Source organism: Rutidosis leptorrhynchoides, chromosome 2, assembly GCF_046630445.1.
Source record: "Rutidosis leptorrhynchoides isolate AG116_Rl617_1_P2 chromosome 2, CSIRO_AGI_Rlap_v1, whole genome shotgun sequence".
Lineage (NCBI taxonomy): Eukaryota > Viridiplantae > Streptophyta > Magnoliopsida > Asterales > Asteraceae > Rutidosis > Rutidosis leptorrhynchoides.
In genome coordinates this window covers 414,015,893-414,087,981 of record NC_092334.1, presented here as the reverse complement: position 1 = coordinate 414,087,981, position 72,089 = coordinate 414,015,893, and the positions used below count along the sequence as shown (strand labels likewise).

At 36.8% G+C, this 72,089-nt stretch overlaps 1 long non-coding RNA gene across 2 annotated transcripts; it reads left to right on the top strand.

Moving 5' to 3' along the window:
• Positions 1-16,903: 16,903 nt before the first annotated feature.
• Positions 16,904-66,697, top strand: LOC139892315 (uncharacterized). Of its 2 annotated transcripts, none has more exons than XR_011774031.1 (4): positions 16,904-17,188; positions 17,478-17,575; positions 18,913-20,014; positions 66,564-66,697. It is a non-coding gene; the product is annotated as an uncharacterized lncRNA (long non-coding RNA). The 2 variants fall into 2 exon arrangements; XR_011774032.1 differs by having other exon boundaries at positions 66,574-66,690.
• Positions 66,698-72,089: the final 5,392 nt, after the last annotated feature.

Below are 72,089 nucleotides of genomic sequence, written 5' to 3'. Positions count from 1 at the left end.
GCAAATAATAGGCCAACAGTTTAAATCATGTATAACAATAAGTAGCATGGCAATATCAGTAATCGTACGAAACTAGCATGCAATCGAAAGCAAGTAATAGGATGCAGTAGTGAAATCATGTAGTAGCATACGGCATATAGCAGTAACAGTAAGCAGCAGCATGCAGTAAGTCAGCGGAAACAAGTAAACTAGCAAGTTGTAAATTAGTCCTATTAGTAAATCCTACTCGGGTCGGTCTTAGACTCACTAATGCAACCTAATTCCCTACAACCAATGCTCTGATACCAAATGTGATGCCCCGTACAAAACCATCGTGTACGAATCATCAACAACAGGATCATTACAAGGTTAAGTACTATATGCTGTAATTAAAGAAGTTACATTCACGATAAAAAGGTGATGTCATAACCGACATCAAATGTTTTATATTTCAAAAGCCTGCTTCACTAAGTAGAAGAAAATAAATAAGTGTACGTGACCCCAAAGGTCGTTACATAACATAGTTTCAAAAGTAAATAAGTTTGAATGCAAGATAAGTAGTCATGCGATAACAACTCTAAGCAGCGGGTTCTACAGCACGACTAGTACACAGCGGAAGCAACCTCAAGCACCTGAGAAATACATGCTTAAAAACGTCAACACAAAGGTTGGTGAGCTATAGTTTAAGTATAACAGTAATGTAAGTAGGCCACGAGATTTCAGTGCTACAACGAGCGTTTCAAAAGTATGATAAAGTATATGTTAACCGTGGGCACTTGGTAACTAACTTAACGTTTAAAATACCCCCTGAAAGTACACTTGGCGAGTGCGTATGTTTACGAAGTATTAAACACTCGTTGACTGCTAGCGCAACTAGCCCGAGTGGGGATGTCAAACCCTATGGATCCATATTTAAGATTCGCATTCACCGGTTCATAAACCAATGATTAAACGTTACCGAGCTAAAGGGAATGTTTCTGCCGTTATATAACCCACACATATATAAAGTTTAAGTACTCGTGCCTAGTATGTAAAACATAAAATCCGCATGTATTCTCAGTTCCCAAAATAAGTTAAAGTAAAAAGGGAATGCTATAACTCACAATGATATGTAGCGGTAAAGTAGTAGTCGGGAAAGGTGTGCAAGTAAATGGTCTGAAGTCCTCAACCTAAGTCAAATAGTACTAAGTCAGTAAATCATCTTAATAGGTTTAAAAGTATGTATTTAAGGTCTTAAGGGTCATCATCAATCATCATTAAACAAAAGGCGTAAAGTAGGTTTCGTTTATGAAAGTAGCTTAAAACAAAGTCTGACTTCAGTCAGTCACCACGGCCTCTACCCTTACTGAATTAAGGTGAGACCAGTGGCCATGGCTCCTTCTATGAGTCCCTTAAGTGTGGTAAAATTTACATAAGCAAACTCATCTTGGTTTGACCGTGGCGACGGTCTAAGTGCGAGTAGGTCAGAAATTTCTGCACAACGTTAAAGGACATAGTAACGATCGGAGGGCCATAAATCCTAAACCGTAACTCGGATTAAGACGAGTCCTATATGAAAAGTTATCTACTCGAAAAGTTCTATCTAAAAATCAAGGTTAGAACAGCCCAGGTCTACTGGTCTGTTCCAGAAGCATCAGGTCAGTAGGTTTTGGACAGAACAGTGAGTTTAAAAGGGTTCCGGTGGTCTTGGTGCTTGATGTTCATCATGGTTCTCATCCTTGATGCATATAGCTTCAAGTGTACAACTCATTGATGTATCTACATCATCTTAACCAAGTCTTGACCATCATAACCCATGTGCAAGTCTAAGACATGAAGCACAACTCACTTAAGAGTTGTATGAAGTTTGATGAACCAAAGTTGCATCAAGGTCTTAGATCTAACACATACATGGACTTTAAAGCTAATAACAAGTTACAAACTTGAAAGTAAACTAACTAATCAAGATCATAAGTAGTAGAACATAGTTCTTAGTTTGATCTTGAAGATCCAAGACTCAAAAGTCTAGATCCAAAGTTATATTTAAGGAAAACTTATTTGTGTGTTCTTGAACTTTCAAAGTTAACTTAATTTGTTCAAGAGATATGAGATCAAGACTAACTTGTAGTACTTGACCATATAAACTAACTACATGAAATTAAAGTGTATAAAATAAAGAAACAAGTTAATTAAACAAGTAATTAGTTCAAGGGTTGCTCATACTTTAAAGATTCAACCAAAGTTGATCTTTAAGTAAAGTAAACTTTAAGTTTACTTCCATGACTTACAAGTATGATTTCAACAACAATGAACTTATATCTTTTGAAACAATATATGTAGAACCTAAACTAGAGAGTTTAGTTCTTGATTGTTCTTGCTAAAACAAGATAAAGGATGAATCAAACTAGAAAGTTAGATTCTTGAAACATGTAAGTAAATAACAACAAGTAATTAACTAATCAAAGACTAGTAACAATAAACAAAAGATGATGATGATTATGTTCATGTAGAAATCAGTTTTTAGAAGTAAAAAGGAGAGAAAAGTTATCTTGCTACTTACTAGATTTGAGAGAAAAGCAAGAGAGAAAAGAGAGAAAGAAGTTGCAAGTTTGAATGTGTGTTTGAATGAGAGAAAATACAAGTAATGAAGTAATACAAAAATGAATCAAAAGAACTCCCTCCAAGGCCATAAGGCCTACGGTTTTTGCAGTAGAAAAATGGGGGGAGGGATTAGTTTTGTGGTCACTTGCAAGTAAAGCTTCAAAAGTTGGATAAAGAATGGTTATGCATGGGGATTATGGCAACTAGATTCCAAATGAACCAAAACTAGCTAGTTAATGTTCAAGTATCACTTACACTTTCAAGACATGGGCTAAAAGGTCCATTAATAATGTAGGGTGGGCTTAGAAGCCCAACATCAAGAGTCCATTACACTAATAAAGCCCAAGTTCAATTAATTAACAAATAAAGTCTAACAAAAGCCCAAGTAAGTAACCAACAACCTTAGTTAATTAAAATGATTAACAAACTAATCATGAATGTAAATAATACTTGAAAATATTATTCGTGCAAGTTCCGGGTGTCACAAAGACGTTTCGGGCACTTAAAAGTCAAGTTTGGGCAATCATGGCAACATGTAAATGTAATAACGTACATTCGTTTAAACACGCGTATTAATAATAGTAATTATTAATAAATAAATGTTGGAAATTCTAGGGTCGTTACACTTGTCGCTTTGAACGAGCTACGTACTTTGTACATGTTTAACTTTTGTCATAATTGGAATATTATGACTTCGTAATACTAATTGATATTTTCTAATGACAATTACTTACCTTATTGGTTGCTTAACTACACTTAGTAATTTACTAATGCACACTAGTTAGTCTTGTTGGACTTTCTACCTTATTGGACTTAAGCCCACCCTACTCTAGTTATTGGACTTTTAAGTTAGCCCAATTTTAAATGGATTATGACCCATTAAGAAGTAGGACAAAAATCCATTAATATGAGCCAACATACTAGCATTTTTGTTAACCATTACCACACATATTGCATGGGATCCCAATAATAAGCACCACCTTTAGACCACCACTAAGCAAAAAGCAAAAGTTGTCTCCCCTTTTGTCCCTCAATACCCACGGCCTAAGGCTCCTCACCACCACTATATATATCAAGCCTCATTCACCCATTTCACACTTAATCTCGTTCTTATTTTACACACACTTACTCTCTAATTTTCTCTCTAGTCTTTCTCACACTAAAAATGGTAAGTTTTAAATTTTCTTCTTCTTCTTCTTCCCTTCATAAACACGACATCATCATCATCATCATGAGATCAAGCTTTTTAGCTTTTTGATCTTGTTATATCTTGTAGATTCAAACTTTGATTTGAATCTTTCAAGAACATGAAAGATTCAAACTTTTTAGCTTTGAATCTTCATTACTTTGTTGGATCTAAGCTTTGAAGCTTAAGATCACTTTATTTTGTTAAAAGATCAAAACTTGTGTTTATGATCTTCATGTAACTTGTAGATCTAGCTTTTTTCTTTAAGGATCTTCAAGAACATTAAAGATCCAAGCTTTCCAGCTTAGGGTTTCATTATTTTGTTGAATATCTAAGCTTTTTTAGTTTATTATCTCATTACTTTTACTAGATTTTAGCTTTCTAGCTTATGGTCTCATTAATCTTGTAAAGATCCAAGCTTTCTAGCTTAGGATTTCTTAACACTTGAGATCTAAGTTATTATTGTAGATCTCACTTACTTGGAACCTTTTTATGATTTTTATGGTGATAAACATCAAGTCTTCATCATCTCATATGATGAAGATGCATAAACTTGTATCAAAAGGACAAAGGTTGAAGCTTTATTGTGTTTATACAATAAAGAGACAACCTTGATGTTCAAAACTTGTAAAAAGTTAGCTTTTACTTTTAGTTGTGTGTTGATAGTTAAAACTTGGTCATAATGATGCTAAAACATCAAAGAGTTGTACACTTGAAGCTTATACGCATCAAGGATGAGAACCGTGATGAGCATCAAGCACCAAGAAACCCACCGAAGCACTTGCTTTCTGTTTTTCGGGGTCTGATAAGACTCCTGGAACTTCTGGAAAGTTTATTTTCAGATAGTTCGGTTCGAGTAGATGACTTTTCATTTAAGACTCGCCTAAATCCGATATACAGTTTAGGATTTATAGCCTTCCGAAAATCACTACGCCTTTGTAACGACGTGCTGAAAATTCTGACCTACTCGCGCTTGAACCGTCGCCACGGTCAAACGACATCGAGTTAGGATCTAAAAATTGGAAAGCGGTACAAGGACTCACATACGGAGCCTTGGTCACTGACCACGCGTGTTTTCGGTTTGTATAGAGGTCGTAGCAGCTGTCCGAAGTCAGCCTTTGTTTCGATCTCTATTCTTATTGAAAACTTACTTTATCTTTTACGAATGATGATGATGATGATGATGATGATGATGATACTTAAGGCTTAACTTATTCACTTTTAAACTTATGGGGACAATATATTGACTTATTAACCTTTGACTTAGGTTGAGGACCTTTCGGACCGACTTACTACTTGCATACTTTTCATATCGACTTTACCGCACATTCACTGTGAGTTATAGCTCCCTTTTTACTTCAACTATTTTTGGGACTGAGAATACATGCGCTTTTTATGTTTTACATACTAGACACGAGTACTTAAACTTTATATATGTGTGGGTGACATAACGGCACAAAGATTCCCCTTAGCTCGGTAACGTTTAGTCATTGGTTTATGAACCGGTGAATGCGAATCTTAGATATGGATCCATAGGGTTTTACATCCCCACTCGGGCTAGTCGCGCTAGTTTTCAACGGGTGTTTAATACTTCTTAAACTTACGCACTTGCCAGGTGTACTTTTAGGGGGTAATATTACTTGTTAAGTTAGTTACCGGGTGCCCACGGATAAGCATATACTTTTCATACTGTTCTGAATACGAAATCTCGTGGTCTACATTACATTACTGATTACAAACAAACTATAGCTCACCAACATTCGTGTTGACTTTTTAAGCATGTATTTCTCAGGTGCATAGACGTTATTGCTTCCGCTGTTAGACTTGCTGTTATAGTCTTGGTGTTATAGACTTGCTGTTACAGACTCGCTGTGTTAGACTTCCGCTGCATTACTTAGAGATGTCTCAATCATGGAACTTTTACTTTGTATTCACAACTTATGTTACATTTGAACAATGGCGTTGTAATGACCTTTGTGTCACGTACTTATGATAATGCCTTCTATTCGTAGAAGCACGTTATCTTTTGCAAAACATTTAACGTTGGTAAAAACGTTACCTTTTCATGAATGCAAAACTTGTAATGGACCTGTTGTTGATGATCCGTACATGATGGTTTTGTACGGGGCGTCACACAAATACTTCTATCTTTTTCGGAACCAAGTTGTTTCTAGAAGTCTCAAGAGATTGTATCGAGTTATTTAATATCCTTGAATCCAATTCTTTTGCCATATCACTAGTCTTGAAAGAGCCTGATGTAGACAACTTGCATTTCCATGAGTCGTTTTTGTTGGTATCAGTAGCTAACAACCTGATTTGTGCATCCAGCAACTCACATTCAGCTGCAGTTCTGCCCAAAAGAGGCCTGGCCCATTGTCCAACCAAATAAGTGCCTGTACTATTACTCATAATTCTGTCACAAACACGAGCAGACTTCACTATTTCGAGGCGATAAAGTCTTGGGTAACGATCTTTTAGACGATTGTTATCAAGCAGATATCTTCCCAGAATAGTGTGTCCTTACCATTATTGATCACTTTCACAAACAAAGCATTAAGGTTCACATCGAAGTTAATCAAAAGCTTGTCCAAGCGAGAAATATCCGACCAAATTGAATTAAAGTCAGCCTAATCATTTGTTCCCAACCCCCCTCCCGCCCATAAATACTTTTGATAATTTTTACCCAAAGTGCATTAGGTTCGACCCGAAAGCGCCACCATCATTTAGATGTTAGCGCAAAATTTTTAGCTTTTAGAGATCCCACGTTTAGCCCACCTGAATCATAAGGAACAAGTATGTCCTCCCATTTAATCCAAGCCATTTTGTTACTCTCACCCGCTCTACCCCAAAAAAACTTACGTCTCATGCTTTCAAGATGGTTGATGACACTTGTAGGCGCGCAAAAGAGAGAAAAGTAATATAACGGAAGACTTGTGAGAACCGATTTGATTAGAGTTAACCTACCCCCGAACGACAACGATCTAGCCTTCCACTCCGTGAATCTAGAATGGAATTTCTCAATTATTGGATTCCAATCATTAATTTTTTTCATTCTCGAGCCCACCGGGAGTCCTAGATATAAGATTGGAAATTGCCCCACTTTTTACAATTTAATGACATAGCCATGATCTTTGTTTCACGTGTTGATACCCCAATCCCATGAATCACACACTTTATCAAATTTATTTTCAACCCCGACGTTAATTCAAAGCATTCGAGCACTTTCATTACATTTAAAAATATTCTTTTTGCTCCACTCCCCTATAAAAATATTATCGTCGGCATATTGAAGATGAGAGATTGCGATCTTGTCGTTACCTACATCTACACCTTTTAGAAAACCTCGATTTCGAGAGGCTTTTGCAAGTAAGTTCAACCCTTCGCCGGTAATTATGAAAAGAAAAGGTGAAAGCGGATCCCCTTGTCTTATACCTTTTTTGAGAGCAAACTCCAAGGTGGGAGAACCATTTACTAAGATCGAAATCGTGGCCGATTTTAAGCATGCTTGATTCATTTACACCATTTCGACCCAAAACCCATAATCTTCATTACTTCCAATAAATAATCCCAATTGACACTATCAAATGCCTTCTCGAAGTCAACCTTAAATATAAAACTCTTTTGCTTTTTTCTTTTTAACTCCGCCACTGTTTCATTTAAGATTAATACCCCATCAAGAATGGATCTTCCTTTTATGAAAGCACTTTGTTCCACTCCTATAATCTTTGGAATTATTAATCCAAGTCGGTTCGAAAGAATTTTCGAAATGATTTTGTAATATGACTCAATCAAGCTAATCGGTCAATAATCATCCGGTGAGGAACAATCCTTTTTCTTAGGAATTAGACTGAAGAACGAAGCGTTGCACCCATTAGAGATATCGCCTTTTTCCCAAACCACTCGATTGCCTTCAATAGATCATCTTTCAAAATAGGCCAGTATTTCTTGAAGAATTTGAAATTAAAACCGTCCGGCCACGGGGCTTTGGATCCACCACAGTTTTTAATGGCAGTCCATACTTCTTCTTCAGAGAAGGCTATTTCTAGTTTGAGTGCTTCATCAGTGGAGAGTTTACCTGTAAAATCAACATTGAAAAGTGGTCTGCTGCTATTGGAGGTATAAAAAAAACTACTGAAATACCGAAAGATTCTTCTTTTATAAACTCGGGGTCCTCCTGTAAAACACCGTTAATAAATAGACCACGTATGTTATTCTTAGAGTTTCTCCTTTTAATTTTAGAGTGAAAAAACTTCATGTTTTCGTCCCCTCCCGTTGCCCATTTAAGTCGAACCTTTTGCCTTAGCATGTTGGATTTGATGTTGTCCTTATCCAACCACTTGCTCCGCGACTCGATCCATTTGACTCGATCATCCTCACATAGATCTTCATTTTCAGCTTTGATTTCCCAATCAAGTGCTTCCTTTTTAAAATTTTCTAAGTCAGTATCCAAAGATCCAATTGCATTTTTACTAAAGAGTTTTAGAGCGTCTTTGACATTCTTTAACTTTTTTCGAAAAATCACATCAGGCCAATTACCGTCAATTCGGGATTCCCAAACCTTTTTAATTAGATCATCAGCTCCAAGGATCTCAAGCCAAGCATTAAACACTCGTATTGGTTTTGGACCGAAATCAATGTTTTTTGACCGAAGGAGAATTGGAGAGTGGTCAGTTTTTTTCGGTCAAGTGCTGCAGCAGACAAATCATTACCCCACATATTCACAAACTTTTCTGAGATGAGAAACCGATCTAACTTACTAAATTTAACCCCATCATCGCTAATCCTAGTGAACTTCTTGCCTACAAGTGGTATTTCAATTAGTCTCGCTTTGTCTATGAAGTTGTTAAAAAGCGTAGCGCGTCTTTCATGAAAAACACTATTTTTTCTTTCTTCGCGACATCTAACTTCATTGAAATCGCCACAGAAAATTCACGCGACATCATCACCGTAAGACAAAATATTTTCCAATGAATTCCACAGATCCCTCTTCTTTTCATCAATATGAGGCCCATACACGTTACCGATTATCGATTCACAATATCGACCTTTCCAATGTCCTTTGATGGCTAAAAAGTACTCCGTATTCCTTTTCTACAGCTTGATTGACCGCGAAGTTGTTTGTATCCCAAATCAGGAGCATTCCTCCTAATTTCCCTAACTACTTCCTTTTGAATAAACCTGAAATCCCCAGACCCCCAAATAGATTCAACCCAATTATCACCTATCAATCTAATTTTTGTTTCCTGTATGGCCACAATATCAGCTCCAGATTCTAATCTTAATTTTCAAAACCATCCAACCTTACCTTCCTTTTTGAAACCTCGAATGTTAACCGACATTATCCTCATAATCAAAGCAATACAATTGAAAATTTTGGGAATAAAGACTGCTTTAACAAGCAGACTTCTCCCATCGAAGCCCAATTGATTCCCCAAAATCTTTTAGCTTAATGCTGGAATATGAATTTGAAGACAAATTTATCACAGGATCAGAAACTCTTACCTTTGTTGCTATCTTTAGTTTTGAACCTCTAATTAGCGACGACGAACGAGTGGGTCTGCTATGAGATTTCTTATCTATTTTGCCCTTTTGAACATGTAATTAGCAAATAATAGATAATAAGTAATTAGCAAATAATAGATAATTTATTAGTGTCATATACTGTAGATTATTAGTTAATTAGATATAAATATGTTTTGTATTAAATTCTATCATATCTTAATATTATTATCTCTACCCCTTACAAAGCATGTGGCATACTGCCACATGTCACTCATCCATTGATTTCCTCTCTTCTATAACACATGTCATTATATTACTGGTAAAAAAAATCCAACTATTCAATCTCCTCCATATGACACGTGGCATTTAACCACACTAAACCCATGTTTTTACTTCATTTTTTCTGTAAAATCATACAAAACTAGCCTTTAAGAGCCCGTGCGTTGCACGGAGACTCTTAATCAAACAAACTGGAAACGAAATTGTATATGAAAATAAAACTAAATCAGTACAATTTGTTGTTATGCATACAAAAAGAAATATGGCTATAAACCCTAGACCATATTACAAAATACTATAAGGGAATATTAATGACACACAACAATAGTAGGTTTTGCGTTAGTGAGCACTACAGTTCTCGTTTGAATACCAAGTACCTGTTTATCCGCCAAATATGCCAACTTTAATTGTGAATTAGCATAGACTCAAAGTGAAATTAAAGTTACAATCCCAAACTTCATTCATACCTTGATGAACCTATTCTTATGATAAACATTGAATACATAAACATGAATATAAAAGCTAATAATGACCTCTCAATATATACATAAACCAAAAATAAGTACACATAATTGAGGCAATTTTCTTAATATGTTATTGTACTTTACAAAAACTGTTACGATACAAAAAAGAACTATACATTTCAACTACTATTACTACTAATTATATATGAGTAAATATCCTAATATACTGTTACTAAAATGTGAGTACCCACTCATCAACCAACACAAACATCCATCCATGTTATCCTACTACTGAAACTTTGACTCTCAATCTAGTACATCCCATTTTAACTTCTCTTTAAAATATGGTACACACTCATGTAAGCATTTTGTATACGTTATAAAAGTTATGAGGATGAGGATATTAGAATTTTGGTTTAGAATGGGGCCATAAGAAACCGTACATTTTCATTTAAAAAAAAAAGCCATAAGAATCAGTTTTACCGGTACCAAACCGATAAGTACCGAAACCGGAAAAGCCTCAAACTAAGAGCAGGTACCGATACCAAATCCTTGTCGGTACCAATCTTCGGTATAGAAACGGTACTGGTTCGGGATCGGTATTTCGGTATTCAAGCTCATCCCTAGTCTTATTTTTTACTATTTCATTATTGTCAATCATCATTCTGGTATATTATTTTTTGAACTTTTATTCAGGTCTTGAACTCATTTGATAAACAAAACTGGTGGTTGGGCACTCATAGATTCAAAATTTTCACCTTCCTAACCATCCCACCCACTCCTCGATATGTACTCGTAAAGCCTGTAGTTTCAAAAACATCTACGGTGGGAAACATTCATAAAATAAAATAAGTTAAAATGAGGCCATACCTGGCGGGGGATCCTTGCTGTAAATATCCTGATAAATTTGCAGGGCAGTGAAAATAATACAGGTTTATGAAAGGCTGGTGCACCCTTATTAATCATTTTCACGCCTCCAGGAACTAAAAAAACACAAATTATAGTAAAAAACAAACATTATTTGCAATTGCACTCAATAATAATGCAGTCAAGAATGTACACAATCCACACAAGGAGAGGACCCACCTATGTCTGCCATGCCAACAATCCTGAATTTCAATTCTCAGTATAGTAAGAAGTTCTTAAAACATAAGCCACAAAGATCATTAGATAAAAATCAACTCATATGATAACAATTAGACTCGAGCATATTAAAACATAATTATTGCACGATTGAGGAAGTACAAAGAAGAAGTATTGTATATTACAAACCTATGCATATTAATCTGCCTTTGAACTCACAACAGCAAGTAATTTAACCCGCTCAATATCTACCTGTTGTATGCATACAACAGCAACAAACAGTTTAAAATGGCAGCAAACAGCAGCATCATCCCAATTTGACAACAGTTTTTACCTCAATTTTTTGGTATGTAGACTTTTTTTTATTAATAGCTACAAACAGTAGCAACAATTTAAAACTACAAACCCATCTTTTTGGTATGTACAGTTGGGTTTATATATACTTTTTACCTATCTTTTGGGTATGTACAGTTTTTTATTACCAGCTACAAAGAGTAGCAACTTCCTGTTTTTGACAGTTTAAAACCCATTTAGACTCTTCAAACCCACACATGAATTATACCATTTTGAAGCATGTTGGGTCTACTTTGTATTAAAATTATTATTTTCATCAAAACCTATCAATTTTCAACTTATGTGAAATGTCTCGTTCTTATTGATTAAAAACGTTCCATATTAATTGATTTCGTTGCGAGGTTTTGACCTCTATATGAGACGTTTTTCAAAGACTGCATTCATTTTAAAACAAACCATAACCTTTATTTCATCAATAAAGGTTTAAAAAGCTTTACGTAGATTATCAAATAATGATAATCTAAAATATCCTGTTTACACACGACCATTACATAATGGCTTACAATACAAATATGTTACAACAAAATAAGTTTCTTGAATGCAGTTTTTACACAATATCATACAAGCATGGACTCCAAATCTCGTCCTTATTTAAGTATGCGACAGCGGAAGCTCTTAATAATCACCTGAGAATAAACATGCTTAAAACGTCAACAAAAATGTTGGTGAGTTATAGGTTTAACCTATATATATCAAATCATAATAATAGACCACAAGATTTCATATTTCAATACACATCCCATACATAGAGATAAAAATCATTCATATGGTGAACACCTGGTAACCGACATTAACAAGATGCATGTATAAGAATATCCCCATCATTCCGGGACACCCTTCGGATATGATATAAATTTCGAAGTACTAAAGCATCCGGTACTTTGGATGGGGGTTGTTAGGCCCAATAGATCTATCTTTAGGATTCGCGTCAATTAGGGTGTCTGTTCCCTAATTCTTAGATTACCAGACTTAATAAAAAGGGGCATATTCGATTTCAATAATTCAACCATAGAATGTAGTTTCACGTACTTGTGTCTATTTTGTAAATCATTTATAAAACCTGCATGTATTCTCATCCCAAAAATATTAGATTTTAAAAGTGGGACTATAACTCACCTTCACAGATTTTTACTTCGTCGGGAAGTAAGACTTGGCCACTGGTTGATTCACGAACCTATAACAATATATACATATATATCAAAGTATGTTCAAAATATATTTACAACACTTTTAATATATTTTGATGTTTTAAGTTTATTAAGTCAGCTGTCCTCGTTAGTAACCTACAACTAGTTGTCCACAGTTAGATGTACAGAAATAAATCTATAAATATTATCTTGAATCAATCCACGACCCAGTGTATACGTATCTCAGTATTGATCACAACTCAAACTATATATATTTTGGAATCAACCTCAACCATGTATAGCTAACTCCAACATTCACATATAGAGTGTCTATGGTTGTTCCAAAATATATATAGATGTGTCGACATGATAGGTCGAAACATTGTATACGTGTCTATGGTATCTCAAGATTACATAATATACAATACAAGTTGATTAAGTTATGGTTGGAATAGATTTGTTACCAATTTTCACGTAGCTAAAATGAGAAAAATTATCCAATCTTGTTTTACCCATAACTTCTTCATTTTAAATCCGTTTTGAGTGAATCAAATTGCTATGGTTTCATATTGAACTCTATTTTATGAATCTAAACAGAAAATGTATAGGTTTATAGTCAGAAAAATAAGTTACAAGTCGTTTTTGTAAAGGTAGTCATTTCAGTCGAAAGAACGACGTCTAGATGACCATTTTAGAAAACATACTTCCACTTTGAGTTTAACCATAATTTTTGGATATAGTTTCATGTTCATAATAAAAATCATTTTCTCAGAATAACAACTTTTAAATCAAAGTTTATCATAGTTTTTAATTAACTAACCCAAAACAGCCCGCGGTGTTACTACGACGGCGTAAATCCGGTTTTACGGTGTTTTTCGTGTTTCCAGGTTTTAAATCATTAAGTTAGCATATCATATAGATATAGAACATGTGTTTAGTTGATTTTAAAAGTCAAGTTAGAAGGATTAACTTTTGTTTACGAACAAGTTTAGAATTAACTAAACTATGTTCTAGTGATTACAAGTTTAAACCTTCGAATAAGATAGCTTTATATGTATGAATCGAATGATGTTATGAACATCATTACTACCTTAAGTTCCTTGGATAAACCTACTGGAAAATAGAAAAATGGATCTAGCTTCAACGGATCCTTGGATGGCTCGAAGTTCTTGAAGCAGAATCATGACACGAAAACAAGTTCAAGTAAGATCATCACTTGAAATAAGATTGTTATAGTTATAGAAATTGAACCAAAGTTTGAATATGATTATTACCTTGTATTAGAATGATAACCTACTGTAAGAAACAAAGATTTCTTGAGGATGGATGATCACCTTACTAGATTGGAAGTGAGCTAGCAAACTTGAAAGTATTCTTGATTTTATGTAACTAGAACTTGTAGAATATATGAAGAACACTTAGAACTTGAAGATAGAACTTGAGAGAGATCAATTAGATGAATAAAATTGAAGAATGAAAGTGTTTGTAGGTGTTTTTGGTCGTTGGTGTATGGATTAGATATAAAGGATATGTAATTTTGTTTTCATGTAAATAAGTCATGAATGATTACTCATATTTTTGTAATTTTATGAGATATTTCATGCTAGTTGCCAAATGATGGTTCCCACATGTGTTAGGTGACTCACATTGGCTGCTAAGAGCTGATCATTGGAGTGTATATACCAATAGTACATACATCTAAAAGCTGTGTATTATACGAGTACGAATACGGGTGCATACGAGTAGAATTGTTGATGAAACTGAACGAGGATGTAATTGTAAGAATTTTTGTTAAGTAGAAGTATTTTGATAAGTGTATTGAAGTCTTTCAAAAGTGTATAAATACATATTAAAACACTACATGTATATACATTTTAACTGAGTCATTAAGTCATCGTTAGTCGTTACATGTAAGTGTTGTTTTGAAACCTTTAGGTTAACGATCTTGTTAAATGTTGTTAACCCAATGTTTATAATATCAAATGAGATTTTAAATTATTATATTATCATGATATTATCATGTATGAATATCTCTTAATATGATATATATACATTAAATGTCTTTACAACGATAATCGTTACATATATGTCGCGTTTAAAAATCATTAAGTTAGTAGTCTTGTTTTTACATATGTAGTTCATTGTTAATATACTTTATGATATGTTTACTTATCATAGTATCATGTTAACTATATATATATCCATATATATGTCATCATATAGTTTTTACAAGTTTTAACGTTCGTGAATCACCGGTCAACTTGGGTGGTCAATTGTCTATATGAAACATATTTCAATTAATCAAGTCTTAACAAGTTTGATTGCTTAACATGTTGGAAACATTTAATCATGTAAATATCAATCTCAATTAATATATATAAACATGAAAAAGTTCGGGTCACTACATTATGATCCCGCAAATTAGGTCCGAGAGTCATTTTGACACTTTTTACCCAACATGACACCAAGATTGATTGATGACCCAAATCATTTTGCAACATTTTAAGTATAACTATCACTACCTCAATCCGAATAATGCTATGAGTTTGACATGAACAAATTCATATTGGCCACACCATACAAAAATGTAATTTCGTCTGCAACTTCATAAGGTTATGCAGGCTGTTATTGAAACTACAATAAATATATGCTAATTATAATAATTATAATCCCTCGTACATCGACCAAAAATATACTTTTGGTAATATTGTATTGAACTTCAAAATGGTATAATAAAACCACTGAAAGATGGTCAACCCCACCCGCCCACTTTGACATGTTCTTTAGTAAACCAATTATGACCCGTTTACTCGGCCCACCCATTTTCTCAAATCCAGGTACAACTGTTGGATAAATACATTAACAACAGTAATTAGCTTTATTACCAGACTATACCTAGTAACAGGAAGTGATGTCATAAAAAACAGTTATGTCTTTTTTATTAGATGAAATATATAAATTAAGATTGCTCAGATTCAACCAAAAAACTTTAGGTTTCAAAATTTACACCAGTCAATCAAATAACATTTAAAGAGGATGGTTATCCAAAAGTTGTGACAGTAAATAAAAAGACATCAAGATTGTATTAGTTGCACAATATGATTCAGCACGAAGTTGTTACTATATAAGCATAAGCATATATAACATAAATGTAACATGAATAAATCGTGAATATACCTCGAACCATGATTGCCAAGATCATGCAACCAAACAATGATTGATTGATGTTTCGCTTTTGGCCTTACAACATATGTCCTTTGCATCTTCAAATGTTCGTTGTTCCATTCTACTACCTGGAATTCATTGAAAACTTTTATCAAACACTTGGTATGCAACAACCAACAATATAATTTGTGAATTAGTGTGAGTTTAACATGGTTTTTTCCTTCACATAATATGCAGAGCTAACAATATAGTAACGTAGTAATTACATAAAACAAAAATACAAGTAAAATTAATTACATGGCATGTGTAATGTGTTATACCAGTAAGAAATTTTTTTTAATTATTAACATTCTCGATACCTTCCGAGACATGCTATACACATAATCTATATCCATAATAACGATGTAGAATGATTTCAACCTGCAAGTAAATTATCGTTGTGAGTAACTATTATCAAATTGATTATGTTTAAACATCTAATTTTGTTAATTAGATACTTAATTAGGTTTTATTAGTAAACATAAAGTGGAAATCCGATAGAAAATAGAAAACGATAACGCAAACCTGTATACAAATCGCTATTCTTGTGATTTGATTCCGTCGGATACGATTCCTTATCTTGATTCAGTCGAAAATTGAGAAACTTGTAGTCATATCGAAACAATAAACATGATAGTAACAATCTCATTCAATGATCATCTGCAATATTAATTACATCATCGCAAGATCATAAATATAGAAAGATGATTCATACCTACAGTTAGAGTTAGGGTTTGAAGTCGCAAGTAGAAGAAAGAAATAGGAAAATAGCGATTTGGTGATTTACCGTCATCGTCGCTCATTGGGTATATTTAACGTTAAAAAATGTTTAATGTAGAAGGTTGTATGGATTTCACTCCTATTACAGGTGAGTATCGATGCAAAAGTGTAGAGGGTGACAGAGAAAAGATGGGAGGTTTTGAAAACCTAAAATTATAACTTATGAAAATGTGGTTTTCAGATTCGACAATTTAGAGGGCACGTATAGGCGGTATGTTGATGTCCACGTGGCAGTTAGGAGTAATTTGTAGCATTTGACAGGCTTTTAAAAAAAATCCACGTGGAAATTAAAATGATGGGACAATGTGAGTGTGACAAGTAGGATGTGACATTCATGCTTTGTAAAATGTAGAGAAGAGAAACAAAAAAAAGGGATCAGAAGCCCAACCACCCCCAATTCGTTTTGATCGCCGATTATGTCTTTACTCCGCCGAATTAGCCGGCGCCACCAGCACCATTAAATCCGTAGCGGTTTCCTGAACGCGAAGGTACCAATTTCATCTACATCGACGATTGGTGCTGCCCACCGAAAGGTGTAAACCCAAGCGGTGTCCGTCGTGTCCGTCTCCGGCGAAAGCTCCGCAGTGTTTTCTGCCTGCAAGCGACTCCGTCAGAAGCATCGTCATCGTCGCCACCATCGTATATGTGAGGTAATTTTGGATTGTATTAATTTGTTATTTTCACTGTCATCGTCGCCACCGTCATCGTCGCCACCGTCATCGTCGCCACCATCTATATGTAAGGTAGTTTAATTAAAGTCGGTTGTTTAATTAAAAGTAATATATTACTATGTATTTGTGATGATTTGATTTTTTTGCTGCTTCTAGATTTTATGATTTTATCTTTTGTTACTGGGATAGATAAGCCCGAAAAGCATGTATTTGTGTGTTTGAATTATGAGTTGTTAATTGTATATTAATTTTGTTTATTCATTGATAGTGAGGACGCAACAAAAGGGGCGTTGTTGTACACTTACAAGCATGCAGCTTGTGGATTTTCTGCTAAGTTAACTCCCAAGCAAGTTGAAGAACTTTCAAGTATGATTGTCTTTGCTCTTGTGATATTTCCTGTATAATATTTGGATTCACTGTTTTGTTCAAAATGGTATCTTAATGGTTATAATCTAGGATCGATATTCTTATTCTTTAGGCATATAGCCTTAGGATATCAACTTACACGATAAAAATATAATATCGATTAAACAGGTGAAGAGAGATAAGAGGTATAAATTACTGTACTGAAGTAAGGGGCATATTACATCTGAATGGAAAATAAATATAAATGGGTCAAATGTTGTTAAAAAGGAAGGGTAACAGTGTAATTGAAACATTAAAAAGAAATATGGGCAAGTAGTGTCTGTTTGGGTATCATTTGGGTAATTTGTTCACGTTGACAAGTGGCATATTCCATTGATTGCACTTGTAATATTTCTTTCAGCTTCATTATGGCACAATTGTAATCTCATTGGTTGATATTCAAACTACAAATACAGATCTAACCATAATGATTTGGAGTATTGAGATGTCATAGGCGTGTTTGATAGTTATAAGTTTGAGACTTTGAGTTAATTTGTGGTATATCTTGCTCAATTGGTTGTATATGGATGTATAACTTCATATATTCCAAAAAACAATATAGAGGTAAACGTATACCTATTTTTTTTAACCATTATTAGATCTACATGTATTGTTTGATTGATTATTGTTTCAATATATATTTGTCTAATTAAGTGAGAGGCTAATGAAATATACTTATATGAGCATCGTGTATCAGTAATCGTGTAAATGGGTTGGGTTTGGGTAGCTATCATATCTCAACTTCACATTCCTTAACCATTATAACCATCAACTTCAGTATGTATTGATTATTTGAATAGATCTGGATACTGAGTTGTAAGGTTTGCATTTGTTGTATTCTTAAAGCTTTTAAGAGATCCCGATTTGCGAATGGGCTTAAATTGACCTTAGGTTATACGTCATAATGAGTATATTCAGGTTATGGCCAAATACTAAACTTAGAACTTGGTACCCTTTAGAGAAAATTATGATCGGAGTGTCAGCCGTAATCCTTCTTAAATAATATTTTATGTAGTCTTAATGTTTATAACTAAATGGTAGCATGTATTAGGTTCACTATTTGCTAATCCATATCAATGTTGTCTTATTTTTTATGTCGTCGCTCAGACCTTTCTTCACTAATTTGTGTTTGTACTTCAATTTGTCTTAAGGTTGAATTTAGGTCTCTCTTACTTTGTTTACATATAATGTTTTTTGTATTATTTAATGACAATCATTATTTTATACGACTCTGTATAATTTGATAAAATCAAAACATGGTTATCATATTTTGTACACTGATTGAGCTCATCGTCCAGTAATGCTCTAGGTCCATGATTGTTGAGCCTTATGATTCAACACTCTTGGTCCACGGTTGGCTGATGAACATATGGGTTTTCGACAATGAGGCTCTTAACGAGATATGTTTGCAGGACGCTAAAGTTCAAGACTTTAAGGTGTAAGTACTCTTGACTTTGGATAACATCATAACGAGATTGCTATTTTGACCAAATTATGTGATATTGTTCATATGGGTAATGATTTATCTCAAGTGGTCAAATGTGTCACTTTAGGAATTTTAGCTCAACTTGAAAAGGTTCAATGCTCAGGTAAAAATATTTAAGTTACGCTTTAAATAATAATATTTAAGTTAATTGGTCAAAAATCGAATATCACAAAACTTTTTAAAAACATAAAACTTTCTAAAGTGTTGCATCATATATTTAAATAACGGGACACTTAATATAATGGTATAGCTTGATGTTTACCCATTATCTGCTGCTACTAGAATGTATTATCATATGGGTTGTATTTTGGTACATGGTGCTACTGATTTGTAGTTTTACTATGTAAAAATAATATTTATTTGCATATTGACCCATAACAGAACAATATTTAGTCAAAATTAAGCCCAAGAAAGCCCAATATGTTCCATTTTCAGTTAATAATCCACAATAACCCATTTGACCCTTTGAGATATAACATCACTTAAGCCGACCCATTTGACGAAAGTTGCACCTCTACAAATGGCGTGATTATCTATTGTTTGCAATCTGTGCATTAATCAATTATTTTCCGTTGGCTTGGTCCTCACAGATTGTTCAACGATCTCCACTTATTCGAGTTTAAACTTCAATTTGTCTCAAGGTTAATAATCCACCCAAACCCTCTTATAGCTTATGATGACCATTTATTTGAGTCGGTCATTTCTTAGATCTAATTCAAGTCAAACGTGTGTGGCAAATGGGTGAGTTGGGTTGGGTCACCGATCAAAATTGGTTACGAGCTATTGATCACGTAGTCTAACATTATCACGTTGTCTGTGTTTGTAAGAGATCTATATGACAATTCCTTCTGCTCCTATTGTTTTTGAAACTTCCACATTGCAATTTCAAGGTGGCCTATTGTCAGCTATTCTATGTGAGTTAATAACTACTGCATTATTTTTGCTAATTTACTGATTCTTATTTCTTTTACTTTCGTTTGTTTATATACCAATTTTATATATAAAAAAAGGTAATGTCCACAACATATCTTTTGTAACATCCCGCATTTTTCCGTTAAATTATTTTAACGCCCGTCTTTTTATTTTAAAAATATCCTCCGTTAGCTAACATTCTTAATATTTTTCCGTTATTGGATTTTAACATCCTCCGTTAATACGCGTTTTAAAATATTCCGTTTAGGTAATTCCCGCACCCGACTACAAACTCGGGGGACTAAAATTGACACGGGGCAAACTAGTTGACTAGGTCAACTAGTCCACCCCAATCACCACCATTCAATCATCTCCATCTCTCTCTCTTTCTCTCTAGCAAGAACACACACACAAACACCCAATTCAATCATTCATCATCTAAATTCGATCTAGGAGGCTTACAACAAAACAAATTACATATTTGAAATCCTCTCTTCATCCTCTACAATTTGATACCAACTTCATCTCGTTTGGGTAACATTTCTAAAACTCTAGATTTCTCTAAATTCGTTTTTTTTTATTTGAAATGGTGTTAGTTAGTGTCTATGGCTCGTGTATAACATGAATACATGTTTTGTTTGCTCGATTTGTTGATTGGAGTAACTAGTTTGAACTTTTGAAATGGGTGTGCTTAATCTTTGATTTTGGATGATTAAAAGTTGTTTAATTGTTAAAGTTCATGTTGTAATTGTGTTACTAGTATCACTAGCTTCATTTTGATGTGTAGATTGATTTGTAAAACTTCAAAAACATGATTATTGATTTTGTAATGCTTGACTAGGGTTTGATAGTTCTTGACATGAACTTTTGATGCGTTGAATGCTTGTTAATGTTGTTAGTAAGTGTTTAGATGCATTGTATGCTTAATTACCTTCGGAACGGCATATCGTATGTGTAAATTGGATTCCCAAATCATAAAATACGTTTTACGAACTTGAAACTTTGAAAATAAACCCTTCTTGATCAATTGACGAGTTTTCGGTTATTGTAATTGATGTTTTTGCTTGTGAAAGGTAGTTAATTGTATTCCTTGTCAAAAGAGCTTTCCAATGATATAAGATACGTATTCTAAGTATTTACGGTTTGCGTTTTGTGCTAAATTGAATTTTGGATCAAGACTTGAACTTTTGAAACTGACCAGGTACCAGGCCACGCCTAATGTCGCGGCGCGACACCTCTGGCCGCGGCGCGGCAATAGCCGTGTTTGGGTTCTGACCTACTTTGTCAAATTTCGAAAAATGTTTGCTATGCTACGCACCTCCGATTAACATGTAACTTGGCCAACATGCTCATATATGACTTCTAAGCTTAGAAAAATAGTTTGGGACCCGACCCGAACGTGTTGACTTTCGTTGACTTTGACCGACCAAAGTTTGACTTTTTGTCAAACTTAACCAAATGATTATGCAACCTTCCTAACTTGTTTCTGTACTTGTATCTTGCATGAAACTTGACAATTTGATTCACATGCTATATTAATCGAGTCGTGTTGAGCCATAGGACTAATTGAACAACTTTGACCCTGCGTGACTATCGTTATTGATACAACCTATTTGTTTAGGTCAAGACTAGCATTATTCTTTGCACACGTTACTTGTCGAAGTACTTTTTGGTTCGTGCATACAAGGTGAGATCATAGTCCCACTTTTACTCTTTTTGAACTTACTTTTGGGATGAGAAAACATAAACGTTCTTTTAAACTACGTGAACACAAGTACAGGGAAAACAAACATTCTACATACGAGTTTGAACACAAATCCTCAATTCGATTATCATTAGTTACATCAGATGGTGTAAGCGAGAACTTATGTTATATGGCCATATGGGTTTGACAAACCCTCACTTCGGACGGTTCGTGTAACGACCCTGGTTTTTCCAACGTTATTTATTAATAATTATTATTATTAATACGTGTGATTAATCGAATGTATGTTATTACATTTACATGTTGCTTTAATTGCCCGTACTTGAACTTTAAATGCCCGAAACGTCTTTGTGACACCCGGAACTTGCACGAATAATATTTTAAGATATTATTTACATTCATGATTAATTTTATTAATCATTTTAATTAACTAATGTGATAGGTTAATTACTTGGGCTTTATTTGGTTTAACTTGGGATTTATTGAACTTGGGCTTTAATTAATGAAATGGACTCATGACTTGGGCTCCCAAGCCCACCCTACACTTATTAATGGGCATTTAGCCCAACCCTTGCAACTTGTAAGTATTAGTTTCATGTTAACTAGCTAGTTTTATTCATTAGGAATCTTGTTACTCACTATCCCCATGCACACCCATCTAAGATCCAACTTTAAGCCTCTTTACATACAATTATCCAACAAACCAAAACCTCCCCCCTTGACCCACCTGCTGGCCATGGCCTAGTGTGCCCATATGGGGTGTTTTGATTTCCATTTTTCATTCACAACTTACTTGCATTTCCCTCTCAAATTCACACACACAAACTTGCTTCATTCTCTCTCAAATTCTCTCTTGTTCTTGTAAGTTAACTTGAAGTTTTTCTTCTTCTTTTTCCTTGTGAAAACCGTGGCCTTCATCATCAAAATCATCATCGTCTTTTGTTGTTTGTTACTTAATCTTGTTGTAGTTTAATTACTTGTAGATTACTAAGTTGTTTACTTACTTACTTACTTGTCTTTCTTTACATGTTTCAAGAATCAACTCTTTAGTTTGATTCTTCACTTATATCTTGTATTTATCAAGAACATCCAAGAACATAATCTATCTAGTTATGTTCTACATATTTTGTTTCAAAAGATTTAAAGTTTATAATCTTTATAATTGTTACTTGTGTTCTTGTTTGTTGTATGTTACTAGAATACCACCTTCATGGTTGGTTTAGGCTTATCATTCATTTTCTTTATTTCTTATTGTTAGTTGCTTACTACACATTTGAACAAGGACATGAAACCAACAAGAGCTTACACTTTGGTGCAAGTATCATGGATCCAACACTTAGTTGTGATCTTTCTTAGTGTTCATGAACTTGTTCATAAACTTACATGTAACCTTGGTCATGATTACTAGTTAATCTTGATCTTATATTTCTTGGATCTAACTTGTTAGTTCAAGAACAACACTTTAAACTCTCTAACTTGTGTTGATTTTACTTAAGAACTATAGATCTAAACTTTTGAGTCTTGAATCTTCAAGATCTAATTAAGAACTATGTTCTACAAGCTAAAGATCTTGCTTACTTAAGTTCAATTCAAATTTGTAACTTATTATTGTTTTAAAAGTTCATGTGTGTGCTAGATCTAAGACTTTGACGAAACCTTGGTTCATCAAACATTATACAACTCTTAAGTGAGTTGATCTACATGTCTTAGACTCACACTTGTGTTGCTAGTGTCAAAACTTAGTTAGAATTACTTTCATTGTTCATGTGTGTGTAGATCTAGGACTTGATGTAACCTTGGTTCATCAAATTCATGTCTTAGACTTGCACTAAGGTTATGATGGACAAATCTTGGTTAAGATGATGTATACACATCCATGAGTTGTGCACTTGAAGCTAGACGCACCAAGGATGAGAACCATGATGAGCATCCAACACCAAGATCACCGGAACCCTTGAAAACCCACTGCATTCTGTCCAAAAGTTTCTGACCTACTGCTTCTGGAACAGACCAGTAGACCTGGGCTGTTCTAACCTTGATTTTTAGATAGAACTTTTCGAGTAGATAACTTTTCATATAGGACTCGTCTTAATCCGAGTTACGGTTTAGGATTTATGGCCCTCCGATCGTTACCATGTCCTTTAACGTTGTGCAGAAATTTCTGACCTACTCGCACTTAGACCGTCGCCACGGTCAAACCAAGACGAGTTTGCTTCTGTAAATTTTACCACACTTAAGGGACTCATAGACGGAGCCATGACCACTGGTCTCACCTTAATTCAGTAAGGGTAGAGGCCGTGGTGACTGACCGAAGTCAGCCTTTGTTTTAAACGACTTTCATAAACGAGTCTTACTTGTTACCTTTTGTTTAATGATGATTGATGATGACCCTTATGACCTTAATTACGTACTTGTAAACCTTTTGAGACGACTTATTGACTTAGTGCTATTTGACTTAGGTTGAGGACGTTTGGACCGTTACTTGCACACCACTTTCCGACTACTACCTTACCGTTACTACTAATCATCGTGAGTTATAGCATTCCCTTTTTACTTTAACTTATTTTGGGAACTGAGAATACATGCGGATTTTATGTTTTACATACTAGGCACGAGTACTTAAACTTTATATATGTGTGGGTTATATAACGGCAGAAACATTCCCTTTAGCTCGGTAACGTTTAATCATTGGTTTTTGAACCGTGAACGCGAATCTTAGATATGGATCCATAGGGTTTGACATCCCCACTCGGGCTAGTAGCGCTAGCATTTAACGAGTGTTTAATACTTCGAGGTTATACGCACTTGCCAAGTGCACTTTAAGGGGGTACATTAAACGTTAAGTTAGTTACCGGGTGCCCACGGTTAAGCATATACTTTTACATACTTTTGAAACGCTCGTTGTAGCACTGAAATCTCGTGGCCTACTTACATTACTGTTATACTTAAACTATAGCTCACCAACCTTTGTGTTGACCTTTTTAAGCATGTATTTTCTCAGGTGCTTGAAGTCGCTTCCGCTATCTTACTAGTCGTGCTGTAGAACCCGCTGCCTAGAGTTGTTATCGCATGACTACTTATGTTGCATTCAAACTTTTTACTTATGAACTTATGTTATGTAACGACCATTATGGTCACGTACACTTATTTAATGCTTCTACTTAGCGAAGCAAACTTTTGATTTGTAAAACAATTGACGTATGTTATGACGTCACTTTTATTTATGAATGTAAACTCTGTTTTGAAAACGCATATAGTACTTAACCTTGTAATGATCCTGTTGTTGATGGTCCGTACATGATGATTTAGTACGGGGCGTCACATTTGGTATCAGAGCATTGGTTGTAGGGAATTAGGATGCATTAGTGAGTCTAAGACCGACCCGAGTAGGATTCACTAATAGGGCTAATCTACAACTTGTTAGTTTACTTGTTTCCGCTGAACTTACTGCATGCTGCTGCTTACTGTTACTGCTATATGCCGTATGCTACTACGTGATTTCACTACTGCATGCTATTACTTGCTTTCGATTGCATGCTAGTTTCGTACGATTACTGATATTGCCATGCTACTTATTGTTATACATGATTTAAACTGTTGGCCTATTATTTGCTTGCTTTATGACATACTGACATGGAAAATTTATTTTTCCTTGTTCAGATGTCGGACGTTCCACCTACTGACATCCCGAGCGGCTCAGGCCCCGTTGTTCCACCCACTGCTGCACCTGTTGCTGCTGCTGCTGCTGCCGACATTCCGGCCCCGACACCCACTGGCGACCCCGGTGCCTCTAGTTCTGGAGCTAGCTCTAGTGTGCCTATCCCGGCGTCTTCTTCCAGACCCCTGAGGCAACTGGCTCGCATTGGTGGCATGGAGATCCCCGCGGAGTTCGGGGAAGGTCCCTTCCGTAATCACTGGCGCACACCTTGCCGACGCACTGCCGACGGCCGCTTAGCCGTGATTACGCCAGGCCGACACCGACAGATGTTGGCCGCTTTCGGATATGTTGAGCCACCCGCGCCACCACCGCATGATTCAGACGACGGTTCTTCCACCGATACTTCTTCAGACGACACCTCATCTGACGACTCCAGTGATGAGGAGGATCCCGCTGACCGACCGATTCAGGCACCTTCTACCCTGCCGAAGAAGCGGTATCGCTTCGCTGGCATAATTCCTGGTCGTACTGTCACTGACGCTTATGGTCGGCGTCGTAGGATCACTGCTCGTAAACAGCTGGTGCCGTACCCCGCCGACCCACAGATATTACCGTCTCCACCCAGAGCCGGACCATCCACTTCAGCACCACCGGCTCCACCTGCACCGCCAGCACCACCTGCCCCACCATCTTCCTCTAATGAGGAAATGAGGCGGGAGATTGAGATTCTCCAGACTCGAGTTACTGAGCTCGAGGAGCAGTTGGCTCATGTTTTGGACATCTTGTACCCACCATCGCCGTAGGACTTTGTACTAGATTCTGTATTGTAATCTCTTTTGTAATTTCATATTTCACATATGTAATGCACGAACTTATTGTAATGTATGAACTTATTATCATTAATGAATGGAATTTGTGTTGCTTACTTCTTGCGCAAGTGTTCTATTTACGTTATCATCTCATGGTTTTGTGGTACCTATATCTGCTTGCGTTATTTAATCAACATGTGTTGTGCTGTTTTCATGTTGGTTGTTATATAATGTACTATTATTATTTGCATAATGGATTTTGACTTGAGTCAAAATGTTTGTATAGAACATCATGGCCAACGGGAGATCTATCCCCACCGCGGCACAAATTGAGGAAATGATTAACGAGCGAGTCGCTGCTGCACTAGCTGAAAGACAACCCCAAGCTCCACCACCACCGCCTGTCAATCCACCTGTCGTCCGAGATGGGTGTACTTACAAGGAATTTCAAAACTGCAAGCCACACTACTTCAGTGGCACTGAGGGACCCGTCGGTCTCACCAGATGGTTCGAAAAATTGGAATCGGTATTCAGGGTTAGCAATTGTTCTGAGGCTAACAAAACGAAATTTGCATCTTGCACGCTGTCTGATGGCGCGCTCACATGGTGGAATACCATGGCCCAAGCGAAAGGAATTGATGAGGCGTATGCTACGCCTTGGGAAGAATTTAAATGTGCTATGATCGAGGAATACTGTCCGAGAACCGAGATTCAAAAGATGGAAATCGAATTTATGCAATTGAAAACCGTAGGGAACGACCTTAACAGCTACAACCGTAGGTTTTTGGAATTGGCTCTTATGTGTCCAACCATGGTCACCCCCGAATTTAAGCGTTTGGAGAAATACTTCTCGGGACTTCCTAAGTCCATCAAGGGTAATGTTACCTCATCCAAGCCACCAAGTGTTCCCGAAGCAATGCGCATGGCGCATACTCTCTTGAATCAAATCATCCTTGACGAGCCGGAGAAGGCTAAGTTTGAAACTGTTAGCGGTGAAAAGAGGAAATGGGACAACAACCACAACAACAACAGGGGTAGGAACTATGATCAAAACCCGGCAAAGCGACATGAAGGGTTTAGGCAAAACAACAACATGCACAACAACAACACCAACCCCAACAACAACAACCGCACCAATCCGAACTACAAAGGAACCTTACCACAATGCAATAGGTGCTACAAGCACCACACTGGGTATTGCAATGTTATCTGTGAGAAGTGCCAACGATCTGGACATGTTGGCAAGGATTGCAAGGTTACCACTTTGAATGTGAAGCCAAACCACAACAACAATGGGCCTAAGAAGTGTTATGAATGTGGAAAGACGGGCCATTTCAGAAACGAGTGTCCTAACAAGCGTAAGGATGGCGGACCACCACGTGCTAGAGCCTTCAATGTTTATGCAAGGGACGCTCGCGACAACCCCGACTTGGTGACAGGTATATTCAAGATCAACAATCTTTTAGCTTCTGTCCTATTTGATACTGGTGCCGATAGGAGCTATGTGTGTAGACATTTTTGTGATAAGTTAGATTGGTCGTTAGTTCCTTTGAAGGAAAGTATGCTTGTCGAGGTCGCCAATGGAAAACTTGAAAAGGTTGACCATATTAGTCGTGGAGCTATTATCAACATAGCTGGTGCAGATTTCGAAATTGATTTGATACCTATCAAACTGGGAAGTTTTGACGCGATCATCGGTATGGATTGGTTGAGCAAGATAAAGGCCGATGTTATCTGTGGAGATAAAGCACTTCGCATACCACAAGGAGATGGCGAACCACTGGTTATCTATGGAGAGAGATGTACCTCGAAGTTGAACCTCATTAGTTGCGTGAAAGCGCAAAAGATTATGAAGAAGGGACGCTTTGCTGTCCTAGCACATGTGAAAGCGGTAGAAACTGAGATGAAGAACGTGAACGACGTTCGAATTGTGAACGAATTTTCTGATGTCTTCCCAGAGGAATTGCCTGGATTACCGCCGCAGAGAGCAGTAGAGTTTCAGATTGACTTAGTGCCAGGAGCTGCACCTGTAGCTCGCGCACCTTATAGACTCGCACCTTCCGAGATGCAAGAATTACAGAGTCAACTACAAGAACTATTAGATCGAGGGTTTATCCAACCAAGCTTCTCGCCTTGGGGCGCACCTGTGTTGTTTGTAAAGAAGAAGGATGGATCCTTCCGTATGTGTATCGACTACCGTGAACTCAACAAATTGACTATCAAGAATCGATATCCTCTTCCACGAATTGATGATCTTTTTGATCAACTACAAGGATCGAGCGTTTATTCAAAGATCGATTTGCGATCCGGATATCACCAGCTGAGGGTGAAGGAAAGTGACGTGATGAAAACTGCATTCAGGACCCGTTATGGTCATTATGAGTTCCTCGTGATGCCATTCGGTTTGACAAATGCACCTGCCGTGTTCATGGATCTCATGAATCTTGTCTGCAAGCCTTACTTGGATAAGTTTGTTATCGTCTTCATAGATGATATCCTCATCTACTCTAAGAGCGAAGAAGAACATGAGCAACACCTTCGGCTAGTGCTTGAACTCTTAAGACAAGAGCAACTTTACGCCAAATTCTCCAAGTGCGAATTTTGGTTGAAGGAAGTACAGTTTTTGGGTCATGTTGTGAGCGACCAGGGTATCAAAGTTGATCCCACCAAGATTGAAGCCATCAGCAAGTGGGAGACCCCCACTACTCCAACTCATATTCGCCAATTTCTAGGTCTCGCCGGTTATTATCGAAGGTTTATCGAAGGATTTTCTCTGATTGCGCGTCCTTTGACCGCACTGACTCACAAGGGCAAGAAGTTCATTTGGGAACCCACACACGAATCAGCATTCCAAACTTTGAAGAAGAAGTTAACCTCTGCACCTATCCTATCACTTCCTGAAGGCAGTGACGACTTTGTTGTTTATTGCGATGCATCGAAGAGTGGTTTTGGTTGTGTATTGATGCAACGATCAAAGGTTATTGCCTATGCCTCCCGCCAATTGAAGATTCACGAGCGGAACTACACTACACATGATCTTGAACTTGGAGCCGTTGTCTTTGCACTCAAATTGTGGAGACATTATTTGTATGGAACTAAGAGCACTATCTTCACCGATCACAAGAGTCTCCAGCACATCTTCGATCAGAAGCAATTGAATATGAGACAGCGTCGATGGATCGAGACGCTCAACGACTACGATTGTGAACTCCGTTATCACCCTGGCAAGGCCAATGTTGTAGCTGACGCTTTAAGCCGAAAGGAGAGGACGGCACCTCTCCGTGTTAGGGCTCTGAACATCACCATCCATTCGAACCTCAACAACCAGATCAGAGTAGCCCAAGTTGAGGCTCTCAAGGAGGAGAACATATCTCACGAGCATTTGAACATACTTGTCTCTCGATTCGAGGTTAGAGAGTCTGGACTCCGATGTTATGCCGGAAGAATTTGGGTACCTTACTATGGAGATCTACGAAGCCTGATACTTGATGAAGCACACAAATCGAGATATTCGATTCACCCCGGTGCAGGTAAGATGTACCACGACCTTAAAGAACAGTATTGGTGGCCGAATCTTAAGAAGGACGTTGCGACTTATGTTGGTAAGTGTTTGACTTGCTCGAAGGTTAAAGCCGAACATCAGAGACCTTCTGGGTTACTTCAACAGCCGGAAATCCCACAATGGAAGTGGGAAAGGATCACAATGGATTTCATTACTAAGCTGCCGAAGACGGTGGGCGGATGCGATACTATTTGGGTTATTGTTGACCGCCTCACCAAATCTGCACACTTCCTAGCGATGAAGGAAACTGATACAATGGAAAGACTTGCTCAGGTGTACATCAAAGAGGTTGTATCTCGTCATGGTGTACCTTTATCAATCATCTCCGATCGCGATCCCCGTTTTGCTTCCAGATTTTGGCGTTCTTTGCAAGAAGCCATGGGAACTCGTCTTGACATGAGTACTGCTTATCATCCTCAGACTGACGGGCAAAGTGAACGAACGATTCAGACCTTGGAGGACATGCTGCGTGCATGTGTCATTGATTTTGGAAAGGCCTGGGAAAGGCATTTGCCACTCGCCGAATTCTCGTACAATAACAGTTATCACTCAAGCATTAATGCTGCACCTTTTGAAGCATTGTATGGTCGTAAGTGCCGATCTCCTATTTGTTGGGCCGAAGTAGGTGAAAAGCAAATCACCGGACCCGAGGTAGTTCACGAAACCACGGAGAAGATTGCTCAGATCCAAGCTAGACTTAAGACTGCCCGTGATCGCCAAAAGAGCTATGCCGATCTTAAACGGAAAGACTTTGAATTTAATGTTGGTGATCGTGTAATGTTGAAGGTTGCACCTTGGAAAGGTGTGATCCGTTTTGGAAAACGTGGAAAGTTGAACCCACGATACATTGGTCCTTTCGAAATCTTGGAACGTGTTGGACCAGTTGCATACCGTTTGAATCTACCAGCACAATTGAGCTCAGTTCATCCTACCTTCCATGTGTCAAACTTGAAGAAGTGTCTTGCTGCACCCGAACTCATCATACCATTGGAAGAACTTACTATTGATGACAAACTCCACTTTGTGGAGGAACCTGTTGAGATTATGGATCGTGAGATCAAAACTTTGAAACACAACAAGATTCCGATTGTACGAGTACGATGGAATGCCAAACGAGGACCTGAGTTTACTTGGGAACGAGAGGATCAAATGATGCGGAAATATCCTCATCTTTTCCCGACTCCTCCATCTACTTCAGCTTAAATTTCGGGACGAAATTTTCTTTAACAGGTGGGTAATGTAACGACCCTGGTTTTTCCAACGTTATTTATTAATAATTATTATTATTAATACGTGTGATTAATCGAATGTATGTTATTACATTTACATGTTGCTTTAATTGCCCGTACTTGAACTTTAAATGCCCGAAACGTCTTTGTGACACCCGGAACTTGCACGAATAATATTTTAAGATATTATTTACATTCATGATTAATTTTATTAATCATTTTAATTAACTAATGTGATAGGTTAATTACTTGGGCTTTATTTGGTTTAACTTGGGATTTATTGAACTTGGGCTTTAATTAATGAAATGGACTCATGACTTGGGCTCCCAAGCCCACCCTACACTTATTAATGGGCATTTAGCCCAACCCTTGCAACTTGTAAGTATTAGTTTCATGTTAACTAGCTAGTTTTATTCATTAGGAATCTTGTTACTCACTATCCCCATGCACACCCATCTAAGATCCAACTTTAAGCCTCTTTACATACAATTATCCAACAAACCAAAACCTCCCCCCTTGACCCACCTGCTGGCCGTGGCCTAGTGTGCCCATATGGGGTGTTTTGATTTCCATTTCTCATTCACAACTTACTTGCATTTCCCTCTCAAATTCACACACACAAACTTGCTTCATTCTCTCTCAAATTCTCTCTTGTTCTTGTAAGTTAACTTGAAGTTTTTCTTCTTCTTTTTCCTTGTGAAAACCGTGGCCTTCATCATCAAAATCATCATCGTCTTTTGTTGTTTGTTACTTAATCTTGTTGTAGTTTAATTACTTGTAGATTACTAAGTTGTTTACTTACTTACTTACTTGTCTTTCTTTACATGTTTCAAGAATCAACTCTTTAGTTTGATTCTTCACTTATATCTTGTATTTATCAAGAACATCCAAGAACATAATCTATCTAGTTATGTTCTACATATTTTGTTTCAAAAGATTTAAAGTTTATAATCTTTATAATTGTTACTTGTGTTCTTGTTTGTTGTATGTTACTAGAATACCACCTTCATGGTTGGTTTAGGCTTATCATTCATTTTCTTTATTTCTTATTGTTAGTTGCTTACTACACATTTGAACAAGGACATGAAACCAACAAGAGCTTACACTTTGGTGCAAGTATCATGGATCCAACACTTAGTTGTGATCTTTCTTAGTGTTCATGAACTTGTTCATAAACTTACATGTAACCTTGGTCATGATTACTAGTTAATCTTGATCTTATATTTCTTGGATCTAACTTGTTAGTTCAAGAACAACACTTTAAACTCTCTAACTTGTGTTGATTTGACTTAAGAACTATAGATCTAAACTTTTGAGTCTTGAATCTTCAAGATCTAATTAAGAACTATGTTCTACAAGCTAAAGATCTTGCTTACTTAAGTTCAATTCAAATTTGTAACTTATTATTGTTTTAAAAGTTCATGTGTGTGCTAGATCTAAGACTTTGACGAAACCTTGGTTCATCAAACATTATACAACTCTTAAGTGAGTTGATCTACATGTCTTAGACTCACACTTGTGTTGCTAGTGTCAAAACTTAGTTAGAATTACTTTCATTGTTCATGTGTGTGTAGATCTAGGACTTGATGTAACCTTGGTTCATCAAATTCATGTCTTAGACTTGCACTAAGGTTATGATGGACAAATCTTGGTTAAGATGATGTATACACATCCATGAGTTGTGCACTTGAAGCTAGACGCACCAAGGATGAGAACCATGATGAGCATCCAACACCAAGATCACCGGAACCCTTGAAAACCCACTGCATTCTGTCCAAAAGTTTCTGACCTACTGCTTCTGGAACAGACCAGTAGACCTGGGCTGTTCTAACCTTGATTTTTAGATAGAACTTTTCGAGTAGATAACTTTTCATATAGGACTCGTCTTAATCCGAGTTACGGTTTAGGATTTATGGCCCTCCGATCGTTACCATGTCCTTTAACGTTGTGCAGAAATTTCTGACCTACTCGCACTTAGACCGTCGCCACGGTCAAACCAAGACGAGTTTGCTTCTGTAAATTTTACCACACTTAAGGGACTCATAGACGGAGCCATGACCACTGGTCTCACCTTAATTCAGTAAGGGTAGAGGCCGTGGTGACTGACCGAAGTCAGCCTTTGTTTTAAACGACTTTCATAAACGAGTCTTACTTGTTACCTTTTGTTTAATGATGATTGATGATGACCCTTATGACCTTAATTACGTACTTGTAAACCTTTTGAGACGACTTATTGACTTAGTGCTATTTGACTTAGGTTGAGGACGTTTGGACCGTTACTTGCACACCACTTTCCGACTACTACCTTACCGTTACTACTAATCATCGTGAGTTATAGCATTCCCTTTTTACTTTAACTTATTTTGGGAACTGAGAATACATGCGGATTTTATGTTTTACATACTAGGCACGAGTACTTAAACTTTATATATGTGTGGGTTATATAACGGCAGAAACATTCCCTTTAGCTCGGTAACGTTTAATCATTGGTTTTTGAACCGTGAACGCGAATCTTAGATATGGATCCATAGGGTTTGACATCCCCACTCGGGCTAGTAGTGCTAGCATTTAACGAGTGTTTAATACTTCTAGGTTATACGCACTTGCCAAGTGCACTTTAAGGGGGTACATTAAACGTTAAGTTAGTTACCGGGTGCCCACGGTTAAGCATATACTTTTACATACTTTTGAAACGCTCGTTGTAGCACTGAAATCTCGTGGCCTACTTACATTACTGTTATACTTAAACTATAGCTCACCAACCTTTGTGTTGACCTTTTTAAGCATGTATTTTCTCAGGTGCTTGAAGTCGCTTCCGCTATCTTACTAGTCGTGCTGTAGAACCCGCTGCCTAGAGTTGTTATCGCATGACTACTTATGTTGCATTCAAACTTTTTACTTATGAACTTATGTTATGTAACGACCATTATGGTCACGTACACTTATTTAATGCTTCTACTTAGCGAAGCAAACTTTTGATTTGTAAAACAATTGACGTATGTTATGACGTCACTTTTATTTATGAATGTAAACTCTGTTTTGAAAACGCATATAGTACTTAACCTTGTAATGATCCTGTTGTTGATGGTCCGTACATGATGATTTAGTACGGGGCGTCACATTTGGTATCAGAGCATTGGTTGTAGGGAATTAGGATGCATTAGTGAGTCTAAGACCGACCCGAGTAGGATTCACTAATAGGGCTAATCTACAACTTGTTAGTTTACTTGTTTCCGCTGAACTTACTGCATGCTGCTGCTTACTGTTACTGCTATATGCCGTATGCTACTACGTGATACCACTTGTAACAACCCAAACCGTAACAACCCAAACCGTAACCGACCAAACACGACGAAATTTCAAACAAAAAAAAAATTTGTTGTTCCAGGCCATCGGCGCGCCGCGCCAAAAGGGCCGCGCGCCGCGCCAAAAGGGCCGCGCGCCGCGCCAAACCCCTGCTGTTACCGGAAAGTTTAAATGCGAAAAAGATGAACGTGTTCCCGGCATATTTAACCAAAACGCTTTTAACCATACATTCATATATGTAAAACTAGCACATAACTAAGGTATGAACAAGTTTTACAAGGTGGGGCCCACATGTGCCCAAAACGCCACGAAGTTTAAAATACAATGTTTAATACAAATTAGAGTTTCGACCACAAAAAGTTTAATTGCCAAACGACACAACGAGCATGGTGTTTGGGGTTAAACTACCCAAGTCTCGGTCAAACTCCAAGCCATAACCCAAAAGTGCTTCCTAATCATCGAAGCGGGAAACTCAATCCAAGGTAATGCCCTTACCCTTATCCACACACGAACCTATAAAAAGGTAAACAACGAGAGGGTAAGCAAAGCTTAGTGAGCACAATAATTATACATACACATATATAATCTACTTACTCGCATCACTTACACAACATCATATTCGAGTTTAACAATTCACCAAGCATGCTACATTAATAAGCATATACTAATAATTCACAATCCCACAAGTAGCTAATAGTACAATAGCATACGATTCATAAATTAATACTTCCAATACATAATTCACATAACCTTGGTTAACCAATTCGAACACGGGAAGCGGTACTTACAAGACCGTTGGAGTTCATAACGTCCACTAGTGTTACTTACACACCGCGTAATCACTAGTCCCCGGGTGATGTCTTAAACACCGCGACTAACTCACCCTTACAACAATGTGGCGTCTTAAACACCGCGACGAATCCACACTTCATTCAATACAATGAGTGGTGTCTTAATCACCGCGACACTTCCACTCCCATGACATTGTGGTGTCTTAAACACCGCGACAATACCACAAGTCAATCATACCATGAGTAGTGTCTTAAACACCGCGACAATGCTACTCGTTACTTAGAATGTGGTGTCTTAAACACCGCGACAATACCACATTCGTGCAACACAAATAAATACATTATATACACATACGCATAATTATTCCACTCACCTTATGCCTTCGGTGATTATTAAACCAAGCTTGAATTCCAAGGTAACGTACCTATTTCACAAGCATAATTAATCAATCAACTTGGTCTAATCTCATAACACACACCATCCTAGGTCATCTTGACCCATTTTGACAACTAATCCTAAATTGGGTCGTTTTCACCAAAAACCCTAACACTTGGCACTCATGGCCTTCACGCACATTAGAACACTAGGTTTTAGCACAAAACACTAATATTGACCCATCTTGGTCCATTTTGACCCATTTGACTCGATAAAAGTCAACACACCCATTTTGGGTCATTTATGCCCAAATCACACCCACTTACACTTCCTCAAGGTGTTCTAACAAATTACTAGCCAATTAGGGTTTCATAACAACAATTTATACATTTAAAACCCTAGCTTACACATAATTGAGTCTACATGACCCAAATTACCCAAGAACACCCAATTTACTTAAAATGGGTCTTAATGTTCATCTTTAACACAAACCCTAACCCATACACAAAAATCAAATTAAGAAAAGAAAGTTAAGGCATACCACAACTATCAAAATGTAGCAAATGACGAGATGCACAACTTTAAAGCTTGCGATTAAACCCGAAACGAGCTTCTTCTCCTTCAAAGTGAGCTTTCTCACTCTACAATCACTCTCTCTCTAAACTTGAATTGAAAGGGATAAGGTTGGTGAGTTTTTGAGTAAATGATACTCTAACATCTGATCCCAAGCATTAAATCCGGCCTCCAATTGATTTTACCAAAATACCCTCCAAATATCTAATTTAAAAGAATGGAGAATCTGTCACAGTCAGATGGCGCGGCGCGCCACCTAGCCGCGCGGCGCGCAACCCTCCCAGTTCAGCTTCTTTTGTCTTCTTAATATATACAATAAAACCCCGTTTCAAATATCGTTCAATACACTTATATACACATATGTACATTACAATTATTCGGGTCTTACAACTCTCCCCCACTCATTCAGATTGCGTCCTCGCAATCCAAGCCGCATGACAAGCAGGAAGATAGACTAACACGAACTCTTCGGGTTCCCATGTAAACTCGGAACCTTTATTCCGTCGCCATTGAACCTTATAGGTCCTAACCTCTTTATGTCTCAACCGTTTGACCTTTTCATCAAGTATTGCAATTGGCTCCTCAACATACTCCAACTTATTGTTTAGCTCAATTTCATCTAAAGGCATCCATGAAGAATCATCCGCAAGGCACTTACGGAGGTGAGAAACATGAAACGTGTTATGGATCCCCGCAAGCTCTTCGGGCAATTCCAATCGATATGCAACTTCACCAACACGAGCTAAAACTTTAAACGGTCCAATAAACCGAGGACCTAACTTTCCCCGTTTTCGAAATCGAATAATACCCTTCCATGGCGAAACCTTAAGCATAACCATGTCGCCCTCTTGGAATTCGATCGTTCGTCTACGTTTATCGGCATACGACTTTTGCCTATCTTGAGCCTTCTTCAAATGCTCCTGAATAATATCAATCTTGTTATTCGTCTCTAAAACCAAATCGGTACTTCCGATTTCTCTTTGACCCACTTCTCCCCAACAAATGGGAGTTCGACACCTTCGGCCATAAAGCATCTCGTAAGGTGGCATCCCGATACTAGTATGAAAACTATTATTGTATGAGAATTCCACCAAAGGTAAATGCTCATCCCAACTACCACCAAAATCAATGATGCACGCCCGTAGCATATCTTCCAAAGTTTGATTCGTACGCTCGGTTTGACCGTCCGTTTGAGGATGATACGCCGTGCTCAACTTTAATTGTGTACCCATATCTTCATGAAACTTTTCCCAAAATCGAGATGTAAAACGGGTATCTCGATCCGAAATAATAGATATAGGAACGCCATGTCACGAGACCACTTCCTTGATAAACAACTTAGCCAAGGCCTCCGACGATATTGCTTCTTTAATGGGAAGAAACAAGGCACTTTTCGTCAACCGGTCCACGATCACCCAAATCGAATCATATTGAGTTCTCGCCGTCTTAGGTAACTTAGTGATAAAATCCATGGTAATGTGCTCCCATTTCCACTTCGGGATTTCTAACGGTTGCAACTTACCATACGGCTTTTGATGCTCGGCTTTAACTTGCAAACAAGTAACACATCGTTCGACGTATTTTACAACATCGCGTTTCATGCCCGGCCACCAATAATCTTTCTTCAAGTCATGATACATTTTCGTCGCGCCCGGATGAATGGAATATTTCGACTTATGTGCTTCATCGAGTAGCACCCGTCGGTAATCACCCGTCTTAGGCACCCACACCCTTCCTTGAAAGGACAACAAACCCCGCGGACCCATAGTAATAAACTCCGATTGGCCCACAATTCGTTCCGCGTGCTTATCGTGAACATAAGCCTCTATTTGGTCTTCACCCATCTTTTCAAGAAAGTCGTTAGTGATAATCAAACGTAACGATGTTATACGTATCGCCGGATGTTGAGTCTTTCGACTTAACGCATCCGCGACCACATTCGCCTTACCCGGATGGTAAAGTATCTCACAATCATAATCTTTCACCACATCCATCCATCTACGTTGACGATAATTCAAATCCCTTTGAGTAAAAAGGTGTTTCAAATTCTTATGATCCGAATATATCGTACACTTGACACCATATAAGTAGTGGCGCCAAATTTTCAACGCATGCACAACCGCCGCCATTTCAAGATCATGAGTCGGGTACCTCGTTTCGTGTTCCTTTAATTGTCGAGAGGCATAAGCAATGACTTTACCCCTTTGCATAAGAACGCACCCGAGCCCATTTAAAGAAGCATCACAATAAACCACCATGTCTTCGACACCTTCCGGTAACACTAACACCGGAGCTTGACACAACTTCTCTTTCAATAATTGAAAAGCAATTTCTTGTTCGTTTTCCCAATTGAACTTAGCACTCTTCCTTGTCAACTTCGTTAATGGAGAAGCAATCTTAGAAAAGTCTTGGATAAACCGACGATAATAACCGGCCAATCCGAGAAAACTTCGGATCTCCGTGGGCGTAGTCGGTCGTCCCCAACTCTTCACCGTCTCAATCTTCCCCGGATCCACTTGGATACCGCTTTCGTTCACAATGTGACCAAGAAATTGAACCTCTCTTAGCCAAAATTCACACTTAGAGAACTTAGCATACAACTTCTCCTTCCTCAGCGTCTTCAAAACTTCGCGCAAGTGACGTTCATGTTCGTGCATACTTTTCGAGTAGACTAGTATGTCGTCAATGAACACAATAACCGACTTGTCCAACATAGGTTGGCACACCCGGTTCATAAGATCCATGAATGCCGCCGGTGCATTCGTAAGACCAAAAGGCATCACCACAAACTCAAAATGCCCATAACGCGTTCGGAAAGCCGTTTTCTCAATGTCTTCCTCACGGACCCGCATTTGATGATAGCCGGACCGTAGGTCGATCTTAGAGAAATACGTCGCACCTTGAAGTTGATCAAACAAATCGTCGATCCTAGGTAACGGATAACGATTCTTGATCGTCACTTTATTCAACTCACGGTAATCGATGCACATACGCATACTACCGTCTTTCTTCTTTACAAATAAAACCGGAGCGCCCCATGGCGACGCACTTGGTCGGATAAAACCCTTCCCGAGCAATTCTTGAATTTGATTCAATAACTCTTGCATCTCCGTTGGTGCTAAACGATAAGGAGTTTTAGCAATGGGGGTAGCCCCCGGAACCAACTCGATGCGAAATTCGACTTGTCTTTCCGCCGGGACACCCGGTAACTCATCCGGAAAGACATCTTCAAACTCATTAACTACCAGAATTTCACGAATTGGTGGTGGCTCATTACGAGTGTCGACAACATGAGCAAGGAAAGCCATACCACCGGTAACAACGTGACGTCGTGCCCGAGCAAAAGTGCATATCGGCACCGATCTCCTTCGCTTGTCACCATGAATAATCATCTCTCCCCCACTTGGGGTCTTTACACGAATAAACTTGTCGTGGCATGCAATATCGGCTCTATAACGATCGAGCCAATCCATACCAACGACAACATCAAAATCACCCAAAGTCATCGGAATAAGATCAATTTCGAAACTTTCGGCGCCAAACACAACATTGCAATTTTTACACACATCAACCACTAGCGCCGTCTTGCCATCCGCTATTTCAACTTCTACCGGACGACTCAACTTTACTAGCGGTTTATTTAACTTAGGCACAAATCTTGGAGATACGAAAGACAAATTAGCACCACTATCAAAAAGTATCCGAGCCGGATTAGAATTAACCATGAAAGTACCTGAAACGACTTCATTGGATTGTTTAGCTTCTTCATTAGACATCAAGTAGTTACGACCCCTAGCCGTACCCGCTGCCTTCTCTATCCGCTTAGCATTATCATTACGCAACTCGGGACACTCGGGTTTCTTGTGTCCCTCCTTCCCACAATTGTAGCAAGTGAATTTTGTAGTAGAAGATGGTTTGGTACAATCACGAGCCATATGCCCCCTTCGCCCACAATTATGACAAGTATAGGGGAAATCCCCCGAGGCACCTTTCTTCACACTCCCCACACTCTCGGTTGGGCCTTTCTTTGACTTCTTGCTTGAAAAATTTGAGTGACTCGAACCTTCATACTTTCTCTTCCTCAACACAATCGCTTCAAACCCTTTCGCCATATTAAACAACTCATCGAAGCTCTTCACCACGTTTACGCTAATCTTTTCTTGATAACTATCATTCAAGGTTCGATAGAAATCTTCTTTCAACATTTTATCATTCCCGACATACTCCGGGTAAAATTGCGTCTTGGACAAGAACACGGATTTGAGAGTGTTCAAGTCCATCGACCCTTGCCTCAAGGTACGAAGCTCGTCCTTAAGTCTTGTAAGATCGGCCGAAGTTCGGTACTCATCGAAGAACTCCGCTTTAAATTCCTCCCAAGTGAAGTCCATACATTGTTCTTCACCATAGAGTTGGATCTTAGCATCCCACCACAATTTCGCGTCACCCCTTAACATGCTACAACCATACCTAGTCTTCTTGTCGGGTGGACACTCACAAGTACGGAAGGCCCCCTCCATATCGGAGATGAATCGGGCACTCTTGAGTGGGTCCCGATCGCCCTCAAAAGTAGGAGGTTGAGCATCCTTAAAGTTCTTGAAGAAAAAGTCACGCCTTCCCCCATTTTCTTCTTGAAGAGCAATCTTAATTTGCTCCTTAACCAAAGTGACGACTTGTTCGTCAATCGTCTCGAGAAACATCTTCTTAACATCTTCGCGAAACTCTGCCTTTTGGCGTTGAAAGATGGCCTCAACCTTGGCCGTGAACTCGGGGTCCTCGCTTGAGCCCCCATTATCAAGTTCGGTGTCGTGTCCGTTTCGCGTCTTCATTCTATAAAACGGAAGAGATTAAATAACGAAACGAAAGACATAACAATACGTATACATATACACCATACCACCCCATCTCGCTCGACGATCGTCGTACATCGCTCGTTTGACACGATTTGCACCCGTAGTAAGGGTAGCTAATCATTACTACGCGAGCACGTCGCGTAACTTGCTAGTACAACGTCCGTTCCGCTTGATGATTGCTATATAATACAAACAATAACGCATGATTAGTTCATATAAACCTATGCGCTAACCAAGACCCGGTCCGACCCAAAGTCCTACAAGTCCCGCACAATACGCACACAAAAGTCTAAGTCTAGGCGCCTATCTCAAGTCACCTAAATCCCTTAGACCATGCTCTGATACCACTTGTAACAACCCAAACCGTAACCGACCAAACACGACGAAATTTCAAACAAAAAAAAAATTTGTTGTTCCAGGCCATCGGCGCGCCGCGCCAAAAGGGCCGCGCGCCGCGCCAAACCCCTGCTGTTACCGGAAAGTTTAAATGCGAAAAAGATGAACGTGTTCCCGGCATATTTAACCAAAACGCTTTTAACCATACATTCATATATGTAAAACTAGCACATAACTAAGGTATGAACAAGTTTTACAATGTGGGGCCCACACGTGCCCAAAACGCCACGAAGTTTAAAATACAATGTTTAATACAAATTAGAGTTTCGACCACAAAAAGTTTAATTGCCAAACGACACAACGAGCATGGTGTTTGGGGTTAAACTACCCAAGTCTCGGTCAAACTCCAAGCCATAACCCAAAAGTGCTTCCTAATCATCGAAGCGGGAAACTCAATCCAAGGTAATGCCCTTACCTTTATCCACACACGAACCTATAAAAAGGTAAACAACGAGAGGGTAAGCAAAGCTTAGTGAGCACAATAATTATACATACACATATATAATCTACTTACTCGCATCACTTACACAACATCATATTCGAGTTTAACAATTCACCAAGCATGCTACATTAATAAGCATATACCAATAATTCACAATCCCACAAGTAGCTAATAGTACAATAGCATACGATTCATAAATTAATACTTCCAATACATAATTCACATAACCTTGGTTAACCAATTCGAACACGGGAAGCGGTACTTACAAGACCGTTGGAGTTCATAACGTCCACTAGTGTTACTTACACACCGCGTAATCACTAGTCCCCGGATGATGTCTTAAACACCGCGACTAACTCACCCTTACAACAATGTGGCGTCTTAAACACCGCGATGAATCCACACTTCATTCAATACAATGAGTGGTGTCTTAATCACCGCGACACTTCCACTCCCATGACATTGTGGTGTCTTAAACACCGCGACAATACCACAAGTAAATCATACCATGAGTAGTGTCTTAAACACCGTGACAATGCTACTCGTTACTTAGAATGTGGTGTCTTAAACACCGCGACAATACCACATTCGTGCAACACAAATAAATACATTATATACACATACGCATAATTATTCCACTCACCTTATGCCTTCGGTGATTATTAAACCAAGCTTGAATTCCAAGGTAACGTACCTATTTCACAAGCATAATTAATCAATCAACTTGGTCTAATCTCATAACACACACCATCCTAGGTCATCTTGACCCATTTTGACAACTAACCCTAAATTGGGTCGTTTTCACCAAAAACCCTAACACTTGGCACTCATGGCCTTCACGCACATTAGAACACTAGGTTTTAGCACAAAACACTAATATTGACCCATCTTGGTCCATTTTGACCCATTTGACTCGATAAAAGTCAACACACCCATTTTGGGTCATTTATGCCCAAATCACACCCACTTACACTTCCTCAAGGTGTTCTAACAAATTACTAGCCAATTAGGGTTTCATAACAACAATTTATACATTTAAAACCCTAGCTTACACATAATTGAGTCTACATGACCCAAATTACCCAAGAACACCCAATTTACTTAAAATGGGTCTTAATGTTCATCTTTAACACAAACCCTAACCCATACACAAAAATCAAATTAAGAAAAGAAAGTTAAGGCATACCACAACTATCAAAATGTAGCAAATGACGAGATGCACAACTTTAAAGCTTGCGATTAAACCCGAAACGAGCTTCTTCTCCTTCAAAGTGAGCTTTCTCACTCTACAATCACTCTCTCTCTAAACTTGAATTGAAAGGGATAAGGTTGGTGAGTTTTTGAGTAAATGATACTCTAACATCTGATCCCAAGCATTAAATTCGGCCTCCAATTGATTTTACCAAAATACCCTCCAAATATCTAATTTAAAAGAATGGAAAATCTGTCACAGTCAGATGGCGCGGCGCGCCACCTAGCAGCGCGGCGCGCAACCCTGCCAGTTCAGCTTCTTTTGTCTTCTTAATATATACAATAAAACCCCGTTTCAAATATCGTTCAATACACTTATATACACATATGTACATTACAATTATTTGGGTCTTACAGACATATCTTTGGTCAAACATCACGTTAAAGACCTATGACCACGCAACGGGACCTAAGTAGTCGACGCCGTCAATTGACGATTTGTCGGGGTCGCTACAAGTGGTATCAGAGCATTGGTTGTAGGGATTTAGAGTTCATTGGTGTCAACCCCGAGTCATAGGGTACATTAGTGAATCTAGACTACAACCGGCATATAGACATGAAGTAGGAATTACTTGACTATTTGTGCATTTATACTCGAACGTTTCTACTCATAACTAACTCTCGCTTCATCTAAATCTTTCGTTGTTTAATTTGATTGATGCGCCACCTTGACTTTATAGAATAATGTCGAATGCACATATGAATCAGGGTAATATAATTGCCGGGATTATATTACGGTGACTCATATGAACGTTCCGACATTACGACATAAAGAATTTAAGGCGAATCGAGGAAAATTTTCTCTTCATCATTATTCCATATCACGATTAGTATTGTTAAGAATACTAATCAACGATATTCTTGTGTCATGAAGGAACAATGGCTCACCAAGGTCAACACAATACCCTTCATAAAACTTTAGAACAAGCCCTTCAACGAATGATAGCCACCGCCGTGGGTGAGGCCGTGGCCGATCACTTCTCCAACCACAACAACAATCATGGAGCCGATAATTCAAACGAGGGGTGCTTCTACAAAAACTTCATGGGGTACAAACCTCCCACTTTCGATGGAACCGGGGGACCGATTGCTCTCACCCGATGGTTCAAACAAACGGAAGCCGTTTTTAACATAAGCGGTTGTCAGGACCAAGATAAGGTCAAGTTTTCCACCCTCACTTTCACCGGTGTTGCTCTCTCATGGTGGAACACGTATGTACAATCAGTGGGTATCGATGAGGCCCTTACACTCTCTTGGACCGAATTAAGAGAAAGAATGATCACCGAATACTTCCCGCGCGACGAGACTCGAAGGCTCGAACAGGGTCTAAGGAATTTAAAAACGGTCGGGAATGACCTCGAAGCTTATAATCAACGGTTTACCGAACTAGTCTTAATGTGTCCAAATCTCATGACTCCCGAATCCCTAAGAGTCGAACTTTACATGGATGGCCTCCCGAAGAGCGTTCAACACGGGTTAATGTCATCCAAACCCGCCAACCTACAAGAGGCTTTAACGATGGCCCGCCAATCTATAAAAACGGTGAATGAAATTGAAGCGCCGACACCTACGGCCGAGGACCAACCGGGTAACAACAAAAGAAAATGGGAAGCCTCTCCATCGAGCAACTACAACAACAACTTCACCAAGAATTCCTTCACCTCCGACGGCAAGAAAGGGTATGCCGGAAACCTGCCCTACTGTAACGAATGTCGCAAACATCATTTGGGTGAATGTGGCAAACCATTTTGCATCAGGTGTCAAAGAAGTGGCCATGTGGCCCATATCTGTAAAAGTACCATTACCGTCGCTCAAAAGACGCCCAATGCGCCAAGGGCGGTTGTTTGTTTCGAATGTGGCCAACCGGGTCATTATAGGAATGCGTGCCCAAAGAAGAAAGCCAACCCCAACGCCTGTCGTTGAACTTTCAACATCGACACCTAGGATGCCCGGGACGACGATGGACTAGTCACGGGTACGTTTCTTCACAACAACCCACATATTTCATACTTATTCGATTCGGTTATCGTTAGACGTTTTATAACCAAGACTTTGACTCGTACTCCTTGCACTCCACCACTCCCCCTAGATATTGCTTAGGCCATTCAAATGACCAACGGAAAACTATTGCGTACCGACAAATTTATCGAAGAGTGTACGTCAAACTTATTGGGTAGGTAATTTGAACTTTGATTTGACATCTATAGAACTAGGGAGCCCAAAACCTATACGTTAGGAAGGGAATGTTTTCCCCACATATATGTGATTTTAGTGAACTAAATAATTTTCGTTTAAGAACCGATATCCTCTTCCCCGTATCAACAACCTCTTGAACCGTTACACGGATCTCGCGTATATTCTAAAATCGACCTTCATTCTGGTTATCATCAATTGAGGGTTAAGGTAGAAGATGCCTCCTAAACCGTTTTCCGAACTCGCTACGATAGTTATAAATTTCTTTTAGTGCCGTTCAGTTTATCTAAGGCTCCGCCCGTATTCATAGACCTCCGGAACCGCGTATGCAAACTTATCTAGACAAATCCGTTACCGTACTTATAATTTTAAGCTATTCAAGCGAAAAGGAAAACGAACAACGTCTCCGTCTTACGCTCGAACTCTTGAGAAAAGAGCAACTCTATGCCGAATTCTCCAAGTGAGAATTTTGGTTAAACGAAGTCCAAATTCTAAACCATATTGTTAGTGGTCAAGGTATTACAGTAGATCTCGCAAAAAAAAAAAAAATTAAAAAAAAAAAATATATATTTAACATTTTCCGTGTCCGGACTTTGAACGTGATTTTTCACACCAACCTTACTAGATAAATTCATGTGGCACAAAATGGAACTCAAATATAGAAATACTTCTATGTGAACGCCTGAAAGGCAACCCCTCTCGACTCGAAATCAAGGAAGCTGAAACTCGTTATTTTACACGGAGAATTTGAATACTTATTTATGGATCCGATCAATCTTCTCGTCATCGCGTACCACGATACATAGCTCTGCTATTTCACTATTACCGTCTGATATTACTGAGACCAAAGATAACACACAATCCAAGGATACCCCTTTCTTCTTTGACTTAACGTCCTTGTGCTTCTGTTATACGGCCAACTACTACTCAACCCCGAGCTATACAACTACGTGTACTATCTCGTTTCCCACCAAGTCTCAACATTTGGCCACTAGATGCGCGATATGGCTACCTCAAAATGTGAACTCATCCTATTCTAAGTTCTCATTTCACTCCTGTCTTATTGCTCGCATTTCCGTGTAAGAAAACTTTTTATAAAACTTCTCAATGGAGAGAGAAACTCTTCACATTATATTAGTATTCGCCACGATGGTGAATAGTCCTAACAACCACTTTCAGGAACCGATGGATCTTCCGCGGTGCGGACCTCTTGAGAAATGAAACCTGTTCAAACGTGTATTAAAGAAAATTCTAGCTCGACACGGCGTACCATCTCCATTAAAATTTCAGATCGGGATACTCGTCTCACTTCTAAATTCGGGATGCCTTACAAGGAACTGTAGGGACACGTTTAAACATGAATGCCGTGTATCATCCACAATCAACGGACCAAACAAACGTACGTTTCACATCTTGGAAAGACATGTTACAAACTTGTATTGTTGCCTTTAGTTGTCTCCTCTCACACAGCAGTTACCATTCGTGTATTAACGCCGCACTTCCGAAACCCTATATGACCGCAAATGTCATACCCCTATTCGTTGGATCAAAGCATGTGGCAAGCAAATCACCGAATCCAAACTCATTCAAGAAATAACAGTTAAGATCGTCCAAGTCTGAGAAGGACTCAAGATGACCCGTAGTCGCCAAAAGGACTATACCGATATTCGACGTAAACCTCTCGAATCCCAAGTCAGTAACCGTGTAATATTGAGACCTCGCACCTTGGAAATGTGAAATCCATTTCGGGAATCAGGGAAATTTAAACCGCAAAATATTAATCCTTTTGAAACCTTGGGGCGCATTGGAACCGCTCCTACCGTTTAGAACTTCCGACTCAATTAAGTTTCCGTTTACCCTACGTTCCATGCAACAAACTTAGATACGTGATAATGCTAAAAACGAATATATATTTCATAGCATTATTCCTCAAGAAAGACAAGCTTTTAGTTGCAATTGTTCTATTTACAAGTGATATTCGTTTAAATAATAAAAGGTGAAGACAGAAGACAGATTCGACGATTTGAAGACGCAAACGACCAAAAAGCTCAAAAGAACAAAAGACAATCAAAAAGGTTCCAATTATTGATAAGAAACGTCTCGAAATCATAAGAGTACAAGATTCAAAACGCAAAGTACAAGATATTAAATTGTACGCGAGGACGTTCGAAAATCCGGAACCGGGACCAGAGTCAACTCTTAACGCTCGACGCAACGGACTAAAAATTACAAGTTAACTATGTATATAAATATAATATAATATATAATTAATTATATTAATTATATATATATTATATATATATATTAAAAACCGTCGGCAGCAAGAAACTCCAAGGGTGTGAGCTGTAAATACATCTCCGCGACTCGCGGAGTTTTAAGGGCATTTTGCCGCGAGTCGCGGAGCCCCAAAAATCAAGTCTGGCTATAAAGCAAACCGAATTCTGATCAAATTTAACATTCTATTTCTCTATCTCTCTCAATATATACGATATATATATATATAATTTATATTTTAATTTTAATTTTAATTTTAAATCCTAATAATAAGGGTATGTTAGCGAATGTTGTAAGGGTGTAAGTCGAAATTCTGTCCGTGTAACGCTACGCTATTTTTAATCATTGTAAGTTATGTTCAACCTTTTTATATTAATGTCTTGTAGCTAAGTTATTATTATGCTTGTTTAAAACGAAGTAATCATGATGTTGGGCTAACTACTAAAATTGGGTAATTGGGCTTTGTACCATAATTGGGGTTTGGACAAAAGAACGACACTTGTGGAAATTAGACTATGGGCTATTAATGGGCTTTATATTTGTTTAACTAAATGAAAGTTTGTTAATGTTAATATAAAGATTTACAATTGGGCGTCCCTATAAACTACCATATACACTCAATCGGACACGATGGGCGGGGTATTTATATGTACGAATAATCGTTCATTTAACCGGACACGGGAATGGATTAATAGCCACTAGAATAATTAAAACAGGGGTGAAATTACATTCAAGGGTAATTGGTGTAATTGTTAACAAAGTAGTAAAACCTTGGTTTACACGCAGTCGATAACCTGGTGTATTCATTAAACAAAGTATTAAAACCTTGTTACAATTCGAATCCCCAATTAGTTGGAATATTTAACTTCGGGTATAATAATAATTTGACAAGGACACTTGCAATTTATATTTATGACTGATGGACTGTTATGGACAAAAACCAGACGGACATATTGAATAATCCAGGACAAAGGACAATTAACCCATGGGCATAAAACTAAAATCAACACGTCAAACATCATGATTACGGAAGTTTAAATAAGCATAATTCTTTTATTTCATATTTAATTTCCTTTATTTTATATTTAATTGCACTTCTAATTATCGCACTTTTATTTATTGTTATTTTATTTTATCGCACTTTTAATTATCGTACTTTTTAATTATCGCAATTTTATTTTATCGCATTTTTATTATTCGCAATTTCATTATCGTTATTTACTTTACGCTTTAATTTAAGTCTTGTATTTATTTTATATTTTACATTAGGTTTTAACTGCGACTAAAATCTTAAAATCGACAAACCGGTCATTAAACGGTAAAAACCCCCCTTTATAATAATAATATTACCTATATATATATTTGTATTTTTATAAAAGTAAACTAATATAGCGTTGAGCTTTGTTTAAAGATTTCCCTGTGGAACGAACCGGACTTACTAAAAACTACACTACTGTACGATTAGGTACACTGCCTATAAGTGTTGTAGCAAGGTTTAAGTATATCCATTCTATAAATAAATAAATATCTTGTGTAAAATTGTATCGTATTTAATAGTTTTTCCTAGTAAAATATAAGCTATTTTATATACACCTCGCTTCACATCAAGTATTTTTGGCGCCGCTGCCGGGGAGCTATCTTAAAAGCCGGAAGCGCAACGCTAATATAAAAAAAAAAAAAAAAAGATTTTTTGTTTACTTTCATTAAAATTCGCTTTTGTAAAAATACGTTTTAAAAATTCGAAAAATATAAAAAGAAAAACAAAAATATTAGTATTTTTAAGATTTTGTTAAATATTTAAGTTTTATAAGTTTCTTTATTTCTATTGTAGTTTATAAAAATATAAATTTTATTAAACATCTTTTATTTATATAAAAAAAAAAACAGAAAACATAAAATAAAAAAAAAATAAAGAAAACGCGTAAAAATTTCAAACCTGTCAACAGAATTCCTGAACCCCGCGACTCGCAGGGTTTTCTTCTTTAATTGCCGCGACTCGCGGAGGGTTTCTGACAGGCGACAGGAAGCCCTAAACCTGCATTAATTACGGTTAATATTAATTATTATTATTATTTTAAACCTAATTATTATTATTATTATTATTAGTTTTAGTTTTATTTTTACTTTTTATTTAATTTATGTATTTTAGTTAAATTAGTTTAATAAAATTGTAAAATTAATAGTTTTATTAAATAAATAATATAAAAATAATATTTTTATAAAAATTGTACTTTTTACAACTTTTTGTATATTTTTATATTTTGTCCCTTTTTAATCGTTGTAGCGTAATATTTGTATTTTTTAGCTCATATTTAATTTTAAACTTAGTTTTTGCTATAGTTATTTTTACTCCTAGATTTTTAGGCTTTGCCGTAGAATTCCTTAAGTGCTTTTTCTTTAGACTAAGATTTAGGTGCTTTAGAATTTTGCGACGCCTTTTTAAGTTTTAGTTTCTTTTTAAGTTATTTCCATTTGGGATTTAGTTTTTCCTGTAAGCTTTAATATTTTTAGACCTTTTATTATGTATCAATTATCATTCCAATTAGTAATCTCAATTTGCGATTATAATTTTAAGTTAGTTGTAGTAATAAGGTTAGGTTAGTTAAGTATTTTTAAGTTTTTATAAGTTTCTTTTATTTTTCCGTCACCTTTTATTTTTCAACCATTTTTTTTCTTTTTCGACCTTTTGCGACGAACTCTTTGTCTTTCTTATTTCTCGCTATTCTAGTTTTTAGGACTTAGAATTTTTTCTACTTCTTATCTAAATTTCTCAAAATTACGAAAATTTATTTTAAGTGGTTAAATTGATAGACATCAAAATTTTCTGGTTCGTAGTAATAGTTGGATTTGTACGTGGACCGGGTTATTGGAGCCAAACAGTCCTCAATTATATTGAGACCAAACGAATCCTGCCCCTCTGCTGCATCTTTTGGCTATTCGAAACGTGGGCAAAATCAGAAAAGTCTATTGATTGGATAACTTATTATAATTTTTCTTTCCTTTTAAAAACTAATAGGATATTCAGTGAATGCACCGAGCAAGACGTTCATCACCTTTTGTACGTTCACCACCTGTAACTAGATCAAGACATCGTTTAACAAATATAACCGCCGTTGATTTTTCTTTAGAATCGTCATCCAGTCGACCAAGTACTTCAGTTCAAATTTCCGATAATCCATTTTTTGAACCCAACCTCACAATTGAGAATCCGGAAAATATTCAGGAACGGTTCATAGATCCTGAACCATTAAACTTTCCTCCGGAACCACCAATCATTCAAACAGAGATTGTTGAGGAACGAACCATTAAATCAGAATCATCTAGTGATACCGATTCAACAAATTCAATTATGGAGAATCTGGAACCTTTAAGTATGGAAGACCGAATGAGAGCTAAACGCACTGGCCAAGGTCACGCAATTACTCATCCAGACATTAATGCGCCAGATTATGAAATCAAAGGACAAATTCTACACATGGTGACTAATCAATGCCAATTTAGTGGTGCGCCGAAGGAAGATCCAAATGAACATCTACGTACCTTTAATAGGATCTGCACACTATTTAAAATCCGAGAAGTGGAGGATGAACAGATATATCTCATGTTATTTCCCTGGACTTTAAAGGGAGAAGCCAAAGATTGGTTGGAATCGTTACCTGAAGGGGCGATCGATACATGGGATGTTTTAGTTGACAAATTTCTTAAACAATTTTTTCCTGCATCTAAAGCCGTAAGACTTCAAGCAGAAATTGTTACGTTCACACAGAAGCCAAATGAAACTCTATATGAGGCGTGGACAAGATATGGAAAGTTATTAAGAGGATGTCCGCAACATGGTTTAGACACCTGTCAAATAGTACAAATATTTTACCGAGGATGCGACATCACTACAAGGAATGACATAGATATAGCAGCTGGTGGTTCTATTATGAAGAAAACCGAAACTGATGCTTACAAAATTATTGATAACACTGCTTCCCACTCACATGAGTGGCACCAAGAAAAAGACATCATTAGATCATCTAAAGCAGCTAGAGCCGATTCTAGCCATGACTTAGATTCCATTTCCGCAAAGATAGATGCTTTCGAGAGACGAATGGAAAAGATGACTAAGGATATTCACTCAATACGAATTAGTTGTGAGCAGTGTGGAGGACCACATTTGACAAAAGATTGTCTCAGTATTGAATTAACAATGGAACAAAGAGAGAATATTTCATACATAAACCAAAGGCCTGGAAATAATTATCAGAATAATTATCAACCGCCAAGACCGATTTACAATCAAAACCAGAATTATAACCGAAATATTCCATACAACAACCAACAAGGTCCTAGCAATCAACAAGTATCCAATAATACTTACAATCAGCAAAGACCTAATTTTCAAAACAAACCACCACAACAAACCGATGATAAAAAGCCAAATTTAGAAGATATGATGACGAAGCTAGTTGAAACTCAAACGCAGTTTTTCACATCTCAGAAACAAACCAATGAACAAAATGCTCAAGCATTTAGAAATCAACAAGCTTCTATTCAAAATCTGGAACAAGAAGTGAGTAACCTAGCAAGGTTAATAGGTGAAAGAAAACCGGGAAGTTTACCTAGTGATACAAATGCTAACCCCCGGAATGAAACAGCTAAAGCTATTACCACAAGAAGTGGTACAACACTTAAACCACCTGAAATACCAGTAACTTCTGATGAAACCATTCCTACTCCACAAGAACCACAACCTGATCAAGATAAGGAAAAAGAACCGGTAGTTGAAAAGGTTAATGAAAATAACACAGTTAAGGATAAACCTTATGTTAAACCATACCAACCACCACTTCCTTATCCGAGTAAAATGAAAAAAGAAAAACTTGAAGCCGAGCAATCCAAATTCTTGGATATGTTTAAACAGATAAATGTAAATCTTCCTTTCATTGATGTGATTTCAGGAATGCCAAGGTATGCTAAATTCTTGAAAGATCTAATCACGAATAGAAAGAAAATGGAAGAACTCTCGGCTGTTACTATGAATGCTAATTGTTCAGCAGTGCTGTTGAATAAGATACCAGAAAAACTATCTGATCCAGGAAGTTTCACAATTCCATGTTTTCTGGGTAGTCTTAGTTCAATAGAAGCATTGGCAGACTTAGGTGCTAGTATAAATCTAATGTCGTATTCACTATACGCTAAACTAGACCTTGGAGAATTGAAACCAACCAGAATAAGCATACAACTAGCCGATAGATCAATAAAATATCCTAGAGGGATAATGGAGAACATGCTAGTTAAAGTTGGTACTTTAGTATTTCCAGTAGATTTTGTTGTTTTGGACATGGAAGAAGATTCTCAAGTTCCTCTCATATTAGGAAGACCATTCTTAAACACGGCTAAAGCAATGATAGACGTGTTCGGTAAGAAACTGACCCTAAGTATAGAGGATGAGAGTGTTACCTTTTCAGTTGATAGAGCCATGCAACAACCACAATCTGCAGATGATACATGTTATTATATTCAAACTATAGATGCACATGCAGAATTATTAGAAGAATTTCCAGAATTACAAGGAACAGGAGAATGTTCTTTAGGAGAAGGTAATGAACCAATTGATGAAGCTGAAATGTTAGCTACACTTATAGCTAATGGATATGAACCAACAACAGAAGAAATTCAAATGCTAAAAGAAGAAGACAGATATCGATACAAATCATCGATAGAAGAACCTCCGAGATTAGAATTAAAGCCACTTCCAAACCATTTGGAATACGCTTATTTACATGGTGAATCTGAATTACCTGTAATAATATCGTCTTCTCTTACTGAAAATGAGAAATCACAACTCATTTCTGTGTTGAAAGCTCATAAACCAGCCATTGCATGGAAGATTCATGATATTAAAGGAATAAGTCCTTCGTATTGCACACATAAAATCCTTATGGAAGAAGGTCATAAAACGTATGTGCAACGTCAACGAAGATTAAATCCTAATATGCAAGATGTAGTTAAGAAAGAGATTATTAAACTGCTAGATGCAGGTTTAATTTATCCAATCTCTGATAGTCCATGGGTAAGCCCAGTTCAATGCGTACCTAAGAAGGGTGGCATGACTGTCATTACAAAAGAGAAAAATGAGCTTATTCCTACTAGGACTGTAACAGGATGGCGTGTATGTATTGATTATAGAAAATTAAATGACGCCACCAGAAAAGATCACTTTCCCTTACCTTTCATTGATCAAATGTTGGAAAGATTAGCCGGAAATAGTTACTATTGTTTTCTAGATGGATTTTCCGGATATTTTCAAATTCCAATAGCACCCGAGGACCAAGAGAAAACCACATTCACGTGCCCTTATGGTACGTTTGCTTACAAACGCATGCCATTTGGACTTTGCAACGCCCCTGCAACCTTTCAAAGGTGTATGATGGCGATTTTTCACGACATGATAGAAGAATGCATGGAAGTATTCATGGATGACTTTTCAGTCTTCGGTGATACATTTAAATCATGTCTAGTTAATCTGGAACGAATGCTAATTAGATGCGAAAAATCAAATCTAGTACTTAATTGGGAGAAATGCCATTTCATGGTTAAAGAAGGCATCGTTCTTGGACATAAAATTTCAAAAGAAGGAATTGAAGTGGATAGAGCTAAAGTAGATGTAATTGCTAAACTTCCACATCCCACCAACGTTAGAGGAGTTAGGAGTTTTCTAGGGCATGCCGGTTTTTACCGACGTTTTATAAAAGATTTTTCTAAAATTGCCACTCCTATGAATAAACTCCTAGAAAAGGATGCGCCATTCATCTTTTCAGATGAGTGTATCAAATCTTTTAATATTCTTAAAGAGAAACTCACTAATGCGCCGATCATGATAACACCAAATTGGAATCTACCATTTGAACTAATGTGCGATGCAAGTGATTTTGCAATGGGAGCCGTTTTAGGACAAAGGATTGAAAAACGATTTCAACCTATATATTATGCTAGTAAGACATTACAAGGAGCACAAACAAACTATACAACTACTGAAAAAGAACTCCTTGCTATTGTCTTTGCTTTTGACAAATTTCGATCATATCTCGTTCTAGCAAAAACGGTGGTCTATACCGACCATTCTGCTCTTAGATACCTATTTTCAAAACAAGATGCTAAACCAAGATTAATCCGTTGGATCTTACTCTTACAAGAGTTTGATATTGAAATCCGAGATAAAAAAGGAGCAGAAAATCTCGCCGCTGATCATCTTTCTCGTCTTGAAAATCCCGAATTAGAAGTTCTGAATGAATCGGCCATACAAGACAACTTTCCTGATGAATATCTATTGAAGATAGATTATAAAGAAATCCCATGGTTTGCAGACTATGCAAACTACTTAGTTTGTGGATTCCTTGAAAAAGGATTATCGTACCAAAGACGAAAGAAATTCTTCAGTGATATAAAACACTATTTCTGGGAAGATCCACATCTGTTTAAAAGTTGTCCCGATGGAATAATACGCCGATGTGTATTTGGAGATGAAGCTAGTAAAATTTTAAACCATTGTCACACAGGACCAACAGGAGGGCATTATGGGCCTCAACTAACAGCAAGAAAAGTTTATGAAGCTGGATTCTATTGGCCTACAATTTACAAAGACGCACACCTTCTTTGCAAATCCTGTGATGCATGTCAAAGGGCCGGAAAAAGAAGTCAACGTGATGAAATGCCACAAAATGTCATCCAAGTATGTGAAGTATTTGACATTTGGGGTATTGACTTTATGGGTCCATTTCCAAAATCTCATAATAATTTATATATACTCGTAGCCATTGATTATGTATCTAAATGGGCGAAAGCACAAGCTCTCCCAACTAACGATGCACGAGTTGTAGTCAACTTTTCAAAACGTCTTTTTGCAAGATTTGGAACACCGAAAGCTTTAATAAGTGATCGGGGTACTCATTTCTGTAATAATCAACTTGAGAAAGTTCTTAAAAGATATGGAGTAACTCATAAAATCTCCACCGCATATCATCCACAAACAAGTGGACAAGTTGAAAATACAAACCGAGCTTTAAAACGTATTCTAGAGAAAACCGTAGGATCAAATCCGAAGGAATGGTCCATTAAATTGGAGGATGCACTCTGGGCTTTTAGAACAGCCTACAAAACTCCAATTGGAACCACACCTTTTAGACTTGTGTATGGAAAAGCATGTCATCTTCCAGTAGAAATTGAACACAAAGCATTTTGGGCTTTGAAGACATGTAATCTTGATTTACATGAAGCCGGACGTCTACGATTAAGTCAACTAAACGAATTAGAAGAATTAAGACATGAAGCATACGAAAATTCGTTAATCTATAAAGAAAGAACGAAGAAATGGCATGATAAAAGAATCAGAAGTTCAAAAGAATTTAAAGAAGGAGACAGAGTTCTTCTTTTCAATTCACGATTCAAGCTATTTCCTGGAAAATTGAAATCAAGATGGTCTGGACCATTCATAGTCAAAAGAGTTTTCCCATACGGAACGATAGAATTAATAAATTCAAATGGGATTGAATTTAAAGTTAATGGTCACAGAGTTAAACATTACATACATGGTCCGATGGAAGTCGACAACGAAGTTAATCACAATTTCGACACCACAGCTAACTAAGTGTGGGGAGAATCAAGTCTTTAAAGGAAAATATGTATTTCTGTTAGAGTTAGATTGTCTGTTTTCGTGTAGTTCTCGAAAATGGAACACGTATGGTCTTTCCCTAGCAGACCCTAAAGAACTAGTCTTCTCCCCCCATTCTGAATTTTTATTTCTTTTAGGTTTTTACAAAATGAAGACTGCCTGTGAACTAAACCATGGTCTAATGCTACATGCTTTGATCACTAAACGTAATAATGACATACTACCGAGTGAATTAGTATCAGTAATCAGAGAAAGAATGGACGGAGTTAGAAAAGGATCCAGATGCGAAGATAATAAGTTACAATTTGGTAAAGGAAAATCAAAATCCGCAGCGAAAAGAAGAGCACGACACCTAGAAAGATGTCACAAATGCGGAAAATGGTCACATGGAGGTAAATGTTCAAATAATCAAACCTATTCAAATACCGAATTTGTTACTTTATGCAGAGACGGACCGTTCATATGTTTAGAAGAAAAGACAATGAATGCTCGAGGTTACGCCTATGCAGCCATGGAAAACCAATTAAACCGACTATCTTATGAATATAATAGATCATATAACTAAGAAATCTATTTCACAGGTATGTCTGTACAGTTTTTATTTTTATTTTTATTTTTTTTAACCTTTTGATAATAAACGCTAATTTGTTCGCTAAAAAGTATTAAATTGGTATTAAATAAAATTAGGTTTGGCGACCGAAATTATTGATATCATTCAAAAATTTATTACATCACTGCGAAATTTAACGTTTATTCTTAAGGTATAAATATCTTTAATCAATCAACCCAAAATATTTCAAAAATTCGTCATGAGTTAAATTAGGTCTTGGAACCGAAATTACTTTACCGAAAAGAGGGGCGCATATTTTTGATAATATTTGATTAATTAAAGTGGGATAAAAAGACAAAAAGATTTTTAATTTTATTTTTACCATGTTTTTAAAATTAATATTTAAATCTTAAATTAATATTGTAAACTTTGTAAAAACAATATATTTAAAATTGTAAATATTTGAAAAATTAATATAAGTTTGATATGAATTTATGAATTTTTAAATTAAGTTTGGTGTGAATTTTTAATTTTTAAAATATGAAATTTAAATTTTATGCATTTCAAATTTTAAGTTTGGTGTAAATTTTTAATTTTTAATTTTTAATTTTGAATTTTATATTTAAGTTGTGTGAATTTAAAAACAAAAAAATTTACTTTATCTCATTAAGTTAAAAATATGATTTTTAAAAAATTCGTCGTAAGTTGAAGACTAGGTCTTTGAACCGAAATTGCTTTACCCGAGGGAGGGACGAGAACTTTTATTATCAATATTTTTAATCTTATTGATTTAAAGTATGCCAAAAACATTGAAAAAACCCAAAAATCTTAGCTTTTAAAACAATCGCTACAAAAAGACAAATTTTAAAATTTTGTCGAAGGACGGACTAGGACATCGATCCGAAACGACCTCGTCCTAAATAACAAGGGAAACAAAATTTTAAAATTAAATACTTAATTGATTTATAAGTTAAAGATTATATAAAAAAAAAAAAAAAAAAAACAAACTCCGCGACTCGCGGAGTTTGAAGTGCAAACCTCCGCGACTCGCGGAGGGACCAAAACCCAGAAAAAAAAAATAAAAATAGCTGAACGATCAGTATACTCCCACACACAAAAACAACTCGAATTCTGCTGCGAAAAACCCCGAAAAACCACCCAAAAACACCTCAAAAATTCCAATTTTTAACCGTTAATCACCAAATCTTTTGCTAAAATCATGTTGAGAAGGATGATATCTAAGAATAACTCAAGAAAAACGGTAAATTTCTACACCTAAACACCATTTAATTCGAATTTTGGTGTTCTTGAGCTATTTTTTCCCCAATTTGATTTTGATGCTTTTTAGTGTAATTAGACTTAAATTGTTTATGTATTATGCTTGTATAACCTAGATTGATGCTGTTTAACATGATTAGAAGCCTTAAACTTCAAATTTTGAATAATCTAGGGTTTGTGTTCTTGAGCAATTTGGGGCTTTTCGATATAAACAGGTTATGGCCGATTTTTGTCATGAATTGTTGCTAAGATGAGTAGTGTAACATGTCTAGGTAGTTAAATGATCCAAACTTTGAGCCTAAACATGATTTTGAGAATTAAAGTGGACTTTTTCAAGTCTAAAATTCATGAACTTGATTTTTGAAAGATAATGCCATTTGAGACTTGTTTAATTGCTAGTAATGATTATTTTGACATGTTATTTGAGTTGAATGCTTATGAACTTGGCGAAAATTTTCGTATATGCTTATTTGAAAAAGTGTAGATTTGATAAAAATGTGAAAATAAGCTTAAGTTTGATATAAATTGATAATGTCATTGTAATTATTTTGATTGATGATTTTGCTGACACTAATGCATATTTGGATGCACAAAATTTGTGTTTGATGTGTTTTGCAGAATGAAAGGGGTGAATCTTCATCCCAAGCCCGCCATGCTCCTGCTGAGAACTTGGAACAACAGGAGGTAGATAACTACTACAAGCAGGATGTACCTCATCCAGTCATGACCTTTTCCGATATGCATTTGGAAGAGTTGCACCCGAACCTGAGATTTGACAGACTTTGGATAGATTATCCAAAATATCAACGGGGTTTGCATACTCTTCATTCCAAGGTTGTTGAGGTACCGAGGGTCATAGAATGGGGACCCTTAGAAGCTGTAGAATTGGCCGGGCCAATTAGGGAATTACTTGTACAGAGGTATGGTAATTCTTCTTTTAATGACTGGATATGTTTATTCACCATACGCAGACCTGTATATAAAGTATGGTGTGAAGAGTTGTTATGTAGTATAGAGTTGAATGATCGGGTAGCTAGTTTAACCGATCGTTCTTTTATTAGATTTTTGTTAGGCGGTTCGATGCGCCACATGTCTTTACTGGACATGGCTCAGGCTTTACGTATATATACGCCTGAGGAATTAGCGTCTGCCGATTGTAGAGGATTGATACTAAACGGTAGAAAGATAGATGAGAATTTTGATACACACGGTGTGTGGAGTCAAATGACAAGCCATCACCGTTTCAAAGGGGGAAACTACTCTTATTTGGATATAGATAGAGCCGAATTAAGAGTGATACATAGGTTTTTAGCCAATTTGATTACACAAAGGGGTAAGAACAAAGAAAAGGTAAATGAACAAGATTTGTTTTACCATATGTGTATTCGAGACCCACACAGCGCTGTAAGTATACCATATTGTGTGGGTTATTATTTATCAGCTATGGTTCGGGGGATGCGTCCACATAGCATAATAGGAGGTGGTATTTTTATTACTTTGATTGGTGAATATCTCGGTGTGGATATAAGTCGGGGGGGATTATTACTAGAAGAGCCGGAACCCCGCGACACTATAGGTTTAAATGTATACCATGGTGCGAAAGTTTTGAAGCGGCGAAATAACGCCGCAGTACGATACAATGGTAGACATCCACAGGTAGAGAGAAACCAGGAATAAGGTAATGTAGGAGGGGGGAATGAGATGCAAGAAATGCATAGGTTTATAGCTTCTCAGGAATACGAAAATGCTAGACAGAGAGCATTTGAAGATTGGCAAGTTCATCAGAACCAGATCATAGCGCATTGCCAACATATAGGTAGAAACTATATTCCTACACCGAAACCCGTCTTCCCTCCTTGGTCGATAGAGATGCAGCCACCATATCCTACGTATGACCCTGCCGAAGCATTCTATAGCACTTATGGTTATGCGTGGAACCCCTATTGGTACCAATATCATCCTTAGTTTACTTATTTTTTTATTTTTGTAATTTGTAATTATTGATATGATTAATACTTTTGTTAATATTGTAATCATTTTTATAATTATCTAACTTTTATTCTTAGATTTTAATAATTTTTTAATGTGGGGTAATAAACCAAACTTCAAAAATATGTATATATGTTTGCAGTTTATCTTATGTACACAACAGGGTAAAACAACGCATTTTCAAAGACTGGCATTAAGTTCAGCAAAAGCAACTAATTTTGACGACAAGATGCAAAATATATGTGAAATAACAACAAGACGGAATGAACAAATGATGTGCACCATTTATCATTCAGCAAACAAACGCCAATATATTTGGAAACTTTGGTAAAAATTTAATCATTTTCACACAAATCACCCTCAATAATTTAAATTGTTACTGATTTCTTGCAAATGAGGGCATTGCAAGATCTTAAGTGTGGGAAGGGGTTAAATTCTTTCGGATTTTAAAAATTTTTACTTTATACACTTGGTTACCATTAAAAATACTAGTAAAGCAGTAGTTGTATTAGAATCTAGTGCTCTCTGATAAAAAAGAACAGCCCTAGTCTTATATACTGACTACCCAATTCTAGTAAAATTTTTCAATTAAATGAATTCAAATCATGTTTATACATATTTATGAACGATAAAACTAGGTTTTAACACCGAAATTATTGTTACCTCGGAAAGGACATAAATTGAGAAACAAACTAAAATGTTAAAATTCATTTAAAATGGAATAGAGGACGATAAAAAGAAAAATAAAAAGCCAAGTGTGGAAAAATTTACCAAGTTATTTTAAACATATGTCACATATATTTGTAACAAATAACTGAAAATACTTTTGCTTTGGACTAAACTAAACTGTTTTACCCAATGAAAGAAAAGAAGAGATGGATCTACACGATGAATCAATTCCATCACTAAAAGGAAGTAAAGTCTTCCGAAAAAGAAACGCGCTTCTTGATTTAGGTCATGAAGTTGTCGTTCAGACCAGCTGTAGGTTGAAGAAAAATCTAGAAAAGTCATCACTAAAATCAGCAGGAAATCCACGGACCTCAGCATCAAACAGGGTCGCCAAGTGGTCAGATTTATCCTAACCATGAGAAGGATTTATCTCGTACAATGGGGGGGCACCGTGCAAATTAGCTGGATAAGACTAATGAATCAGATCCCCAGAAAGGATAATCTCCTTAAAGATTAAAAATCAGCTTTTAAGACTGATATTACTCAATCCTAGAGATTGACCTTAAAGATTGAGAATTACAAACTCATGGAATTCAATGATATCTAAACACGAGCTTAAACGAGAAAATATTTTGATCAAAATTATAAACCGATTTGTTTTCTGAAAACCCTATTTTCAATGCGTTCATTACCATTGAACGTAAAATCCTAGGAATTCACCTGGAATTCATTAGGTCACCTGAACTAAATCGGGTGTCAACCGTAAGAACGGTGGTTGCATAGTGGTCAAAGACAGGACCTTGTGCCAGACCGACAAATTATAAGGGTGAGCTTTACTATTACTCCTACCAAGGATAGTAATTGCGTCCGACACGTTATAGACCATAATTAAAAGCATGTCACGGGACATTGCCTTAACAGTTGCTTGTTCAACGCTTTCCTTTACAACCGGACGGTAGTTTGCCGAAAGGTAATATACGGAACAAGTAAACTGGACGTGTTGCTTTCCAAATACAAGGTTAGCAAGTGGGTGACACAAAACCGCAAGTTTTGAGCTAAAATTTTCAATTCTGAAACCCACCAAACCCACAAAAATATTTTGCAAACACCGGTAAAGGGTTATTCCGGAAAACTTATCTAGGGTAAAAACTAGATTTAATTTTCAAAAGATCAAATGTTTTCATAAAGATCCAATTTCCTTAATGGATCTAAATTTTTATAGTCATGTGGGACTGTAAACCATATCGTTACTACCATTGTTTATACCGCCGTATAGAAATCACTGATGTACAAAGTGTGAAGAATAAAGAAGTGATTCTAGTATTTCAAGACAATATTGCTTGAGGACAAGCAACGCTCAAGTGTGGGAATATTTGATAATGCTAAAAACGAATATATATTTCATAGCATTATTCCTCAAGAAAGACAAGCTTTTAGTTGCAATTGTTCTATTTACAAGTGATATTCGTTTAAATAATAAAAGGTGAAGACAGAAGACAGATTCGACGATTTGAAGACGCAAACGACCAAAAAGCTCAAAAGAACAAAAGACAATAAAAAAGGTTCCAATTATTGATAAGAAACGTCTCGAAATCATAAGAGTACAAGATTCAAAACGCAAAGTACAAGATATTAAATTGTACGCGAGGACGTTCGAAAATCCGGAACCGGGACCAGAGTCAACTCTTAACGCTCGATGCAACGGACTAAAAATTACAAGTTAACTATGTATATAAATATAATATAATATATAATTAATTATATTAATTATATATATATTATATATATATATTAAAAACCGTCGGCAGCAAGAAACTCCAAGGGTGTGAGCTGTAAATACATCTCCGCGACTCGCGGAGTTTTAAGGGCATTTTGCCGCGAGTCGCGGAGCCCCAAAAATCAAGTCTGGCTATAAAGCAAACCGAATTCTGATCAAATTTAACATTCTATTTCTCTATCTCTCTCAATATATACGATATATATATATATATAATTTATATTTTAATTTTAATTTTAAATCCTAATAATAAGGGTATGTTAGCGAATGTTGTAAGGGTGTAAGTCGAAATTCTGTCCGTGTAACGCTACGCTATTTTTAATCATTGTAAGTTATGTTCAACCTTTTTATATTAATGTCTCGTAGCTAAGTTATTATTATGCTTGTTTAAAACGAAGTAATCATGATGTTGGGCTAACTACTAAAATTGGGTAATTGGGCTTTGTACCATAATTGGGGTTTGGACAAAAGAACGACACTTGTGGAAATTAGACTATGGGCTATTAATGGGCTTTATATTTGTTTAACTAAATGAAAGTTTGTTAATGTTAATATAAAGATTTACAATTGGGCGTCCCTATAAACTACCATATACACTCAATCGGACACGATGGGCGGGGTATTTATATGTACGAATAATCGTTCATTTAACCGGACACGGGAATGGATTAATAGCCACTAGAATAATTAAAACAGGGGTGAAATTACATTCAAGGGTAATTGGTGTAATTGTTAACAAAGTAGTAAAACCTTGGTTTACACGCAGTCGATAACCTGGTGTATTCATTAAACAAAGTATTAAAACCTTGTTACAATTCGAATCCCCAATTAGTTGGAATATTTAACTTCGGGTATAATAATAATTTGACAAGGACACTTGCAATTTATATTTATGACTGATGGACTGTTATGGACAAAAACCAGACGGACATATTGAATAATCCAGGACAAAGGACAATTAACCCATGGGCATAAAACTAAAATCAACACGTCAAACATCATGATTACGGAAGTTTAAATAAGCATAATTCTTTTATTTCATATTTAATTTCCTTTATTTTATATTTAATTGCACTTCTAATTATCGCACTTTTATTTATTGTTATTTTATTTTATCGCACTTTTAATTATCGTACTTTTTAATTATCGCAATTTTATTTTATCGCATTTTTATTATTCGCAATTTCATTATCGTTATTTACTTTACGCTTTAATTTAAGTCTTGTATTTATTTTATATTTTACATTAGGTTTTAACTGGACTAAAATCTTAAAATCGACAAACCGGTCATTAAACGGTAAAAACCCCCCTTTATAATAATAATATTACCTATATATATATTTGTATTTTTATAAAAGTAAACTAATATAGCGTTGAGCTTTGTTTAAAGATTTCTCTGTGGAACGAACCGGACTTACTAAAAACTACACTACTGTACGATTAGGTACACTGCCTATAAGTGTTGTAGCAAGGTTTAAGTATATCCATTCTATAAATAAATAAATATCTTGTGTAAAATTGTATCGTATTTAATAGTTTTTCCTAGTAAAATATAAGCTATTTTATATACACCTCGCTTCACATCAATACGTGTCCTGCGGAACAGGAACGTGCTATCCTTCTAGATAAACTTACTATTGATGACAACTCCTCTTCGTAGAAAGACCGGTTGAAATTGTGGATCGTAATACCAAGCCTTAATACAACATAAAACCCAGACTGTCCAAATTCGTGGGAATGCCCAAGGACGTATCTTCACTTATTCATAGCATTGACAATGCAAGGTCTCAAGGAAGAGACATCGACTATTACTTCCAACTAAATTTCGGGACGAAATTTCTTTTAAGGTGTGGGTAATGTAACATCCCGCATTTTTCCGTTAAATTATTTTAACGCCCGTCTTTTTATTTTAAAAATATCCTCCGTTAGCTAACATTCTTAATATTTTTCCGTTATTGGATTTTAACATCCTCCGTTAATACGCGTTTTAAAATATTCCGTTTAGGTAATTCCCGCACCCGACTACAAACTCGGGGGACTAAAATTGACACGGGGCAAACTAGTTGACTAGGTCAACTAGTCCACCCCAATCACCACCATTCAATCATCTCCATCTCTCTCTCTTTCTCTCTAGCAAGAACACACACACAAACACCCAATTCAATCATTCATCATCTAAATTCGATCTAGGAGGCTTACAACAAAACAAATTACATATTTGTAATCCTCTCTTCATCCTCTACAATTTGATACCAACTTCATCTCGTTTGGGTAACATTTCTAAAACTCTAGATTTCTCTAAATTCTTTTTTTTGATTTGAAATGGTGTTAGTTAGTGTCTATGGCTCGTGTATAACATGAATACATGTTTTGTTTGCTCGATTTGTTGATTGGAGTAACTAGTTTGAACTTTTGAAATGGGTGTGCTTAATCTTTGATTTTGGATGATTAAAAGTTGTTTAATTGTTAAAGTTCATGTTGTAATTGTGTTACTAGTATCACTAGCTTCATTTTGATGTGTAGATTGATTTGTAAAACTTCAAAAACATGATTATTGATTTTGTAATGCTTGACTAGGGTTTGATAGTTCTTGACATGAACTTTTGATGCGTTGAATGCTTGTTAATGTTGTTAGTAAGTGTTTAGATGCATTGTATGCTTAATTACCTTCGGAACGGCATATCGTATGTGTAAATTGGATTCCCAAATCATAAAATACGTTTTACGAACTTGAAACTTTGAAAATAAACCCTTCTTGATCAATTGACGAGTTTTCGGTTATTGTAATTGATGTTTTTGCTTGTGAAAGGTAGTTAATTGTATTCCTTGTCAAAAGAGCTTTCCAATGATATAAGATGTGTATTCTAAGTGTTTACGGTTTGCGTTTTGTGCTAAATTGAATTTTGGATCAAGACTTGAACTTTTGAAACTGACCAGGTACCAGGCCACGCCTAATGTCGCGGTGCGACACCTCTGGCCGCGGCGCGGCAATAGCCGTGTTTGGGTTCTGACCTACTTTGTCAAATTTCGAAAAATGTTTGCTATGCTACGCACCTCCGATTAACATGTAACTTGGCCAACATGCTCATATATGACTTCTAAGCTTAGAAAAATAGTTTGGGACCCGACCCGAACGTGTTGACTTTCGTTGACTTTGACCGACCAAAGTTTGACTTTTTGTCAAACTTAACCAAATGATTATGCAACCTTCCTAACTTGTTTCTGTACTTGTATCTTGCATGAAACTTGACAATTTGATTCACATGCTATATTAATCGAGTCGTATTGAGCCATAGGACTAATTGAACAACTTTGACCCTGCGTGACTATCGTTATTGATACAACCTATTTGTTTAGGTCAAGACTAGCATTATTCTTTGCACACGTTACTTGTCGAAGTACTTTTTGGTTCGTGCATACAAGGTGAGATCATAGTCCCACTTTTACTCTTTTTGAACTTACTTTTGGGATAAGAAAACATAAACGTTCTTTTAAACTACGTGAACACAAGTACAGGGAAAACAAACATTCTACATACGAGTTTGAACACAAATCCTCAATTCGATTATCATTAGTTACATCAGATGGTGTAAGCGAGAACTTATGTTATATGGCCATATGGGTTTGACAAACCCTCACTTCGAAACGGTTCGCTACCGTCTACGGGTGAAATATATTTTCGGGAAACAGTGTATGTTCTAACACTATTATTACGGGGTTCAACGGACGGAATGTTAAGCTTTGATAATTGAGTGCTCGTGAATATTAACTTTTAGAATGTACTATGACTTTATCGATGTTGCAAATCTTGTGGTTCAACTTACTTTTACTCACTTACTTATTTAAACCTATGATTTCACCAACGTTTTCGTTGACAGATTCTCTATGTTTTTCTCAGGTCTTTGAACGCTATGTGAAACATGCTTCCGCTCATTATTTGATACTTGCATTGGATGTCGAGTATACATGCATTTCATGGAGCGTCTTTTGACTTTCTTTAAAACTGTGTCGTATAGGTTTCACATGTAACTATAACTTTGTAACGTAACTTTTGGATGAACAATTCTTGTAAACTTTGAAAAAATCTTTACTTTTGAAAGGAATGCGACATATCTTTGGTCAAACGTCACGTTAAAGACCTATGACCACGCAACGGGACCTAAGTAGTCGACGCCGTCAATTGACGATTTGTCGGGGTCGCTACATCTTTTTAGTGTTGTATAGATTTTGGAGGTGATCAACCTTGAGGGTGTGGCGCATAATCTCAATGATGCACTAATAGGCCAAGATATGTTTCTCTTATAATTATGATGAATCATTTGGTTGATACTTATATTCGACATGTATGAATACAAGATCATTGTTGGAAATATGTTCTCGGGTTGGTTACGGTTCAACCGTGATTTGACTGTGGTACATATATTCCGAAGGTATGCCCATGACATAAATAATATAAAGTCCATTTATCCTATTCGGTCACACACAAAGGCCAATCATAAAATTGTTTGATATACCTTCTAATCGGAAATTAATTTATTAATCATTAGTTAATGTTTTAATAAATTAAATAAGTTTTGAGATTAGTTAATTAATTTGTTAATTAATTTATATTAAAGAGCATGCTTATTTTTTTAGAATAACTGATACATGCATACATGTGAGTTTAAAAAAAAAAATTAAAGAAGGGCATGCTTCATTTTATAAGTTTGATGCATGCAAGCATGCTTGGTTTTTTTTCTTTTTTTGGTTTTAAACTAATACAAGCATCTCAAAAAGACAACACACTCTCCAAATATTCCTTTAAGTGTCTTTGACCAAAAAAAAAGAAAAGAAAGAACAGTAGATACAACACTTCATAGTTTTTTAAAGAAAACTTCATACGTTTTCTGTTGGTCAATCCAAAACAAAAGGAAAGAAAAGTTTTGGTGAATTAGAAGGTGTATATCAAAACAAGGTTGGAACTTTGGGTGTCTACCGTTTAGAGGAGCTCTCCTTTGCGTTCTCTACAAGCTAGAATCTTCGAGAAAGGCTACAAAGGTTGTAATCTAACCTATTCTTGTTCGTTTATTTAATTTCGTTTGCTAAAAGTTTTGTACATGGGTCCTTTGGGGAGTATGATTTTGTAAATTTTAAAATGCTTCCGCTCACTATGATTTTGGTATCATACTCCAACAAGTGGTATCCGAGCCATCTTGTACAAATTTTAGCAAACCTTTCTTATGATAATCGTTTTGATGAATGTGTATGCATGATACTTGGAGATGATTATGCACAACGAACATGCAAAACTATTATCATGATTTGTGTTTTTATGTTTCCTAAATAATATTTGAATCTTGGGTTTTGGCAAAATGTTAAATGGTTAATCTCATTTTAAAAGTTTTTTTTCAGCTTGAACAGTCTGTCTTTCTTGGGCTGTTTCGAGACTTTAAACTCCATATTTTCGTATGAGGCCAATTGCATTTGAAAGATAACTGAAAGAACTTAAATTTGAAAAAAAATCATCGAAAACGGATTAGAAATGAGTAAGATATGACCATTTAAAGTTGATGTATGAATCTGCCAAAATTAATTCCGAAAATTAAAAAATGTAACTTGCATGTTGATTATTAAAGATTCAATGTTTAGGAAAATAAAGTACATGAATTCTTTTCATATTTTACATGAAATGAGAAAATTAAAATTGTTAATTTTAGACTTTATGCTTGGTTAAAGTGAATAAATCTCCAACATGTTTTGATTCACTTAATATGTTTGTTTGGATGGTTTTGGCATGAAAACCATACTTACAAAATATGAAGTGGGTTTACATGCATACATAAGTTATGTAAACAAGGATTGATTATTTTTTGTGCCATTAAGTGTTGTTTAAATCAATCCTTATCGAAACATGTTTCATAAAAATGGATATTTGGCACTCCATTTGCTTTGTATATGATTGTTGTATGAAATCGGTAGTATTTGCCTCAATAAGACCCTTGTGTGGATGTTTGGTTGTATGATTTAATTTATTATTTATTCGGGATGAATGTAATAATTTATTAAACGGCTTGAATGTCGTGTTTATTATTTATTCGGGATGAATGTAATAATTTATTAAACGACTTGCATGTCGTCTTTCTATTTATATTGTATTTGTAATAGTATAGGAAATAGAATAGTTTTTTTTTTATTTTGTAAGATAATGCAACCAAGAATGGAATCAAGAAGACGATGTTCACAAGGAGGCCCATCCGAGCATATAATGGAGATGGCGGTTTTAGTGGGAGCCAATTCTCACACAAGGTTATGTCCCTAGTTGACCATGTTTTTCCGTGTGTTGGCTCACCGGAAAAACGCATAGGACTCGAGGCATACTACCGATATTTGCGTGTCATGATTATTATTGTTTTATTATTTGTCTATGCCATGCTAGCTAGAAAATGTTTTAAAAACAAAAGGACAATAATCATATAAAATGGTTTGGTTAAAATTAGTTTAACAAACGCAACACGCAATACATAATTAGCAAATGTTTTAAAATGGTATAAACTACTTTTGCTAAAAGAAAACAAAAACCCATTTTAAATGTAAACTTTATGTTATCCATGAGTAGTACACACATCCGAACCTTCTACTTGTTAGAGTTCGCGATACCTGAGAGTCTTGGGCCGGACTTTAATTGGGTGTTGGGAAGGGTGAGGTGAATTTCGCGATACCCGAGAGTCTTGGGCCGGATTTCACGTGTATATATCATGGACGGTTTACAATCTGAAGTCGTGGTTCACGGCAAACCCGCCACGAGGAAGGATTAGCATCGAAGGGATTAAACATGCCAAGTGAAATAATTGCTTATCACTAAAATCCCGCAGAACCTAAGAATTTCATAATGGATGAAATTGGTAATATAGTTACCTACCTAAATAGCTTATGGTTGGCGATCCGCGGCGAACCCGTCGTTACCATAAGTGAAATATGGATCTTAGCCTTGTTAATTATAATTGTTTGAATATTGAACACACTTGGGTAATTATCTTAACAAGGATTAAACATATCAAACTAACTAATACAACTTACTTTAAAAATATGACAGATGTCTGCAACTAACACAAATCCTACTCCGTCATCAATCACTAATTTCTGCCTTAAAGGGCTCCTCGAAAAGGACAAGCTTACGGGTTTGAACTACATGGACTGGCTTCGCAATCTAAGAATTGCTCTTAGGATGGAAGGAAAGATCAGGGCAATTGAGGAACCCTTACCGGCAGAACCCGGATCGAGAGCTACTCAAGCGACTAGGGACGAGTTTGAGAAACGACGTTCCGAGTCTAATGAGGTAGCATGCTTGATGTTGGCAACCATGTCTCCGGAGCTCCAAAAGGGCATGGAGAGCTTAGGGTTGTATGACATGCTTAACCAACTTAAGGACATGTTCCAACAACAAGCAAAGCAAGAAAGGTTTGACACCGTAAAAGCTCTCGTATCTTGCAAAATGGCAACGGGAAGTAGCGTTAGTGTCCATGTACTACAAATGAAAGGGTACATAGACCGGCTGGAGCGCCTTGGTTTTTCCATAAGTCAGGAGCTTGCAACGGATTTTATCCTGAACTCGCTGACTAGTGCATATGAAGGATTCATTATGAACTATAATATGAACAATATGGAGAAAACAATCATGGAGCTCCATGGCATGTTGAAAACCGCTGAGGCTAACATGGCCAAAGCTAAACCCGCAACTACCGTCCTAGCCATTCGTGAAAGTGGGATCAAGAAGAAGAAAAACAAAACAAAGGGCAAGAACAAGGGCAAGGGTAAGGTTGGCACATCCAACTTCAAACCCAAACCTAAGGGCATTGCTAACTCTTCTACTTCAAAGATCCCGCAAACCAAGTCTCCTGAAGAAGCAATATGCTTTCATTGTGGGGAAAAAGGACATTGGAGGCGCAATTGTACTAAGTACTTGAAGGAACTTAATGAACTACGGGCTAAGGGAGTCGCCGTACCTTCAGGTTTGTTCATGATTGAACTAAACAATACTACTATTTCTAATTCCTGGGTATTGGACACAGGATGTGGTACTCACATTTGTACTAATGTGTAGGGACTCACAAGAAGTAGGAAGCTGAAGACCGGGGAGCTTAATCTAATCATGGGGAATAAGAATGTTGCCTCTGTTGACATGATTGGAGAATACAAGCTTTCTTTTGATTCTGGTTTATGTATTGTTTTATCTAATGTTTGCTACAGTGCCGAAATGGCAAGAAACATTATATCTTTTGATGCTTTATTTAATGATGGTTTTAATTTTAGTTTTGATAATGGATCAATACTTGTTCACAAAAATGGGATGTTTTATTTCAAGGCTAGTCCTTGTAAAGGCATCTTAGAAACCACAGCAAAGCTAAATGATAGTTCAATCTATAATGTTGATTCATCCAAAGATGGTTTGGATAAAACGTATCTATGGCATTGTCGTTTAGGCCACATAAACAAGAAACGCATAGCCAAACTCCAGTCAGATGGAATTCTAGAATTATTTGATATAATATCATATGATGAATGCGAATCTTGCTTATCAGGAAAAATGACAAAGGCACCTTTCACAGGAAACTGTGAACGGGCTAAGGATCTGTTAGGATTGGTACACACTGATGTGTGCGGTCCGTTCAGATCGCCTACTAGACACCAGGAATGATACTTCGTTACATTTACTGATGACTTCAGTAGATATGGTTATGTTTATTTAATTAAACAAAAGTCTGAAACTTTGGGAGTGTTCAAGGCATACCAAAACGAAGTAGAAAATCAACTGAACAAAAGAATTAAGATTCTCCGATCTGATAGAGGTGGTGAATATCTTAATGACGAATTTCGTGATCATCTACGGGGTTGTGGGATAATCTCACAATTAGCTCCTCCTAGAACACCACAGCATAATGGTGTGGCTGAAAGGAGGAATCGAACATTACTTGATATGGTTCGATCCATGATGAGCCGCACAAAGCTTCCAATCAGTTTTTGGGGTTATGCCCTACAAACTGCCGCAAGGATCCTTAACCTCATCCCAACCAAGAAAGTTTCTAAAACACCTTATGAGATATGGCATGGCAAAGCTGTGTCTCTCTCATATCTAAGAATCTGGGGTTGTGAGGCTTACGTTCGTCGTGAAGCTCAAGATAAACTTGAACCCAGATCCGAAAAGTGTTTATTTGTTGGATACCCAACTGATTCTTTTGGATATTTGTTTTACAACCCTACTGAGAACAAAGTCTTTGTGTCTCGAAGGGGAGTCTTCCTTGAAAAGGATCTCATATCAAAAGGAACCAGTGGGAACAAAATTGACCTTGAAGAAATTCAAGAATCAACCGACATGGAAACCGATATTGGGACTGATTCTCTTCAAGAGGTTGACGAGCCTGCTGTTGAGAAAGAAATTGACCTACAGCCACCACCCATACGTAGATCTGATAGAGTGCGTCAAACACCAAAGAAATATAGTTTACACATATTTAAGGGTGATGACGAAAATATAGATTCTGATGAACCTATTACCTATCAGGAAGCGATGACAGGCCCCGAGTCTGCCAAATGGAAGGAGGCTATGGACAACGAGATTCAATCCATGCATGATAATCAAGTCTGGACCTTGATTGATCATACACCAGGAATTAAAACCATTGGGTGTAAGTGGGTCTTCAAGAAGAAGACCGACATGGATGGAAATGTACACACATTCAAAGCCAGACTGGTGGCTAAGGGTT